The sequence below is a fragment of the Lycium barbarum genome, chromosome 12, assembly GCF_019175385.1.
Source record: "Lycium barbarum isolate Lr01 chromosome 12, ASM1917538v2, whole genome shotgun sequence".
In the NCBI taxonomy this organism is placed as follows: Eukaryota; Viridiplantae; Streptophyta; class Magnoliopsida; order Solanales; family Solanaceae; genus Lycium; species Lycium barbarum.
In genome coordinates this window covers 77,040,499-77,101,446 of record NC_083348.1, presented here as the reverse complement: position 1 = coordinate 77,101,446, position 60,948 = coordinate 77,040,499, and the positions used below count along the sequence as shown (strand labels likewise).

Sequence of the window (60,948 nt, the reverse complement as noted above, 5' to 3'; positions counted from 1 at the left end):
TCCCGAAGAGGTTCAAAATGCCGGATATCCAAAAATATGACGGCACAACGGACCCTCACGAACACGTGACCTCATACGCCTGTGCTATAAAAGGCGTGTTGCTGAAAAAGTTCGGGGAAACTCTGTCAAAAGGAGCATTGACTTGGTACGATCATCTGCCCGAGCATTCAATCACTTCTTTCGAAATGCTCGTCGATGCCTTCATAAAAGCACACGCCGGAGCCAAAAAGGTGCAAGCTCGAAAGGCGGATATTTTCCGTATAGCCCAAAGAGACGAGGAGTTATTGCGTGAATTTGTCAACCGGTTCCAAAGGGAGCGAATGGAGCTCCCCCCGGTTCCGGAGAAATGGGCCGCACAAGCTTTCACAAAGGGGCTCAATGTTCGGAGCTCGACGGCTTCGTTCAAATTAAAGGAAAGCTTGCTGGAATACGAGGTTGTGACCTGGGCGGATGTCCATAACCGATACGAGTCAAAAATTCGGATAGAGGATGACCAACTCGAGCTTCCCCCGGGGCCCGTAAAAATGAACAAAAGCTCGGAGAGATCACGAAAGAATTACGAACCGGAGGCCGGACCGTCGAGGGAAAGGTATCGGCCATACTCTCGAAAACCAAGCTTCAGGTCGGAAAAATCAAGATATGACCCGAGTCATTTCTCCGGGCGGGGGTGATAAACGGGTCGAGTCCCCGGTTCAGGTATACCACCGAGGAGTCAAACGAGGAGGCCACGGCTGTGAAACTCGATCTCACGGATGAACTTCGCGAAAACGCGTTGGTCCGTATTGCAGCCCAGAAGCAGAGAATGGAAAGGTACTACAATCGGAGAGCCAATTTTCGACATTTGTAATTTGGGGACTTGGTGCTTCGGAAAGTTACCTTGAGTACCAAGAATCCCAACGGAGGAAAACTGGGTCGGAACTGGGAAAGACCGTACAAGATAACCGAGGTAACGGGCAAAGGATCATATCAGCTGGAATCCGTGGACAGGCAGCGATTGTGCAACAAGTGGAATGTGGCTCATTTGAAGGGATGTTACTGCTAAGGTATGGACACCTCATGTTTAACCTTTTTCTTTTTGCAGGAAGTCAAGTACCGGATAAAGTTAGGATCTAGGTCTGAAAACGCGTGTTGCACTCTTTTCTTTAGTACGGTTTTGTCCCAAAATGGGTTTTTCGACAAGGTTTTTAATGAGGCAACAAGTACAACGTGTTACTTAACAAAGATAAGGACAAACGCCTGGGAACTCGGGGTCACGACCTACGAGTGGGGGCTTGATAGCGCTCGCATGATCTTGCAGCTCGGATAAGCACTAGGAGACTTATACCCACATCGAGGTTTACCCCGGTTAATGGAAAACGGAGGAGCTCAACAAATCAAGACTGGACTTTCTGCATTAGGTTTCGGTGTAAGGACCAAACGATCAAAATGAATTGTGTCCCCCCAATATTTGCTACGGCAAAATCAAGACCGGACCTTCTGCATTAGGTCTCGGTGTAAGGACCAAACGATCAAAATGAATCGTGTCCCCCCAATATTTGCTACGGCAAAACCAAAACCGGACCTTCTGCATTCGGTGTCGATGAAAGGACCAAACGATCAGAATGAATCGTGTCCAAACAGTATTAGCTACGGCAAAAGCAGAAGGAAACAAAATTCTCGTAAGGAAACAAAATTCTCGTATCTTGTACAAATACTTGCAATACAAAAATCATCGAAAGTTCGGATAACGATATCTCGGATGTCTTCTTGTTAAAATACTCTACCCCGATGATTGTCGCCGTATTTCGGCATTACTTCATTCGTATACCCTATTCCGGGCACTACGGTCGAAATTCGACAAAGGCAACAAGGTCATAGTGAACCGAGCCAAAATCGTTAACCCCTCAAACGGGGACTGTTACATCGAAATTTAGCTAAGGCTGAGATTCAGGTGTCCGAAAAATACCGGCCTTAAAAAAATATAGCCGAAAAATACCGGCCTTAAAAATGCCCATCGTGATTCGGAGACGTCTGAATTCACAAAGCATAAGATAAGTCCCACGGGCAAAAACTCCATCAAATTCCCGGGCAAAACATACCGGATGAAGAGAAAAGCCAGTATTCAGGCACAGCGCGGAATAATGACTCCGAGTCTGCTTGTCCTTAAATCGGACCGACAACTCGGGCGAAGGTCATAACAGATATTCAAGCAAAAGAATAAAGAAAATCAAGAAAAATGCGTGTTCCATTTATACGAAGGTCTTTACACCGGAAACCCCTACAAAAGCAAAAAACAAAAGGCTAAGTACAGCCCCTGGTCTATCCGGCATGGCTGGATCCGGAATGTTCGGACATCTTCCGCTCGGAGTTGTGGGAGTCAGTCTCGAGGGCTCTCTTAGCTTCTTCCTCGACCCTCTTAGCTTCAAGTATCAGGGCCGGAAGATCCGCAAAACCATGCCCGGCTTGCTCAAGGGTGATCCTCCGAGACTTCCACCGTTCATAATACAAGCGATGAACCAAAGGGGATAAACGGTTAAATCAGCAACAAACTTGAGATGGAAGATGATTAGAGGTGACGAAATGAAGAGAGAATAAAGTGAAGTGAAGAAAATAAAATGGAGGAAGAATGAAATGAAGGCGTGATTCATCCACTTCCCGTTACTCCGATAAAACTACGGTCCGGAAAGTGTGGGGGCTATCTGTATACGGTAAAAACCGGACATATGTTAGAACCGGTAAGACCAGAGATCGAAGGAAAAGAGGGAAGATCATCATCTGGTCCGATTTCTCCATAGCCGAATTGATCGTGGCCGTGGGTCCGTTTGACCAGGGCCGTTGGTCCGAATTGATCGTGGCCGCTGGTCCGTTTGATCGTAGCCGTTAGTCCGGGAAATCGTGGTCGTTAGTCCGGCAGATCCTGGCCGTTAGTCCGTTTTGGTCATGGCCGTTGATCCGGGAGATCCGTTACGCGGTTGCCACGCGTCGATAGCGTCCTGCCATGCTCAACTGCCAATCGTACGGGTGTCAGACCGTACGACCAACCTAATCCAACTCAGAGCTTTTTCATCATTATTTTATTGTTCATGTTGTATGAAGCCCATAGGGCACTACTATAAATAAGGGGCACTGTCCCCCTCTTAAGGGGTTGGCTTTATCATATCGAGAACACTTTGTAATAGAAAACTATATATAAGAATCTCTCTCATATCAGATTTCAGTTCATATTTGTTGTGCTTTATCTCTTATGTTTTCTAAATCAAATAACACTCATTTGCTAGTAGATACTCGAGTCTAGAGCAAACCACCGATTATCGTTGCTCTCTTCATATCATACCCACATATATATCTTTTTCTTATCAAGAAGATTGAGACTTAACCACATATCTTATACCCACTCACAAATTTAATTGATTATCCAAATTCGGGGTAAACAATTTTTCCCATCTTTCCATCTGATTTCCTCGGACTATCTGCAAGTGTCCGGTCCAATAAAGATAAGAAATTTTACTACCTTTCGATCTTTTGAAGGAGATATCATGTTGAGATATAGAGGTTCTTCAAACCTTTGAAGTACTGTATTTTTAGCATTTGAGGTATTGTAAGTCACTTTTAAGTCCTCAGTGAAATCATTCCAACTAAAAATCTCTAACATTTTGTCTAGATTTTCAGCTTGACTAAGCAATATTATCACCAGTTTATTCTGGAGGAGATTAAGTGCCTATGAATTAGTTTTAAAAATGTCTTTTAAAAAAATGTGGTATATATATATATATATATATATATATATATATATATATATATATATATATATATATATATATAAAAGTAGGAGTAGTTGTTATGTCCATTATTTAATTGGTTACAACTATTAACATTTGCAAATCGAGTGTCAAATGCAACTCGGGCCTTACTCTAGGCAGTCTAACCTAGTTGGACCCCAATCACATCTATTGTGGAAGATTTGACAATTTATTGATTGACATAATAATACCCCTCTGTCTTAAAATATTTATAATGATTGCTAAAAATAATTATCTCAAATTATTTATTATTTTTGAAGTTCAAGGCAAAATGAATCATCTTTTTTAAATTTCACCCGTGGTAGAATTTTTCTTCAAGACTACAAACTCCTTCATTAACATATAATTTGATTTGAACATTTAATGTGGAGAGATAATAGGTTAGATATAAATAAGATTAAAGTAGTAAAAAAATCTTTTTAATCATTATTTTTTAAGGAGCGTATAAAATAAAAAAGCGATAAATATTTTGAAACAGAAGGGAGTAGATGCTAGCTAGCTACTACTTTTTCAATGGATAATTATTTTCAATGGGAAGAGAAAGTGATAGAAATCCTCCCATCCACCTGTATGCTCATCACACACATACAAATTGTTCACATTTTGTTTGTCCTGATATGAATAAAATTGATGCACGATGATATGGGACTATTCCGAGTCCAATTTACATGTGTTTGAAGGTAGGAAAACGCTTAAATTTTCATGTGTTCTTCTTATATAGGTTGTCAAATAAGGTTTATAAATTCGTTCAATGAGGATTATGCTATTGGGGTGTCAATCATGATGCATCAATTTTTATTTTGGATCGTGACATAGGATTTGATGAGAAAGAGAACGTAAAAATTTAATAGAAATTGTTTCATACACTTGTAAGATAATAATAAGCGCAATCATAATCACACTTGACTAAAAAAGAGCAGCACAATTACTTTGAATCTTGAGTAAAAGAAACCTTTGAACCCCTTTTGCTACTATACAAGAAGCCTTCTTAGGTTAAAAGGATTAATTTTTTTTATGTATATACAATTTCATTTTTAATTTTCTTGACTCTACTTGTAAAGTATGATTTTTTGTGAAGAGGATCCGACTGAACCCTTTATTACAAATAGCCACACTCCTGCTGACATAGTACTTTCGATTTTAAACTGTTAGTACTACAAAATTTTATTATTATAAAAGGGAAATTGTTTTATAGTGTTTTAATTGCAATTTTGTACTATATCATATGATCCAAAAAATTTGTTTTTTCTTATATTATTTCAAGTGTGATATGTTACCATAATTGATGACAGCCCTTATGTAGAGTTTCAGATACCTATCCAAACAAATAGACAAGCTTCAGCGGCATTTTAGCATAGATAATTATTGTATATTAAAATAACTTCAAAATGACATGACATCTCATTTATGTATATGACCCAGGATTTTCCGACAACAATATAATCTTCTTCTTTGATAGTAGAAAATTTGGTTCCTGAATTCCTTGTCTCAACATAATCTTTTAGTTTTTTTTAATAAAAAGAATTTAAATTTGATGTAGTCACCGTCAAACCAAAATGAACGTCTCACAACTAGGATTAAAATTCACATGGATGGTGTCTGAATTATTAACAGTGACTCAAAAAATGTCTGTAATAACTGAAACATTTGAATAATTAAAAAACTTAATCACATTTTCCTGTATTATTTGTAACTTTATTAGCTGTAGTCAAATAACAGAAATTTCAAGAGTGCTTTATTAGATTGATAAAATTGAATATATATATATATATAGAAATGATGGGAGAAAGGTAATCTTATACTTCTAATCTTACCATATAAAATAAGGCAAATTTACTCAAATGACTACCTTATTGTAGCTTCCTACCATTTGTAGTCGCCCTTTTAAATATTACCATTTGTAGCTACATTTTAATAAAATAGTGTATGTTTTCGCGTGTATTTGTTGCCAACAAATACATGAGAACACGGTAAAAAAAAACAAGATCCTTGATTTTAGCCTTTAACCGTGGAGCTATTAAATTAGACATTAATATATTTTTTTTGATGTATTTTAGTGATTTTTTTTTGCTTTGATGTATTTCAGTGATTTTTTATTTTTTTTTGATGTATGTCAGTGATTTTTTTTTTATGTATTTTACTGATTTTTTTTTTGATGTATTTCAATGGCTTTTTTTGATGTATTTCTTTGATATATTTCAAATACATTGTGTACATTCCAACTACATATGAAGCCAAATATATTCAAATATTCGTGTATTTGAATGGATTTCAACAAATACATTCAGATACAAAGACAAAAATTAACAAAATACACTAAGAAATACACTCAAAAAATACAAAGACAAATACATTAAAAAACAGTGTATTTGTGAGATGTAGATTTTTGAATGTATTTGTATTTGGCTTTTAACAAATACACACGGCCAGATCTGAGACACTATCACCACCAAAAACCCTAATCTCTCTACCACCACCAAAATCCTAATCTGAGACACCACCTCCACCAAAAAACCCTAACCTTTCCATCACCAACAAAACCCTAATCTCTCCACCTCCACGTCATCTTCTCCGCCGCTATCTCAAAATCAGTGACATCGTTGCCACCACCAACAGCACACACGGCCAAATCTGTGCTATCGCCTCACCGGATAAAGTGAAAAGAGAGAGAGGGGCGGCGGTGAGAGAGAGAGGGGTGAGCACAGAGGGAGAAGGAGAAGAGAAGAGGGGCGGCGCGGCCATGGTGGTGGTGGTTGAGAGAAGGGGGGAGAGAGATTTTTTTAGGGTTTTGAGAAATGAAAAATCTGAAATGGGTAGTGATTGGGAAAAAAGAAAGATATATGTGTTTGGGTATGTATTTTGATATAACTACCATTTGTAATTTAGAAAAGTTAATTAGCTACAAAATATAATTAAATAAAAGAGTAGTTAATATTAATAATTAAGTCTTAAAAGAAGCTACAATGAGTAAAAATTCCATAAAATAAAGGTGAACATAATGCTCTGATTTATTGCCCAAAAAAAAATATGGTGCTCTGATTTGGGCCTTACTTAGGCAGAGTGGGTCACTTGCACGACTGGCCTTCAAAGGTTGGTCTTTAATTTTTGTCCCTCAAACTGTTGGTCTTTAATTTTTGTTATTCGCCTAATATCCCGAGATTCTAGATTTGAACTTTAGCTCAATAAAAAAAATAATCTCAAGGCAGAGGTTTGTAGCAAAATTAGGCCTATTCAACCAAATTAGCCTATTAAGGGAAACTTCTTCCTTAATGCTTAACTTTTCAAGCAAAGTTAAGCCTATTCATGCAGATGTTTGCAACTTTTGCCTTAAATAGACTTCTGCCTGAATAGGCCTAATTTTGTCCGAATAAGCCTAATTTTACTACAAACCTCTATCTTGCCAATTTTTTTTTAATATTTGACTGAGCAGGAGTTCGAATCCGGAACCTATGAGTTTTTAAGCGAACTACAAAAATAAAAGATTTCAAATTTTTGGGGCAAAAATTAAAGACTAGTGCCTTTGAAGGACATTCCACACAAAAAAAGTGTCATTTGCACGATAGTCCTTCAAAGGCAATAGTGTTTAATATTTGGCCTTCAAATTGGTGGTCTTTAATTTTTTTTCTTCGCTTAATACTCCGAATTCCTGGGTTCAAACCCCGGCTCAATTAAAAAAACAAAATAGAATTTCACAAGTCAAAGTTTCGTAGCAACATTAGGTTTATTCGGGCAAAAGTTATGTGCAAAAATTCAACTGAATAAAAAAAAATCGCCTTATTGCAAACCTCTACCTTAAGGAGGCAATATTCTACCTTAAGGCCAAATTTGCCCTCAAACTCTGCCTGATGAGGCAATGTTTCAAAACTCTATCTGATCAGGTAGAGTTTGAGGCAAAACTCTGCCTTGCGAATCCAAACTCTATTTTGCGAATTCTTTTTTAATTTTTGAATAAGCAGGAGTCGAACCCTGGTCCAAGGGATTTTTAGACAAAAATTAAAGACCACCAATTTGAGTGACAAAAATTAAAGAGCAATGGCTTTGATGGGATAAAAACTAGAAGAAAAGCACTAATGTAAGTTTGGGCTTCTATGCTTCAGCAAAATATGAGTTTGGGCTTAGCGTTATCTTGAACAAATTCTAGGATCTAATCAGTTGGATAGATTCTCATTTCATTTTTTTTTACCCCGAGTTGTCCTTCGAATGCGTTGGTCTTTAATTTTTGTCCTTCACATAAAAATGTGGTCGAAAATATCTCGAGATTCTGGGTTCGAACCCCCACTCAGTAAAAAAAAAAAAAAAAAAAATCGCAAGACAAAGTTTCGCGGAAGTTAGGCCTTATAAGGCATAATGCCTAAGGCAAAAGTTATGTCGGACAAATTCTATACAGAAACTATGTCTTAAGGTAAAACTTGTCTTATGACTTGTTTTTTTAACTCTTTTGGCATTCTATAGAAGTTAGGTCTTAAGGTCTAACTTTTGCCCAAATAAGCCTAATTTAATACGAAATTTTACCTTGCGATTTTTTATTTTTTTTATTTTTTTTATACTCTGCTGGGGTTTGAACCCAGAATCTCAAGGGTATTTTCGGCCACTTAAAGTGCCGATGGACAAAAATGAAAGACCAGCAATTTGAGGGGCAAAAATTAAAGACCACCCCCGAATAAGAGCATTTGTGCAAATGAGACTTGGTATTCGGTAATCGCTTAGGGTTTAACTAATTCGGATTAATACTGTCAAGTCCCACTTTGAAACGTAAAACGCTCCTTGCCAAAGATGATTTCATTGTCAGAGCTTAAGCTCGCTAATTAAGGATGAAAGATACGTTAGCGTCCATGATGATACTTTACCTGGTGTTAATATTAAATTGTAAGCAAAAGAAAGTCAATTATTTAAGAGAATATCAATAGTGCTGCTTGTGCTCATTTTCTTCCAAGTCTAGAAGCAATCATGATCTTATAAATTTCTTTATTACATAAGTGAAGATATTATGTTGGCAATGAAGTCAAAAAATTGATAAACAATAGAATGAAGATAATGTTACAGAAGAGTGACAGACCAAAATAGTTGACACTTGTGTGTCAATTAACCAGCCAAAGGGACAAAGGACCCAATCCTTGATGACCGAAAGCTTTTAAGTTGTACCTTGAATTGACAAACTCCTTCGTTTTGAGTTTTTCTTTCCAACTTTTGCCCCTATATTTTAGGCTTATAACTTTAATAATTCTACTTTGTATAAATGTTTCAACCACCCTACAAATTGTGACAAATGACAAGACAATTTAGTCTTTCTAGTCAGGGAATTCCCTTCCAGTGAAGACGTTAATGTCAACACATAATCTTTCTTTTTATATCATCGACTTCCACATGTCCTTCGGTAAGTAGTCAGAACCCGCGGTGGACCTTGTTTCAGGTATGTTTAATTATTTATTTTTTTATGAAAAAATTATACTGAATGAATAGAATAGAAGTGTTTTTTATTATATATAAATTGTTGAATCTTCAAAATAAAAGAAAATTCTAATACGATGGGGAATTCAATTAAATTCTACGTGAGATATTTTTAAACAAAATTAAAATAAATTCTTGATTCCGCCGTTAATGTCGTGGGCAGGTGGCCACCCTCTTGTAAGTTGTTCGGAAGTCAAGCCTCAAATGGAGTACTAGTGGGGTTTAAGTTTGACAAATGACAAGAATGAAGAAATGGATATCAAAATAGATAGGTTTGATTACGTTTGAACCAGTTAAAATGAAATGAATCAATAAATAAGTTGATTATGTATATTTCGATCAAGATGGTTGATCAATTTGGACTAAATAATGAATCATTATCTAATCAGTCCAATTCAAAAGCTTTTTTTTTTGTTCATTTTTTTATAATTTGTGTAACTGCCAGATCAAACTGAGTTTTTTTTCTTTATTTTTCATGACTACTTCAAACAAATCAAAATTAAAAGGAATCTATTTTCTATATTTTGATAAGCTTTCTTAAGTGTCGATTAGCCCAAACTTTTAGATAAGCTATCCAAGTAACCCTCCAATATACCTTTGCTAAATCCAAATTGTTTCCAAGTCTGGACGGGTAATTGAAGGGATCAATCTTTTATGGGTTTAATTTGACAACTCCTACTCAAAGTCTAGCTAGGTGCAGGATTAAAGTGCAATTTTATCAACTCTTCTATTTATTTTTAATTTCATCGAGCTTTTACTGCATCGTATTTTCAGGAAGTCAATTAACTTTCATATTCATTATTCTTTGTTAATAATATGCTTGTTTTTTTATTGATAAATGGTTTTGATTTTGTACTTTTATGTGGCAGTAACGTAAGAAAATGGAAGTATGTTTGCATGTACTCTAAAAGGGCGCAACACTGTAAACATTGTGTCGTCTGCTTATTCTGCTTATTCAACCAAATCGCATCAATCGATGTTGTAGTCCTATACAAAAAAATTATTTTTAGTTTTATGTTATTTTTATAAAGAGTTCTTGATTTAACGATGTCAAAATGTTATGACATTATTAATTTTCTGCCTTCTTATGCAAATATGCAATAGCTTGAATACCAAGTCAAACAAATAAATCTTTCCAAAGTCAGTACTTGTTTGACATTTTCCATATATAGTTCCCTTCCTATATTCGTGGATTGTCATCTTCTTCTACACCTAGGGAAATGCATGGCCAGAATGTCGCGAGTAGTTTTCAATCTGGTCAAAATATCATCCTCTTTTAATTTTGGAATCTATCCAAATAAAAGTCTTATATATGGATTGATTCACAATATTGAGATACTGTTATATTTGGTCATCAATCCAATATATATAGGATGCAGAACTAAATTAGAAATATTTGTATAATTAAATCTGTCGGGTGAAAGTTAAACGCAAAAATATTACAAATATATTAGAAATATTTGTATAATTAGTAACTAAGTTAATTAAAGTCACAAATAAAGAAACAACTAAGATATGATTTTTCTTTTTAGTTCATATTAATTAAATAGTAACCGGAAAGTAAATACGTACATGCATTTTCGTAATTTGATGTTTAAAAGCGCTATTTAGAAAAATCAAACATAAGTTGCTCTTCAATTCTAACAAAAGCGTTTTTCAAATGATATAGCCAAACATCAACTACTACAACTCCAAAGTATTTTTCCGGAAACACTTTTTAAAATAAATAGATTTTTAAAACTTGGTCAATCATGCTCTTAATCTCATTTTCTCTAAATGGTTACTCATTAAGTTTTTTTAAACGACCTGACGATATAGATTGTTTTTTTTTTTTGGGCAAAGGATCAAATTTACCCTCCAAGTATGGTTTATAGTTTAAATTTGCCCTCCGTCAAAGTTTGGGATCAAATTTACCCTCCCGTTAGGATACATGGTATATTTCTCCTTTTATGGATAGAAGTGTGACTTGGACTCCATAACACAAAAAAATTTGCCACGTAGACTCCCAAACCCAATTATTTTAACCCATGGCCCGTGACTCGTTTACACATCATATAAAATAATACAACCCTAGTCCCTTTTATTTTAGAAAAGAGAGGGAACGAACAAAGTTAAGACCGAAAGAGATAATTGAAGGAAGAAATAGTTGCGTTGAAGGGTATAAAATATAAATCAAGCTTGAATGAATAAAGTTTTGAAGATGCGAGTGGTTATGATGATTAATTCATGGCCGTTATTTGTTGGATTCGTTGCGGCGTCGATTATGAAGTGAATATGTATTTGTAACTTCAGACGAAGTTTGGTGTGTTGTTTATGATTAAAAACTAGTAGCTATGAACTAAGCTCATGTTTGTACCCTATTGTGCCATTAAATTTGATGGTTTAATGAGTTAGTGTAGCTTACCATTTGTGCCATTTTGTGCCCATTTGTGCCATTTCGTGGGAGATAACACACATGTATGATCATATTTCTGCTGATCAGCAAAAAGTCTTTACGCTCTTCAATAAGCTTTATAATAATACTACTTGTCCTTTCAATAATGTTGTTTGTTTGGGTTTTCCTGTATTTTAAGTCAAGGGGTAATCACTAATCAGACTGCGTCCATTCAAATATGTTTTGCCCGTGAAACAACAAAGTCAATCCTCATGACTTTGACCAAATTAAAGAACACATGTGTTGATATGTATAAGTATATATAGAACCCTACTCACCACTTTATATAATTATCTTTCAGAAAAAAGAAAAAAAAAATAGAAGAAGATAAATGATGGAAATGGAAAAAGTTAGCAGCACAGTTACAAATAATTGCAACAAATTAGAAGCAGAAGATCATGATGAAGATGAAGATGTTGCACTTCCAGGTTTTCGATTTCACCCGACGGATGAAGAACTTGTAGGGTTTTATCTTCGGAGGAAAGTTGAGAAAAGACCCATTGGCTTAGAACTTATCAAACAGATCGACATCTACAAATATGACCCTTGGGATCTTCCAAGTATGTGTCTACTTAATACTATTAGTACTTTTTTTTTTTTTTTGGTTAGAACTTATAGTTCCATTTTTAGTTTTCTCCAGTTCTCTCCCCTATTAAGTTTCCCTAATAAGGTTTTCAGGTTAATGAATGGAAAGCTAAACAAACATAGATGTTAAGGGTCTGATTGGCATGAAAATATGTCATTTTCTAGCGTTTGATCAACTGAATTATCATTGACAGTTCCAAGAAAATCCACACAGTGCTCCAGAAACGTTTTGTATCTATATACATATACATCTACGTTAAACCGAGTTCAAAATGTTTGTAGCAACACGTTAGATAGTATACACAAATTTAAAAAGATAAAGGGAGTGAATTATTACAACTTTTCAACAAAATACTCATAATTGTTAAATTTAAAACTAATACTTCTATATGATCACAACAGAAGAAGATTTGTTGAAAAATATACATTTGCATGTAAAGATCTTCATTCTTCGCTAAAGCTTGATATGACTATAAATTTGGATTCGTTAATTTGGTTGTCAAAGGCATATATAGGAGAGAGTTTCTATTTCGAGTGAATCCAAATTGTACTAGAGAAGTGCTAGTAGATATGCTCAATGAACGTAGCAATATGACAGAGATCGAGTATAAGTTCTGTGCACTAATAGCGGCAAATTTTCTTACACCATCAGGTTAAATTAATATACAATAATAACATGTCATCACTAGTTGCACTGATAGTGTAAAAAAGTTCATGACACTATCTGCGTATACAAAATAAATGCTTAGATAAAACTCTTCTGCGTCATAATTACTTGCAATTTTTTTTTTTTTGATTGATGTGCATCTTTGATTTCAGAAGCTAGTAACAACAATGGAGACAAGGAATGGTACTTCTATTGCAAAAGAGGAAGAAAATACAAAAACAGCGTAAGACCTAACAGAGTAACGGCAGGTTCTGGATTTTGGAAGGCTACTGGTATTGATAGACCTATTTACAGCTCTAATATTACGAACGGAGATCAAGTCCGCAAATGCATTGGCCTAAAGAAATCATTGGTGTACTACCGTGGCAGTGCTGGAAAAGGCACAAAAACTGACTGGCAGATGCACGAGTTTCGACTTCCTACAGAAAATGATAAATCAACCAAACACCTTGATGCTAACAGCATTGCTCAAGAAGCTGTAAGAAACATTTAATTCAGACTAGCTCCCTCTATGCTTTATTTTATGAGGCATGATTTTATTTGACATGGAATTTTAAGAAAGAAAGAAAGACCGATTTTTGAACTTGTGATGTTAAGCTTGTGGTTAAATTCCTATGGCTATAAAAGAATGTCATTGGATATAAGTTAAGAAAGTTTAAACTTTATTAATTATTATCAAACATAGAAAGATTTCATTTTCTTAAAATGAATTACTATTAAGGAAATAGTGTCATATAATTGAAGCATAAATGTTGTTGCACTAGTACTTTTTTGCATCGGAATTTTCCTCAATCACATGCAACAATTGTTTCTTGTTACCAAAAATATTTTTGACGATTACATCAAAAACAGTTATTGACAAATGCCTTCCTTCTTCTAGTACATATAAAATGGAATAGAGGAAATACTGTTCTACCTACCCCTTCACTGAGTTTAGGTCATCAATAAACAAGCGGACGGATTATTTTCAAGTGCAAGTTACAAAATTTTGTGATATTATGGGCGTAGCTTATAATTTAGCAAATAAAATTTTAAGCCAAAATAAGCATTTGAGGCATGTACTATTTGGCCTTGCTTATAAACGAAACCCAAATCTTCAAGTTTAAGTATGCCAACATGGGATTTTATAGATTTTATAAATCGATATACTCCGGACTGTCTTTGTTTGCTTTTCTTTGAGCCGAGGGTCTACCGGAAACAACCTCTATACCTTCCAAAGTAAGGTTAAGATATGCGTACGCTCTACCGTCCCCATACCCCAATTGTGAAATTACACTGGTATGTTGTTGTTGTTGTATTAATAGATGTACGTTTCTTTAGTCTAATAAATTTGCCATTATATCAGATGTTAAGAGCTGGCATATACATTTAACTTATAATAACTGGCATTTCTTTTACGTCATTTGCCCATGTTAATTCCAGTTAAATTGTATGACCATCTCAGATCGATAGTTTTTTTCCAAATTTTTTGATAATGAGCGGGTGAGACTTCAAATAGGACATCTCTCTGGTATCGTATTAAATTGTGTAAACATCTCATTTGAAAGTTTAAGCTATTAGAAATGACACAATTTATTTACTAATTATATATCTCCTATCGAACTCATGTTCTCTGTTCTGGTACTATGTCGAAATGTATGACCATTTCAGGTAATTAAAAGTTCAAACTATAAGAGAGAAAACAATTTTATTTACTTAATTATATCTTTAATAATTAATTCTCGTGGATTAAAGTGGAATCAGAGTTCTAACACAAATATTTTTCGTTTATTATAATACAGGAAACATGGACTCTTTGTCGAATCCTGAAACGAAATGCTTCATATAGGAAATCAATACCAGATTGGAAAGAAGTAGCAACAAAGCAGCGAAATGCAGTTGTTAATATGGATGCAGGCTCCAAAATACGCAATAATAATGTTGATTCTTCAAATAATTCCCAGATTTACATCAGTTTTAGCAGTACTCCAGTGATTAAGCAGAATACTTATAAAGACAAGACAGTACTGCCCTTGATTGATCATGCTGATATAAAAACAAACAACCAGCAGTTTGTAGGGCAACAAAGTGATGAAAATATTCAATCAACTGCTGATGCAGCATCCAATTCGAGCTTACTGAATAGTCCTCTGGAGTTTAACAACTGGTTAGAGCATGGGAACTGGGATGAACTTAAATCTATTATGGAGCTTTCTAATTTTGATCCTTAGTTTTAATTTTCTACTAGAAATTATGGATAAGTGAACAACTCACATTGTAATATACCGATCAGATACAATTGTTTTTTTTTTTTTTTGGATTTAACTCATATACACTAACGGTTGTGTATAGAATTTTTAAGCTATAAGTATACTTTGACATATTATAGCAAGTTATTTGCTTTTCAGGTTACCAGTCATACTTATTTATGAGCAGTTAATTATATACTTGTAAAATAAATTAAAAAGTAATAATATCACAGATGAAAGCAAGAATTAAAGAGAGATAAGAGAAGATTTTCCTATTGCTTCCTAGTTATCATTTTCTGTGCCTCTATTTATACTATTGCATAGATAGTTATAAAAAAGTTGTCTTGAACAATAACATTGATCATCGAGATCATAGAGGAGGTTATGGAGGTGCGGAACAAACACAATCGCGAGACAATACTGTAGTTTTTTTTTTCCAGGTGATCTGATAATAAAAGATTGTTTTAGTAAAGACTCTTTGGTGTTACATGGACTAGGCATACATGTTGGGGTTTTAGGCCATTAAATCGTGTTGAGACTTCAACTATGCTTCTATTTCTACGTTTTTTTATTCATAAACAACTAATCTATTTAAATTATCTATGCTTTACTAAGGCTAATTGACTGACTCGGGATGGAACACATGCGGATGCTGGCAGTTTTTCTAAGCCTCATTTGGCATTAAGCCTATGTTTTAGCAAAGATCAAATGCTATTTGAACGATTAGTGCCATAGGGATGATTCGAGTAAAACCAAAACTTGATAGGATTTTCCTTCTCCTCGAATAACCCAACAGCATATCTCTTGCAAAGAACAGAAATTCGTTTCATCTGTTGCAACTATAGAAGCTCTTACCTTTCCCTACCCATACACAAATGAGATGATGATGAATTACATGAAACAAAGATTAAACACATTATAAATACTCCAATTGATCAGTCTGTTCAAATTACTTGTGACACAAAGCAACACTATGGACCTCGCTATCATCGAAACTAAAAGGGGGGAAATTTCCAAAATCCCCAGATACTAGGACTAGCCAACCGCCGTGCCGATGACATGGAAGGGGAGGTCCTCCAGAATGTTAACGTAAATCTGGTAGATGAATGAAGAAACAAGACAGTGACAAGACAGGCATTTACACATCTGCAAGTTTTACAGAATTTCTCCATCAATCATAATCACCAACAGCCAATAACAATCTTTTCCTACGAGATGGCTTTTCTAGAGCTCTTCGATTTCTTTTTAGATGGCTTGCTGGAACCTGCAATAAATTCCTGAGCATCAATCTTGTCAATTGATTTTTGCTTCCTGAACTCCTTTGCCTTTTTCTGCAGCAAGACCAATACAAATGCATCATGTCATTAGCAGTCCAAGAATCAAAGTCCAGATACAGAAGGCTCTGCAGATTTTATGTATCTATGAAAAGCATCATGGGAATAATACCTTCAATGTCAATGCCATGGCAGTGACATCATCCTTATCCACGTTGGACACATCTTGGTTATGTGTTTTTGATTCCTGGAGAAGTGCGCACAAACAATGTTTAATAGAAAATGCATATATGCAGTGCAAAAACACTATGCCCTGATGAGATTATGTGAACACAAACCTCAGGTGGAACAAAAGCTGCTTCTCGTTTTTTCTTGTTTTCAGCAACCTTCTCAGCCTGTTTTACTTGCTTCTCTTCCCACTGCTTTGCAAACTTCTTCTTGTCGCTTAAGAAGTATTCACCACTTTCCAGTTGTTGATCAATCTACAATCAAAAAGATTATTTATGTTGAATTAAATTAAGAGAGGATATATCTTAATGGTTCCCTGTCACCATAAGAGAAGATGAGACAATTAAACATTTAAAAACAAAAATAAATAAACCACAAATCCAGTGACACCAGTGAGATAATAGCGAGCAAAGCAGTAGCAGGATACAACAGAATAACTATTTACAGCACCACGCCAGTAATTGCCTAATGACAATTACACGGTACTTGAATGTAGAGCAGAGGGTTTTGATGCTAAAACTCCACATGTCAAATAGAGATATTAGAAAAGAAAGAGAACAAAAAATATGGACAAAAATTGGGCTCCCTCTAGAACCAAAATGACAACTCACCTTACTAGGTGGCTGAGGAGGTGGGAAAGGCGTATATGGTTTCTTTTCTTTGGTCTTAACTTTCTTTTGTTTAACGTTCTTCCTGAATGGACAAAGACGAACAAAATAATATTCAAGCTCTCAATTGGTACTGCAGATTAAAAAAATAATCCGACACAACACCATATGAAAGGATGCCTTACTTCTTAAACTGTGGAAGAAATCTATCCCAGTTCTCACTAGCAAGAGCTGGATTTTTTGCAAGCTCTCTCTTCAGCATGAGGATCTATGGTCGAAGAGATACATCAGCAAAAGTAAACTATCAGAATTTTAGCCAGAACATAATAAATAGCCGAAGACCCCATGAAATTCATTTTAATTATCATGCACTTGCTCATTCACCTTGATATGATGTAATGGATGCATCTTGTTCTGTATGCAGTCCTCTACAGTCCTCCTTACTTGCTTTAGACCTTTAAAGGAACCCATAGCAGCAACTGTGTTTCCCTACTCAATTTTAGGCAAGATTCAGGTTTGTTATCAATTTTGGCAAGAATATTTTATATCATGTACTTTAAAGAGTCAATGGTAAGGCAAAAACTTTAACCTAAAAGAAGAAAGAAAAACGGCACTAAATATGCAGTTTACATGTAAAGCAACTTATAATACGAGTATACCTGGACAAGGATATAGCAGCCGGTCAAAATTTCCAGGGCCTACATCCAAAGTGAGATATATCAGGCTATGTGGCAGAAGGTAATAACTCAGCCTGATGTGTCAGACATTCACCAACATTCAAGCGATCTATATCTCTACATTCTATAGCTAATTTGGTCTGGATGAGTCGCTGACGCAGGTAGGAGGTAGAACTAAGCCTCATGTTGTTCTGGTCAAGGGTCATAAGTTTACCAGGCAATACCCATGATAAACAACTAATATAAAGGAGCAGTAAAATCATTGCTCACGATAAGATAAACTATGCACTCTCTAGAAGTTCAATTTAATTGTTTGGAAGTTCAAAATCACATATTCATTATTATTGATTCAAGGACGAATATTCTGGGAAAATCTTCCTGTTGGAAGTTGGGCCATCCACTATTGAATAAATAAGTTATCATGACAGGTAGCAAACACAGTACAAATGCTCCCCAGTTCATGCCTGGTCTAAGCAAAGAAATAAGAATACTCCTTGACGAAATGGTCTTGGTCAAGAGAATGATATTTCGACAAAAATGATTTTATCGCAGTCCTACATAACAACAACGCAATAGAATGCTCCACTAACCTTCAAAGTTGACGAATTGGGACCCACAAGATATTGTCTGCGTTTAACAAATCGGTCCTGCAAAAAACAAGCATTTTAATAACATGAATTTAGACAACGCCGACCAACCAAATGCACATGACCATGAATACCTACAAATCCATAATCTAACAACAAGTATCACATCCCGTTATTACCATTATTTGTTCTTAGCTTGATTCCAATTTATAAGATACTTTCCTTTTCTGGGACATTAATGTTTGACACTATTCAACTAACAATACTATTCTATATAACTCGTACAACGTTCAAGCATTTGAGCTTTGAACTTTTATGTGAGGTCTTTCCTATGAAACTTCCTTTGCAGACACTACTTGAATATTTTTTGCACTACCACTAATCTATTATACAAGTCAATTAGCATCTTAAACTCTATATCTAGTAAAACACTGTCATCTAAAATGGAATGGACGAAGTAGTATTCTACAAAAAGCACCATTTGGTTCACCCCAGGAGTTAGCCCAATCATGCACTGTACTTCTCTAAAGCTAAATATGTACCTTACCTTTACATCTTGCTAACAACTTATTTTCTATTTTGATAATAAATAACAAAAAGCTAAAAAGGGTGACTAACGACACCCACGTGTTCCAAGATTTATATGAAATAATCTAAAGTTTCAACTCTTAGATTAATATGGATGCCCAAGTCGAAATAAGAAACGTAATCTAGGGGAAGAAAACAGAATTTAATCAGAGGAAGCTAAACCTTCTTTCATATTTGAGTTACAAATCTCCCAAACACAATAGGCGTAAGAAATATAGTTAATAACTTAAATATATCTTATAAGTTAAGTCCATCTTCATCAGTACCTTTGATACGATAGTGATAATCCGCAAGGCAAAAGGAACATATCACACTCACTGTACATGGTGCAATTCAAGATGCCTTTGTGAAGAAATGGTACAGAGGCAAACCTTGAAACAAATCGCATGCTAAGGAGAATGGAAGTTGTCTCTTCAAGGCATACTTTTGGGAGTGCGGGCTGGGTGAACAAGTAGAAGTGTGGACGAGTGAGGGGGCCTACGAGCCCTCTCATACTTGTCAGAAAAATATGTAATATTGTGAATGAGCATACTTATCAAAAAGTGTGAATATATAGTGAAGGGGCATTTTAATTCAACGAGCATCCAACAAAGTGTTTGACAGCCACAGCAATGCATGTTCTCATCAAAATCATCCACCGGATAAAAGATAAAAAATGAAATGGATGTACTTAATTTGAGTAGGGATGATTAGATGAGCATCACACACCTTGTTGCGAACCATGCTACCGATCTTGATGATGTCACATTGCATCTCATCATTCAGGATTTTGACAGCCTGCAAAAGCAAATTTCGTTTGGAATTAAACAAAAGTTGAAGAGACTATTGAATGATTGAAAAACACACATAAATATAGCGAAGCAATCCTCCAACTTAACATTCAAATTCCAGAGGGGAAACGTTAAGGGATAAAAACAGCAAATTTGTCGATAAAATAACTGTATATCTTTTCTCTTCTGTTATACCACTGATGGTGGAAAGTGAAACAAAAATAAATACTCAAAGTAGGATCGAAGGACATTGAACAATATGCAATAGGTAGCTGAGTGCAGATCTGCTTTCTGCAAAACAAATCCAAGCAGAAAGAAGATGACTGATTCAGATGAGCAAATAAAGTGAAACCTAAATCTCAACTATTACACAACAGTGTCTCAAGAAATTCAAGTACCAAAGCCTCCCACTTTTTGTATAACCCTTACCATTTCACGACCATTCTGATTACGCATAAGACAGCTGCTGGTCAAAATCATACATCTAGCAAATAACGCTATAATTCAACAGATACATGACAAGTCAAACCTCTCCTGGATCACTGATAAACAAAAAATCAAGACTTTCCTGCTTTTGAAACAAAGTGAGTACTATTCCATAACTAGAAGCAGGGCTCAATCCTAAAACAAAGTTATATACTGATTACTACTAAAAATTTCTAACCAAGCATTTAGCATGCAAAATACAAAAATAAATCAACGATGATGAGAAACAACAGGGATGGGAAAAAATAAAAACCTGAGGAGCAGGGACACTTCTGGACAAAAGTTTTATCAAATCCCTAGCTTTTACAATAATATAGGGATCCCTTGTCTTCATAGTAGTAGAAACTGTCATGGATCCTTCAACCTGACCAGCAACAGAAGAAAAAACAAACAGATAATACTACTTGCAAAAGTGCAAACCTAAGTGCAAACCTAACATTAATGCTCATTAGAGAGAAAGTGGGAAAAACAAATTCTGGAAAAGCAATATTCTAATAACCAGTCAATGTAACAGTGTGTGATGCTTTTGAAGTTGCTGATGTATCACAAAAGACTTAGAATATTACCAACATACCCTGTTAATGAAATAAATTTCTTTTTTGTACATACTTTCTCTATATAGGAAACCTTTTTCTCCAAAGCCCCTAACATTGAAATAAATATCTCAGATATACATGCTTTCTCTATGTATGAAACGTTTTCTTCCAGAGCCCCACCTTAATATCAATTGACATAAGTAGATAACTAAACAGGATGTTGAAATATGACAAATAAGCAACCTTAATCCAGTAGCACTCAGGAATCTTTTTTTGGATAATGTGAAGTAGATATCATTAAAATAAGAACCAGGAAGGTACTGAGAAGAGTACAAGAAAAAGCAGGTTACAAATCTTAACTGTCCCAAATAAAAAATTGTGACACGCTATCTAACATATGACCCTTAGGTGACATTTGGTGTATCCGGGTATAAAGTTTGGGATTAAATCTACCTTGTGTTTGGTTGAGGGTATTAGCTAAAACTAGGATAAATTTTATACCGCAATCATGGTATTATTTATCCCATATAGAAGGTGGGATTATTAGCCTGGTTACACTCCCATTATAATCCTGGTCATAATCCCAGGATAACCTAGTTTCTGAACCAAAAGACCCCTACACCATAAGTATGGGTTTTGTGAACATCTATGCTAAACAAAAGAAATGTGAGCAACTCAAGAATCCTGTTAAAAACTTGAGGTTTATCCATAGCCACTTACAATGAGGAAATCCAAGAAGCTTCAACAATAACTTAGATTTCATCATTCTAACTCAGCACACTCATTATTGTATGAGCAGTTGTAATGCCCTAGGCAAGGGCCCCCCATATTAGTCACCGAGGGAGTTAAAAAAAGAATCAATGTTAAGCCTGAGTTTGGGTGCCCCCATCAATAAGGTTTAACTCCAGATTAATACTGTTTAATTCAGGATTATGACATTAAGCACTAGTTAATTCAGGAATGCATTATCCTACAGTTAGCACAGAACAATTTTAATTCTTGACAAAATACATGAGCCAGAGGTAAGCAACCTTGGTTCTCAAGTTCGCAGCTATGAGCTACCACCTCACAAACTAATAAATAATACATAGTTCAAGAAGTATGCTGATAGTTGTAGACAGCAACGAAATGCATGCGTGTGAGAAAGAGAGAGAGGGGTTACAATGACTTACCAAGTTAAGTTCACAGGCAATCGCATGCTCTTTCAAGGCACCTTTTACAATAGGCCAACACTCTTGCAAATATTTCTCTGATAAAAATGCTCAATTATTAACATACCGTACACTAATGTTCCAATATTTATAAAAACTCACAAGAAACATCAAAAGATTTTAACCAAAAACAAAATAAAAAAGGTAGAAAAGCATACTTATCATAAAAAAGTTAGAAATTCGAAAGAGAAAAGTATGTCATAAAACTATTGTCTCATATAAAGTGTACCAAAGCTTTCTATAAGTTAAGCATACATCATCTTCGGAAAAGCCTAGAATAACAGGTTATTTCTTTTGCACCCAAGGGCCAATAAAGTGGGTTGAGAAACATGAGGTGTTCAAATCCCAGCAGAGAAAAAAAAAAACACTAGGGTTTCTCCTCCCATCTGTCCTAGCCTTGGTGGACCTGCTGCCTGTTACTAGTGGGAGGTGGCACGTAACCCGTGGAATCAGTCGGCACACCACGGTTATCAAAAAAGAACATAAAAACAGGTTATTTGTTTTGTACAGATAATATTTAGGGAGCTAACCTCTGTACTGAGGGAAGAGAGTTGAAAAGGAACTGACTTCAAGCAACCCACTCTCATTCCAGGAAGGATCGAACTTGTCAATCTTCCAATGGTCAATGCTCGGATCATCCCATGGCTTTGGCTTGTCATGTTTTCCCTTGTGCCTCGGCTTGACATTCTGCTCTTCATTAACCTTTAAACTCTCCTCATCTGCCATTTTAGTTATTGAAACTGCCCCTCAATTCCACAAATTATAGTTCAAAATAACACTACAATCCAGACAGAGTATTCATAGGAGGCGGAAAGTGCAAAAAGCAAATAGGTTCCTGCACTTTTAACTGTCAAGGAAGCCCTTCAAAGATAATAAAATTACTACTATTTAAGAAGAGTGAGTTGTTGCTCTTCTTTCTCGTCGTCCGTCCGTCCCAATTTAATTAAAAAAAAAAATGGGCCCCATAATTCTAATATATATATATATATATATCCGTTCCAATTAAAAAAAAATTATGGGCCCCATATATATTAAACAACAACTAATATTAAAAAAATAGGCAAATTAATAATGTAAAAAAAAAAAAGTGCCCCCATATTAAAAAAATCAAACAATATTCATGTAATTTTCAAAGTATCTCATTAAGTCAATAATGATGGATTCATTGTCACGTGCGTATTCGTAGCAAACACTAATATAATAAAGTTTTAAATAAGGAGCTCAAACTACAATGTTATATTAATCGTGTTTTGATCATAATATATATATATAAAATCACTATTCAAAGATAACTACATACACATAGATGCACTATAATCTAAAGTGTTGGGCTCGTGCGCAGCACGGGCATAGGCCGTCTAGTATAGGTTTGAGAAAATGATGAAAATAGTCCTTAATGTATGGAATTAGGATTGCTTTGGTCCCTGATATACACAACTTATGAAAATGGTCCTTTAAGTATGTTAAAAGCTTATCACTTTAGTCTTGGGTCCTGCAAACCTAACGATCCCCAAAAATTCTGTCAAACCTAACGGAACCTTCCTCACATGCAACCCACGTGAGATATCAAAATTCTAAACAAAAGCCTTTTGCCTTCTTAATCAGTTCCAAAAGGTGAAAACTCCTGCCTTCCCAACCCTTCCCCATCTCTTTTGTGGTCTTGTAAAATCAGTAGACACAAGAAAAGTTTTTCCATTGTTGAACAATGTTAATCAAAAGAAACAACATAGGATCAAGCCCATATTACGATAAGAATTTATTTTTCTTTTAGTCGAGGCAATCCAAAGAACAACCTATTTGGTATTCAAAATCTGAGTTGTTACTACTGTTTTTTCCAATCCTTTTATCAAATTTGTTTTATCTTTTTGATAATATCAAATTATACCTTTTCGATTTTTTTTACTGTTGGTTTTATTTGGTTTGTGGATTCAAAAATATTTAGAAGTTGGTCTTGTTTAAAATATACATGTTTTGTAACATCTAGAATGTGGCTCTGACCTCTTAAAATATGGATTCTTTTATCTGCAGATCCTGTGTCTGAGGCTTCTTTTTTCAGTATCAAAATTTATCATAAAGGATTGATGAAACATCAGCCAACCAAATAGTATGTTGGTGGTAGTATTGATTACTTTGATTATGTTGAGGTGAAGAATCTCAATCTTACTGACTTAAAAAAGATGGTCGAATTACTTGGTCACCAGAATGACTCGATAACTTTTTGGCATAAATGCGGTAAGCTTGGTAACAAATGGAGATTAGTCTCCACGGAGGTTGAAGCTCATACCATAGAAAAATTCATCCCCAGAAACAGAGTAGTTGAGTTATATTTTGAACATTTGGACTTTTATATTGGAATAGACGATCCAGTTGAGCTTGGTTGCCGAACTAGTCGCATTCCAGAGAATGAAGATGTTGTTGGATATTGACAAAGAGCTCGAAAGGGAAAACGTATCTTCCAGTGATGATTTTGAGGATTCTGAAAATGAATTCCCCGATGATGACGTGATGGTTGATAAACAAGAATACTACAAACATAGCTTTGAGGATGGTAGAGAGCTTATTAATGCTGAAATTCAGAAGTAGATGTTACATAAAGATGGGGATCCTGATTGTGTGAACTCTGAAGACAACAAAAGTTTGGATAGTGATTCAGACAATGAAAGCTTTGATTTTCCAAAGCACAATGCAAAGACCGATGGAAAAAAATCCAGTTTTGACTTTGGAATATACCTTTGAAAGTAAGGAGGGGTTCAAAAATGTTGTAACAACTCATGAGGTAAAAGAGGGGAGGTATATTAAGTGGAAAAAGAATGATAAAGATAGGATGAAAGCGAAGTGCATACATGACGATTGCAACTGGGTAATAATGGCATCGAGAATGCACAGGGACAACACATTTCAGATAAAAACTTATAACCCCAAACAAAGTTGTCGAAATTGGCACCATCATAACAATACAATCACTTCTTCATTCATTGCCAGGACCTATCTTTTTGAAGGACAGAAGAACGGAAGCTAGTGTCGTAGAAGAGTAGTCTTAGTTAAATTTATTAAACCATGCGCAGTTACTTTTCTGGTGTTGTTTAAACCAGATAATCTTAGACGACTACTAAAAGTTATGTATATGCTGCCTTTTGGATTTAAATGGTGAAGTCATATGTTAAAAGTTATTTATGTCAATCACATTCTCTTCCTCTTTAAATGGTGAAGTCATATGTACCTTGCAATTCTGTTCTTGACTGAACAAATAAAATAGGTGTATTCGATCTTCTTTATCTTTAGTTCTGTTATAATCTTTCTGTCTAGTTTGTGTTTCATTTTAAAGCATCATTTTTTCTTCTGGCATTGTCATATTACTGATCAGCTATGGCAGCTATTTTAAACTTTGCTGGTATCATATGGTTTATGCAGTAGCATATTTCATCATAGAAAGCTACTTAGTAAACTTTAAAGAGTCAAATACAGTAGCATATTTCATCATAAAAAGTTCAACCAAACGAGATTTTGAATTGATACTATTAATACAATCCCAGAAAAGGTTTACATCACATGCCAAACCATTACAATCATACTACTAATTAAGACATCAAATGACTTGGCAGAAATTTTAATACATTGGCCTTCAAGTGATCACCTTGAATGTTATAGAATAATACTACAACAATGCAAGTACAAATAAGAGGAAACCATAGCATATTCTGCCTAGTCTTGAAGTTGTTCAACTTGTTCCTCATTTTCTCGTTTGACTTTTAGTTTCTCTAATTCGGCTTTCAATTTTGTAACTTAAGCCAGGTAGTATGTCGGTTCTTTCTCCTTGTCCATCATTCTTTGGCTTGCTTGATTCCCGGCAGCTTCATAGGCTTCCACCTTTTCTTTGCGGAGATTCTACTCAACAACTTTAGACAAATTTGGTTCTTACATCAACTCATCATCTTTCCGTTGAAATTTTTTACAAGATCTCACTTCCTACAATATAGAAAAAAATACACAGGAGTGAGCAATAAAGCCTCTAATTCTGCTGGAGGAACCTACAAAATTTTATGCCAAGTTGTTATGAGTGAATTATGCATACCATTTGGCCAGAGAACTCCATAGAAAAGCCAACTATATATTGGAAGATGAGAATTGTTTCCATTTACCTAATAACCTTTATATTTGATCAGCTCCTTTAATCTATCAGCCACAAAAATGAGCAACCTACTAATTCAGACACCAGATTCTGCTTTCCAGAGCAAAAGTAAATAGTTGACACAAACTTAAAATTGATGAAGCATGAAGGACATGACAGAAATATATAAGTTACTCTTTTGCTAATATATATTGTCCTAACAATTTTAAACTTAAGACTTTACAAGTTCCTTTGTCATCCTATATTAGCTAATATTGTTTATCTTATTACATGTTCACTAGTTCCTCATCAACATAAATATATCTAAGATACCTAAACATGCTTCCCTTAACATAAGGTTCATCTTAGTTGATAGGTGATGCATAGCGGAATGTGAATATTTCACACATAAATATGGATTATCCATTCCATCAGTATCACAGATAGAGTAATTACAATATAGCACATAAAATCTTACTTAAGGTAGTGATAAAGTAAAGGAAATTCCTTCTTACTTTTGAAAGTACACAGATAAGGGCAGCACACTATTTTATGCCCACATGCTAACTAATTAAAAAGTAATACAAAATCCACAATCTCAAAGAGAGAATCCAGAATATCACATACAAGAGAAATAGTTAATGACAATAATTGGTACAGATAATAATCCAACTTTCGTGAACCAGCATATCTCAAGAAAATAATAGAAGCAGCATCTCTACTAGGAATAGAAACATGTAGAATGAGAATGTAATTAAAGAACTTATATGGAGCTGTCAGTTTTATTATAATCAAACTGAAGTAGTGAAGTCAACATAACGAATTTGTCTATGTTATGATAAGATGCAAAACATGAAATGTGTATTTTCTTTTCAGTTGTGATCTCTAGAATCTCAAATAAATAGGCAAAATATCAAAATAAATCCAAACACTAAAAATGACAAACCATTAAAAAACATGTCAAAGTCTTACAGTGAATTATTTCAAGCAATCAGTAATCAGTAAGTGAATTTTTTTTCTCAACTTGTGCCCAAAATAATATTCTATTAGAACTCATGTCTAGTAGCAACTCACAAAAAGTCTAAGGAATTCTTATCATCTAAATATCGAGAATACTTCGTAGCCACTTTTATGAAGTAAAAAATCTCAATGGAGAGAAAAGCAATAACCTATTTTGATGCAAGAAAATAACAACTTATTTTGAAGCAAAAATCTATCGTCGACGCAAATATTACTAAAAAAGTTTATGTGAATTGCAAAAATACTCAACATAGTTCATGTGAATCGCAAAAGTAGTGACGAAACATCAAAACTTACTCATAACACAGGACTTACACACCCAATATATTCTCCCAGATTTCGAGTAGAACTTCATGGTTGCATCGAACTTATAAGTTCATCGCATCATCCTCTACACAATCTACTTAATCCAATCGAAAACATTTCACGCTTCCTTCCATACTCCATTGAAGGTATTGACATAAATATGTAGTTCTCTTCGAGTCTTAACCCTTAATTTGAACTTTCCCCACTGTTCTTTCAAGTTAGTTTTATGGGTTTTGGTTGGAAAGAGAACTTTTGACCATTGATTAATGGAAGAAGATGGAACGTGTGGAGGCTTCCGTTTAGTTTGACAGATTTTTTTTTGGGTGTCGTTAGGTTTGTGGGGCTCAAGAGTAAAGTGATAAGCTTTTAACATACTTAAAGATCATTTTCATAAGTTGTATATATGAGGGACCAAGACAATTCTAAGTCCATACATTAAGATTTTTTTTTTTTTTTTAAAAGGCAAATTTGCTACTTGGGCAGCTACAACAAAGTACAAACTCAGGGGAGAAATTAGATGGGGGTAATTTGAGCCCATATTTAGAAAATTAACTCATTTAATTTATATTTTAGTGAGTTGAGTTACTTATATTTTAGATAGATAAATATGGATTTCAAGTATCTTTTTAATCTATAAAAATATAAATAAATATGAGGAAAATTATGGATATTCATATAAGAGCACACCAGACCCAATAATAACTTATTTTAAAAATGAGAAATTTCTTTCTTACCTCCCACACTACCCAACCCTACCACTCTCACAATTTTTTTTTTATACCATATACTTTATTTTACTTTTATAAAAAAATTATAAAAAATGAGAAAAAAATTTCTTACCTCCCACTCCAACCCCTACTCCCACCCCACCCCTACACAACCCCCCACCCTTCCCCCTCAAATTTCAATTTCATATATTTTACTTTTATAAAAAATGAAAAAAACAAATCTTACCCACCACCTCACCCCACCCCCTCCATGCCTCCCCCCTTACAAATTTCAATTTCATAGTATATTTTAGTTTTATAAAAAAATTATAAAAAAATTTCTTACCCACCCCCACCCCCTCCACGACCCCCCCCCCCACACACACACAAAAATTTCAATTTCATATATTTTACTTTTATAAAAAAAATCATAAAAAATGAAAAAACAAATTCTTACCTTCCACCCCACCCCCTCCACGAACCCCCCCCCCCCCCCTCACACACACAAATTTCAATTTCATATATTTTACTTTTATAAAAAAAAATTATAAAAAATGAAAAAAAAAATCTTACCTCCACCCCACCCTTGAAATTTTCTATTTCATAATATCAATTATGAATATATGAAAAAAAATAATTCAACTTGACAAAAGTTTTTTTTTTTTTATAAACATTACAATTGAAATAATAATACACTTGAAAATATGGGCTAACTCATAACCAACCCACTCATATTTACCCATATGAAATATGAGCGGTTTGAAACCCAACCCGTTTTTGTTCAACCAAATCCACCCATTTGCCATTCCTAGGCGGAGCTACAGTGTTAAAGAGGGGTTCAGGCGAACCCAGTAGCTTTTGTGTAGATCCTATATTTTTACTATAGAAAAATAGTAAAGGTAGATATTATTTACTTGCGAACCCACATACAGAAGTAAGTGGACAGTTCAATGGTAATGCAGAGGCTAGATAAGCTCTCTCTTTCCAGAGATGTGGGTTCGAAACCCCACCAATGCCTATGTTTTTTCCCTTTTTTGCTATAATAAGCAAGATTATCTTTTAATTTACTTTTCCTTTGGGGGTAACTTTTTCCCCTTTTGCTACCATACAGAATATTATACAGAACTTCTTTTAACACTTTATATTTTAAAAACAAAATATAAGATTGACAAATCAATAAGCAAAAAGCAAACCAAATTCTCCTGATACTTGCTGCTACCATTCTTTTTCATCGTTTTGTTTCACAAAGCGAAACCCAAAATTAGATTTTCAAAATATATTAAATACTGATACTTGTCCGTTAGTTTGATGGTTATTATCAGGGGCGGCTTAAGGGTGAAGCTAGTAAAACCTTTACTTTAGCCCCCCAAACTTTTGAGGCCCCAAAATTGTTATAGATGAATTTTATGATTTTATTTTTTCTTAGACAATATTGAGGATTGTAAAAAGAAGTACAAAATTTTGTACAATAAAAGAAGAGAAAAACTATCTACTTTTTAAGAGCGATATTTAGAACTTTGAACTAAATTACTCAAAATCTTCATATTATTAAATAAAGTTTTTACAACAAAATCTAAGGTAACGTATTTAAAACACATAACTAACATCTTATTAACTTGAATTAATCTTCACTATTATAAATATTAATAATAATGTTACTATGTGAAGTAAATGCAACAATTATAAAAAAACAAAAAGGCAAGACTAGTTTTTTATTTTATTTTTATTTTTTTATGTATGTGTATATACTTAAGGTCTCGGATTTAAATTTAAATTTAGGCCATTAATTTTATTAGACGTCCTTGGTTGTTATACATTAGCTTGAGGTCGTTGTCCTGTCTTAAAATTTCGAACCCCCAGACCTCAAATCCTGGCTCCGCCTTAACAAATTATTTAAGAAAAATGCTGAGGAGAAATAAGTAGAAACGAAAGTAAGTTATTCCGTATAGATTGATATCTTTCTTTACCAGTAAATAGTGTGATTCACAACAATTAACAAGTTTCCCTCTTAAAAAGGTAAAAAGAAACACAGTTTGAGCAGATAAATTGGATTTCAATCAGCAAAATAAATTCAACTTTTAACAACTAGAAGCGAAGTATGAGTAGCAACACACTTGTGTTGGAGAGGGGCCTGCGTACCAAAAGAGAGGAAGTCGTTCTTAAACCCTTTGGGGGTATATAAATACCAAGGGGCGTTTCAATTAACTATTTAGTTTCCAAAACCATCTCTCAACTCTCTTTTGTATATAAAAAATTGTTTTTCTTTCAAAATTAACTCCTTTGAAGATTTTCAAGTTTAGAGTAATTTTTTTACTTTTTTAAGAGATCAAAATTTTTGAGTTTAAACTTTTCAGAAAATAGTTAAAAGCAAAATTTTTAACAAATACTCGAGGTCGTAAATTAGTGGTCAATTTAGTAGATTGAATTATTAGGGTTTTAAGTTTAAATTTCAGAAATAAAAAAAATACTATGTGATTACTTCTCATATGTTCAACACTCGATTAAACTCAACAAATGAGTTTGCAATATGTTTGCTTCGTAATTGAGAAAACTTCTTTTCATAAAAAATAGTATTGGATTATTTTCTTTTTCAAAATTTTTAAAAACTTTTCGTTAATGGTTTCATGAGCATGTCCAACTCAAATAATTTGCAGCAGGGTCATGCCAAATTCAACCTTTCAAGAATATAAAAGTTGAATTCAAAAGGATTAGAAAAATGAAGCTTCAATTAATGGTTTATACTATGTCAAGGCAATACTCCACCGTAAAATTATATTTCTTTCCTGCTCTATCAAGTTCCTTTCCAACTTATTTTATATATACATATATAATACACTTTAATTATGTAGAGGTCATATTAAAGTTGTTAGAAACATACCTATTATCAGACAAACCCATATTTAAGCAGGTAGTACAACCCACACACTACCTCATTTTTTCACATCATTGTTCTAATTCAAAACATAATTTTTACTTGTTTTCACCATTTTCTCCCCACTTCATAAGTAACTATCCAACAACTCCAAATTAGATCCACCACTAACCCCACTTATTCCGTCTTCCCATAACAATTTTGACGACAACCTTAAAAAATCACAACATGACTCTTATTTGGGTCGCATGAATTGTCAGTTGCCTCCTCTTGCTACACGCCCTTCATATTAGCCAAAAAAATCTTGATTTTGTTATACTCATTGCAAAAGATTATGTACGTGATTGATTATTGTTTATTAATTTAGAAAATTTACAGGCGTATGTGTAAAATTAACTTACATACAAAACCAAGTAATTTAAATATGTATATTAGTTTGAAAAAGTAAAAATGGGAAGAAAAATAAATAAACAGCAAACTAAAAGTCGTTACACATGGATGCACAAATTTGTTGAAGTTAAAGCGAGGGTGACTCGAGTAAGGATGGGTAGGGAAGAGGTTGGGTAAATGATCATTTCAACATAGTGGTGTAACGATAAATTTTGTGGCAATAGATAAATTTAGAAGTGTAGAGGATAATATTGTTATGCAGATAAAAACTTGTACTAATCAATCTGGTTATAAAAAATCATATGCACTTGAAATTGTATTCATTTTCCTTAGTCTTTTGGATTTTTTTTTTTTTTGCAGGTTAGATATATTTTAGGCAAAAAATAAGTAATGAGTAGAGAAGAAGAAAAAGATCCAATATGTACAAACAAAAAGAAAGAAAATGAAAGAATAAAATTAAGGCAAAAAATGTTTTTAAAAAAAAATGAAAAAAGTTATAAAAAATTAACTTACTTTTTCCTTTCATGCGCTTTCTAAACGTGTAAAACTACAAATATTGCTCACATGAGCGCAAAAAAAAAAGGTATTAAACCAGTAAACCACTTTAAATTAGTTTTAGAGTGCTAAAATTGCTTATGTAGTTTTTTTTTTTTTTTTTTTTAAAGCAGAGAGACGAATTTGGAGGGGTATTCATGTATTATCCCCATTTATTTCATTCAAAAAATACAAACAAATTATATATGCGGTCAACCACTTGATAGGACTTCTAGCCTTCGTATAACTTCAGCCACTTTTTTTTTTTTCCTCCAAATAAAATTATTATTATTACTATTACAATTATTACTAAATTGATCTTTTAGTCTTTATAAATTTATTTTAAAATTTATCTCTTTCTAAGAAATATTATTTTTACAATTTTTTCAAAATAGCACACAAATGATGTAAAATTTACAAAGATCATTTTCTTTTATTTCAAATTGTAAATAACAACGGGAGACCATTTTCTATATAAATATTAAATCAGTGCCACGTATTTTTCGGTAACTAATACTTAAATTAGTGAAAATATCCGCGCTCTGCGCGGTCATGAAAATTTTCATTGAATTTACAATCTAATACTATTAGTTTTCTAATGGTGAATATAAAATATAATTACTTCAAAAAAAAAAAAGGGAAAAAACTCCATCAAATCTTAAATGAAAGCAAATGTAGTAACTATCATGAGCATGAACATAAGATTTAAAAGAACATCCATCGGAACTAATTACAACAATTTATACATGAAGACCCTTAAGTTTTTTATTGCTCATGTGACAACTTTAGATATGACCAAATTGATGAGTAATTGTAATAACAGGTAACTAAGAAGAACGAACCGTCAAAGGATGTGGTGTAGCGGATGGGGCTACTCATCTTTTAACCAGAAGTCTCGGCTTCGAGCACTGGGTATGAACAAATTCTTGATAGGGAGCGCTTTCCCCCAAATGGGGCCCTACGCGGCGCGAATTCGAATATAGTCGAGCTCCAATACGGGTATCGGACACCTGTGAGAAACCAAAAATAAATAAATAAGAAGAATGAACTCATTGTGATGGGGTTATGTTGAAAATACTTCACATTTAATGAGCAATACTCGTATATAATACTTTTGGTGCCAATGTTTGGTAGTATACTTTCCTAGTGTAGCCATCGCTGCAAATGCCCATATTTTTCAATAATAAATGCATTTTATTATTAAAAAAAAAAAAGTAACACATACTCCATCAAAGTATAGTAATAACAAATTAAAGGTTTAAGTACCAAAAAAATTGCTTTCAGCACATACATATTAAAGTATTGTTACTTAACCGATTTGTAGAAGGCGAAAAGATATCACTTAGTGCGGGCAAACTTTGAGCTTTCTAATACAAGAAAATTGCAGTGTCCTAACAATGGATTATGAATTTGTTAATGCAAGTAAATAGAAAGAATGGGGAGAAATGAAAAAAAGAAACTACGAAAAAATTGTTCACGAAAAGAAAAAAAGTTAGTATCAAGGAGTAATCTTTATCACAAACAGATGTACTTTAATTAAGATTCAAATCTTGTCAAATAGTAATGATATAAAATTAAATAAAAATACTCCATCTCTCACTATCTAAAAATTCTACTTTTTTTTTCCGGATGCAAGACCTTGCAACAAAAACCACACATAATATTAAATGAAAGGAAAAAAAGGGTTAAAGTACCCAATTGTATGTTCAAATAGAATAATTAATTCATCCGGTGCAAACATGTGGTCTAATTCTCACTGCGTAAAGCCTTTTTTATTTTGTATCAACTTGAGAACCTTGTAACTTATAAAATAAAAGGAAAAAATCATAACTACAAAATATGAAAAGTGGGTGTCCAAAAAATGCTTAAATAACTATAAAGTACAAAGATCTTGATCATTACTACATAATAAAGAATGTGAGTATCCAAAAACATTTATAAAAAACACTAATTGAATGCAATGCATGAAAGGAGAAAAAAAGCAAGGAATAAATGAAAGTGTAAGAAAAAAAACCAAAAAAATGAGAAAAAAAGATAAATAAAATTCTTGATCATAAATAGATGTCACATATCTTATCTATCCTTAGTTTTATTATAGATACATATAGATTCTTTGATATATATAAACCCTTGTCAGTTCTTCGTATACTCTTCATATTCTTCATTATCCTACTTTATTATAACAATAAATAAAAATTTATAATTAGGAATTAGAAAAAGTAGACAATCAGACCTTGAGCGGAGAAAGCAAGTAGAAAGGTTGGATATTCATCTTTAACCGACAGAGTGTAGTGGGCTAATGTTATCAGTGAGACTTTAAGAGAAGAAAAAGTGGAGTATTTATTGTTCAGCTATTAAAAGTTGTTGCCCAGATACATAAAAGTAGTAGGAAAAAAAAAATGTGAATGATGGCCGTAGAAACATGTCATGTTACTTTATATTTGCCGACTTTATAATCCTGGATAAAAAAATACCCATTTAGTCCTTTTATTTTTAGTAAAAAAAAATGTTCAATTATGAAATCAAGAAAAAATAAATTTTACCATTTCAGATTTAACCCTATTAAGTAATTTGTGATAAAATCACTATACCTATTTAATTAGGAGTAATTTAATCAAATTATTTATTTTTATTTATGCATTAAAATATTTTCTTAAGGGTGTATAAATGGCTAATTGGGCATTTTTTTTATCTGGATGGAGTATTATATTATATATAGATATAGATATAGATATAAATATAGATATAAATATAGATAAATTGTTTTCATAATTGACGTACTTTTTTTTTTTTTTTTTTTTTTTTTTGATCATGTTCCTACGGAATCAACTTTTTTTGTTATTGGAATCAAATTCCATAATCAACGTTCCAATAACAATCAGCCAAAAAGCAAGAACTCCATAAATAACGTTCCAATAACATAAGCCTTCATTTCTTTATACTACTATGCAATCACTCCCGCTCATTCCCCCAGCCTTGTTTTGCTAGTTCTTCCTCTCTCTGAAAACCCTAAAACTAACACTAAATAACTTAGTTCCAATAGTAATCAGCCACTTAATCTGAGAAGCTGCTTTAGCTTAGCATTTAGCTGTGATCTTTACCAAATACCCATTTGAGCTATTATACGTTTTGGTGACTTAATTGCTTGAAGGGAAAAAACATTTCTTTCCTTGTAAGTTCACATATTTAAGCTTTTTTTTTTCTTTTTCTTATAGAAGTATTGCTTTAATTAATTGTTTGTTTAGTAGTTGTAATAATTGAACACCCTTTTCCTTATTATGCTTACTCTTTTTTTTCTTTTTATTTTTGGGGAATCTTTTTTGTTTACTTGGAAAGTTGTTTTCTTTGTGTTAATTTAGCTATGAGCGTATTCACTTGTTCCATCTTTATAGACTATAGTTTTCTGATTTTTGGGTTGAGAAATTTTAGGGATTTCTTTCAGCATATTTTGTTTGTTTAATTGGTGACTCTTGTGAAGTGGGTTTTTGCTTTGATTTTTCGTTTTCATTTTCTTTGTTTTAATCATTTTATTTCAGTGCATGTTTTATTAAGGGTATGTCTGTTTGATGGTTAATTTCGTGATGGGGGTCTTAGCAAAATTGAATCTTTTCGGTCAACCGTGTCGCAGGATGAGCTAGAAAGCATGAATTTTCGGAAACATATGACAGTGTCAGATGTTTTTATGGAGCATGGCAAGATGGGAGACTTTCTTGATCGGCTAAGAAGTTTGGCAAAAGATGAATTCAAGAAGCTGAAGAAGAGTATTGATGAGTTTAGAGGATCCAAGTCTATGAGGAACATGAGCTCTCGCTCTGAGATGGTGGGACTAGAAGGTATTCTACAGGAGAAAGAATCTGGAATTTGGGTTCAGTTGGACAAAACAGTAAATAACTTGAAAATGATGTTGGATACCGTCTTTAAACGAATGGATGATATGCTACAGTTGTCCAAGACATCACTTGGTCAGTGGCAGCAGGAGCATCTTACCCAAGTGGAGATTGAGGCCATGGTAATGCGTAGTGTAATTCGGACTGTGCAAGAAGACTTTGAGTACAAATTGTGGGACCAGTATGCTAAATTGTGTGGTGAACGAAATGAGAAGTTGAATGACATCTCTAATTTACGGACGGAGTTGGATGCTGTTTTGAAGTCATTGTCAAGTTCAGAAACAGGGTATATGACCTCCCATGGATCGCATGATGCAGATGTCTTTACACGGAAGACATCAAGTGAGCATGTGACTTCTTCAACTTGGGATGGAAATGAAAAGATGGAGGATTCTAAGACTGATATAACTGAGAACTTTGATGATGCCACGTTGAAGCACATGTCAAAAGAGGAAATGGTGACCTATTTTAATAATATAATGACAATGATGAAGAGACACCATGAGTCCATTTTGCAAAAGAGAACCAATGAATATTTTCATCTAAGAGCAGATTATCTAAAGCTTAGAGGAGGCTCTGCTGTGCCACATAAGAAGGATAAGGGTGATGAATCTGACATTCTAAGGAAGAAGATCCCAGAAATTATATTCAAATTGGATGATATCCTTGTAGAGAATGAAAAACATCCTGCATTTACCCAGGAGACTCTAAGTTTCGGTAACTTGAAGGATAGACTTGATAGCCTTCTTTCTGAAAATCACCAGCTTAGAAACTTGCTTAAACATAAGCAAGTTGAAGATAAGTCCCTTTTGTCCCAAGTTTCGGACGCCAATGAGAAGAGGCTTGATAGCCTTCTTTCTGAAAATCACCAGCTTAGAAACCTGCTTAAAGATGCACAAGTTGAAGTTAAGTCCCCTTTGTCCCAAGTTTCGGACACCAATGAGAAGAGGCTTGATAGCCTTCTTTCTGAAAATCACCAACTTATAGACCTGCTTGAAGATACACAAGTTGAAGTTAAGTCCCTTTTGTCCCAAGTTTCGGACGCCGATGAGAAGAGGCTTGATAGCTTTCTTTCTGAAAATCACCAGCTTAGAGACCTGCTTAAAGATACGCAAGTTGAAGTTAAGTCCCTTTTGTCCCAAGTTTCGGACGCCGATGAGAAGAGGCTTGATAGCCTTATTTCTGAAAATCGCCAGCTTAGAGACCTGCTTAAAGATACGCAAGTTGAAGTTAAGTCCCTTTTGTTCCAAGTTGATAGCCTTATTTCTGAAAATCGCCAGCTTAGAGACCTGCTTAAAGATACGCAAGTTGAAGTTAAGTCCCTTTTGTCCCAAGTTTCTTACGCCGATGAGAAGAGGCTTGATTGCCTTATTTCTGAAAATCGCCAGCTTAGAGACCTGCTTAAAGATACGCAAGTTGAAGTTAAGTCCCTTTTGTCCCAAGTTTCGGACGCCGATGAGAAGAGGCTTGATAGCCTTATTTCTGAAAATCACCAGCTTAGAGACCTGCTTAAAGATACGCAAGTTGAAGTTAAGTCCCTTTTGTCCCAAGTTTCGGACGCCGATGAGAAGAGGCTTGATAGCCTTCTTTCTGAAAATCACCAGCTTAGAGACTCGCTTAAAGATACGCAAGTTGAAGTTAAGTCCCTTTTGTCTCAAGTTTTGGACGCCGATGAGAAGAGGCTTGATAGCCTTATTTCTGAAAATCGCCAGCTTAGAGACTTGCTTAAAGATACGCAAGTTGAAGTTAAGTCCCTTTTGTCCCAAGTTTCGGACGCCGATGAGAAGAGGCTTGATAGCCTTATTTCTGAAAATCGCCAGCTTAGAGACCTGCTTAAAGATACGCAAGTTGAAGTTAAGTCCCTTTTGTCCCAAGTTTCGGACGCCGATGAGAAGAGGCTTGATAGCCTTCTTTCTGAAAATCACCAGCTTAGAGACTCGCTTAAAGATACGCAAGTTGAAGTTAAGTCCCTTTTGTTCCAAGTTTCGGACGCCAATGAGAAGAGGCTGCAATATTCTTTGGTGGAAGCAGACATGCTAAAACAGATAGGAGATCTCAATTTAGCCATGGAAGACTCACTGATAGAAGCTTCTGTAAGGGAAGAAGTGTATACCTGTTTTCTAAGGGATCTCAGTGGGGGGACAAGGAATGAAGCTGAGGAATTAAACTTGGGATTCGAGTTGCTTAATGATAGTAATGATACAGATGCTGAAAGTACAAAATTTGAAATTGAAGATTTAGAGATAGAGTGCCTCATTTTACAAGAAATTTGTGGAGTGATTTCCGGTGAAGGTATCAAGGAGGCTAAAGACATGCTTAAAGAACTGTATTCGGAATATTTGAATGAAAAAGACATTCGTATTTCTCTCGACACAAAAGTTATTGAGATGGAAAACAAATTAAAATTCGAGGTTGAAGAGAAGGACAGACTGAAGCAACTGGTTTCTGAGCTGGAAATATGTGTGACTGAAAAGGAGAATTTAGCAACAGAGGGATCAGCTGCTCTAGCAAAAAAGATGGGTCAATTTGAGCAGGTGCTTCAAGAGTTAAATGCTGTGAAAGAATTTGCAAGTCAACAACAAACATTAGCTTCTGGGTGCAACAAAGAAGTAAATGTAGTAAAGGGCCAGTTGGCAGAAGCATTGGCGCAAATTGAAGTATTGAAAGAGGAGGCAGCCCAACTAAATAAAAGTCTTGAGGAGAAGGAGGAGGAGTTAAAAGAAGCTAATGATTCTGAGGAGAAAAAGGGTTTCAGCCCAAAAAAGAAAAAAAAGCAAATTTGTAACTTGGGCAGCTGCAACAAACTATTTAAGAAAAATGCTGAGGGGAAATGAGTAGAAACGAAAGTAAGTTGTTCCATATAGATTGATATTTTTCTTTACCAGTAAAATAGAGTAATATTTAATTAGATCAAAGAATAAATAAGGTTAATTTAGTCAAATTATCCTTTTAATTAATATTTTCTTAAGGGCGTGCGAAAAAAAAAACATGACACGTAAAATGGATCGAAGAAAGTATATAACAGACATATACAAAATGTATTTTACGTATCATCACTTTAGTTATAATTAAAAAAATAGAGTTTAAAATTAAATATATCTTCTAACATTAACGTTAATGTAAGTAAATTTCATCCATTTTAAACTTCTTTTTTTTTTGAAATCTCAAGCACATGTGATGGAAGTCTTTGAGATGGAAAAAGTCGGACTTTTTCCTTATTGTCATATCAATATAAGTTGTTCGTCAATGGAAAAAAAAGAGAATTTGTAAGAGTAGTAGGGAAACTTCATATCCAACTTAATTCTCGTAATGTTTATATTTTAAGAAATAAATTTAGTTTGAGATTTAAATTACATTTAGGCTTCAAGATGTAACACTAAAAATTAGAGGGCTTCAAGATGTAACACTAAAAATTAGAGTTAGAGTTTGAAATTTGAAAATTAAGGTTTTAAGTCGTCCCACATCTACATGCTTGGTTTCATTTTACATTTATGGTTTGCGTCATACGGATTGAGGAACGATTCATAAATATTATTCACTTCGTTTTAATTTGTTTGTCTTAGTATTATTTGGACCGTCAAAAATATTTTCTTTAACCATAATTTTTTTTCCAAATATTTTAAAATATTTTGAATTGTTAAATATTGTGACTTATAGTACTTTTATATATTTTCTTAATATATAAAATTTGTTTAAAAAGATCCGGTCTATCCCTCTCCCCTTAATGAATGCTTCCCCGGACCTCCCATTATCGGCCCCTAGAAATAATATTGCCAAGTTCTCCACTGCTTCTTGCAATCCTAGTACAGCTTCTCCTATACCCCTCGATAAAGATTTCTCTTGGATATGGCAACTCATTTGCCCTAATAAAATCAAATTCTTCCTGTGGCAATATTATCATAATCGCATTCCTTGTAGACCATATTGGCATAAATATAGATGACCAATGCCCTGTCTGTCGAAAGGAATCTGAAACTATCAAGCATATTTTTACCCAATGCATAGGGATTCGAAACTTGTGGAGAGAACTCAACATCTCCTTTCATGATAATAGCTAACTCCACTGGTTAGATCACATTCGAAGGAGCAATCCCTCTATCCCATGTAAGTTAACCAAATGGGAGACTCTTTTTCCCTTTGTAATATGGTCTATTTGGATAACTTGTAATCACAATAACCACAACAATACTAATATTAAGATCACCTTAAACACTATTATACATCGTGCCACTGAATATTCCCTCCTCACTAAAAATGAACCTGTATACCAACCAAAAAAGGAAATTAAAATCAGATGGCATAAGCCTCCACTCAAATTAATGGTGCCTTTGATTGCAAAAGTAATATAGGAGGCATTGCAGGTCTCTTCAGGGATCATAATGGCGATTGGATCACTGGTTATCAATGCAAATGTTTTGCTAACTCTCCTATTCATGCAGAATTGTTAGCTCTGGATCATGGATTACAGGTTGCCATCAATAGAAACTTACAACCGCTGGAGATTGAAATTGACAGCACGGATGTCATTAAAGCTCTTTCTATAGGAAATGACACTTATTCTTCTCTTATCTCCTCTTGCAGATGGTTGCTGTCCCAGTTGCAGAACATACTGATCAGGCATAGCTTCAGGGAGGGAAATCATGCAGCACACCTTTTGGCAAAGGAAGCTTCCAAGATGTCCAATCTAAATGTTAGGAAAAACTATGCTATTTCACCTACTACTGTTGTTCACCAGCTAAGTTTGGATAAGTCTAGTACTATGTTTTAAGTATGTAAGTGAAGACAATGGTAACTATCTAGCTAGTTTGGGTAATGGAAGTGTCCTAAGAGACACTACTGGTACTTGTAATATGATTACCCCCCAGCTGGGGTCTTAGTATTAATATAATATCTATCCTTTCTGTTAAAAAAAAAAGTTGTTTAAAAAGAAATTGAAAATTCTATTTCCAAATTCAAATTGAATGTTAGTTAATTTGACCCTCGTACTTCAAATTATGCCAAACAAATTGAAACAAAGAGAATAATATAGGAGTTGGGGTTCTTTTTTTTTTTTTTTTTGCGCTGATTGCCCTTCATTTGGGGTGGTCTTTAATTTTTGCCCTTCAAATTGGTGATCTTTAAGTTTTACCTAGAGATTGTGGGTTCGAATCCCAACTCAATAATAAAAAAAAAATTTGCAAGAGAGAATTTTGCAAATCTGTCTAATGAATTTGCATGGACAGAAATTCTGCCTACCTGAAGAGCCAAATTTAAAGATCACCATTTTGAGGGGTAAAAATTAAAGACCACCCCCAGCAAAGGGCAATCCTGCAAATTGCCCGTTGGGGTTTAAGTATTTCCTTTTATTTATTGTAATAATTTTGAATTTTTTATCAAAAGAGGCCAATAATACTTTCTGAGAAGGCAATGGGCGAATGCGGATTGAAGAAAAAGAAGAGGAAGACGTAAGGGTGTAGACATGGCTGCATTAAGAGAGTAGAGAAAAAGCTGCCACGTACTATTAAATGACATCAACGAGTTGATTTTTTCAGATCATTTAAATGTTCCTCAAAGTTTACTAAATTTCAAGAATACCAAGGGTATCTATAGTAATAAAGTCACGATTAAACGTATAAATGTTGGGATATCTATATATATATATAATAAAGTTAGGAATAGACAAGATGATGTGACACCTTTTTTTGGCAAGGATTCATATTTATCTTTTTTTTTTCTTTTTTTTGGCATTTTTTCTCATTTTTCCTCATTTATAAATTTATAAAATAACAATCAATGGCCTTTTCCCCCTCATTTATGTACTCTATTAATCCTATTAATTATGCTTAGCTGCGTTAGAAAATTTGAAATCATTTGTTAAATGACCAATTACTCACAAGCCAATAACTATACAATTACACCCATTAAAATCCAATAAAGTCTACAAACCGTTTCTTGCTAATTTGCATCCTTTCTTGCACATATACACACCCCAAACATACAACAAGTATGATCAGAAATATAGAATTTTGTCTGTTCCTCATCTACTTCTAATTGTTTTTACTTTTTCTTTGAATTCTTAGATCCTAACTTGCTGCTGACTTTTGATATTGTTGATGCTCTTTCTCTTTAACGATAATCATGTTGATTGGTGTAATTAAGCCATGTATGGGACTTACATAATTGTCTTTTTCCACAGCTAAACTTTCATAAAATAATGATCAATTTCTTACATTGAAATGACATGCACATATCAGATTAGATGTTAACTACTTACGGCGATTATCAATGTATCATGCAGGAAGCAGGTTTTTGTTGAGGGAATAATATGATGGAGCCATGGAGGTAATGTTTGTTTGGTTTAATTTTTTTTTTTTTTTTGGATTGGAATGTACTTTTTTCAAGGAAAAGAATCACGCATGCCCAAATATAATTTTTTTTGTTAGATTAAATTCATAGAAGAGTGACCAGAGTATCAAAATGGTAGGACAAATTATCTGCAAAAAGAAACATATTTTTGACTTTCACGTCAAATTAGAAGGAAAAAAGAGGAAGAAGAGATTTGTTTTGTGGTTTAAGAGGAAAGTGCTTTGGAAAGAAAGTGATGGTGTTGAGCAAAAGATTTACCGATACGTGTAAAAAAATGGTGATATCATTTTTTCTTTCTACTTTTTTTCCTAATTATTTCTTCTTCTTATTAAAAAAATATGACAAAATTATGGGTAAAGAAAACATTAGCTAGCATTTTCTTATTTTTTTGGTTTTATCTCTCATTTTGTCCAAAGATCTAACAATTTCAAGTTCTTCCCCTTCTTTTATTTAAAGCATTTACATAGTAATGCCGAACTAAATTAAATTAAAAGAAGTTTAGCTAATAATTGACAAATTCAATTAATTAAAAGAAATATATTAATTGTTTCCTATTTCTAAGTCTCCAACTTGTAACATCTGACATTTTTCTTTTCTCACATTCTTAGCTCTTGATCTGTGTACATATATATTTATTGTAGTTAGTCACTATAGCTCTTGATCCGTGTACATAGATATTTAATTTGTTGTAGTTAGTCACAATTTTTTCCAAATGAACAATATTACGAGGTCAAAGTGAATCTCAAATAATGTTTATACTTTTGATTTAGTCAATGTATAACTAATTGTTGTATGCATATAGATGCACATTTTATTTCTAGATTGACAAAATTTGTAGTAGAACGACTAATTAAAAATTTCATTAAATTTTTCACTTATAATTTTTATCATAGACAAGGTGACTTGACACCTCTTTTAGGCCAGGATTTTTATGTATATTCTCTTAATTACACCTCCCCTTTTACTCTTCTCTCCCCCTCTCTTTTTCAATTTAGAAGGTCAAAAGTCTCTATCGCTAATTCTCTAAATAATCAACATCGAATGACTATTGAACAACTTTAACGTCATGGTCTTTAATACAGTCATATGCATCATGATGTGAGTAAGTAAATATTCATATTTAATCAGCTTATATGCGTTTGAAAAAAAAAAATTAAACGCATATGTGGGCGGAGTCACGCGGAGTAACATAATGAACTCAAAAAGAAAATTTGACTTTCGTTTAGCTAATGTTATCGTCTTATTGATATAGAATTTACACAAGGAAAAGGCTGAAAATAAGTTAACAACGTAATTTTTTTATTTTTTTTTTGGAAATCCCAGAGAAACCTGTAGTCGCTATCCTTCGGGTGCGCATTAGGTAAACTGCTCACTGTGTAATAGCTCGCAAATCACACGGGAGATGTAAATCGCACTAGGAAAGCCTGGTGCGACGAGTTTTGACTATAAAGGCTGCTGGTGAGGGAAATCGATCCCAGGTCTCCCATGTGGAAAATCACTCACCAACCAACTGAGTCAGTCCTTACAGTTTAATTTTTAATTTTTGTTGGAAGAAAATTTTAAGACAATTTGAGAAATTAAAAATAAAGAATGGAGGAATTAATGATTTGACCCCCTTTCCTCTTAAACCAATGATTAATTTGATCCGCTATTTCATTTACCTGAATATGAGACTATAGAGAAGCAAATAGATTTAGTTTAGACTCCGGCTTTTTCTCATAGTACTTTTATACGTCTATTTACAAAAAGGGAAAAACTCTCTTTATTTTGTATACACACCAATATTAAACTTATATTCTTTCCAAATCCACCTCTACATTACATTGTAAGTTTTAGAATTTTGTTATAAAAATATTATCAACCTTTTGTTGTTTATTTTTATATTTTGTTTTGTTTATTTCAAATACAAAATAAGTACCTTCATGAAAAAATCTTTTAGCACAATGCTTTGTAATTTGTGTTGCAAGGGCAAGAGGAGATTACAAAGTTTGTATTTCATTTGTAAAAATCTCATTTCCATCTTCTCAATATATAACTGATAAAATTTTGAATGCTTTTTTTGTGTAAGTTTTAATATGAAATTTATAATTTTAGTTTTAGCCTTTTATTTTCAAATTACTCCTTGAGTCTTTCAATTGCATAAAATTTACATAAGCTTCATTAATAACATATAATTAATCATAAAATTGCGATTAAATCAAATTATATAGAAGTATATTATTTTAAAGTTTTTATTCTTGCAAAAAAGACATAACATTTAAATTTGTTATAAGCCCAAAAATGTTTTATATATTTACTAATAGTTCTTACGACCGCGCGAAGCGCGGACAAATTTACTAGTATACTATAAACCATGTGTTTGGATATAGTATTTATTATAGAATAATTATTCATTCATTATTCAATAAAGAGTTAAATAGATCATGTACTAGTATGTCTGTCTTTTACTTATATAATAGATGATTTAGTGTATAGAGTTTAGCTTATATACGGAAGATCAAATCGCCGGTTCTTATAAGTGTAAAATTTTTGCTCACAATCTAAGATGGAAATTGGACAAAGCCATCGGTATGATTGTAGCACAAGATTAATATAATGTATCTTCATTATGGGAACGATATAGTTCCATCTTCTTGTGCTAATACATTTTGTATGTAGTGAACGGACCAAGTAGAGATAAGTGTTTTTGTACTGAATATATAAAACAAATTCTCTAGTTCATTAAATGTATTTATACTCTTAATGTTGATATAATTATTATGATCAATGTGATTTGTTCATTATTTTGATTTATTAAAAGGTACGACTCAATTGCGGGTCTATGTATTCCTGGTAAATTGGATAATGGCAAATTACATTTATGAAATAATAATTGGTTGATAGACTATATCTCGACTTTGAGATTGATGATACCCCTTTATGGATGCTTATAAGTCTCATCTGAAAACCCTGCAGGTAGATTTTGTATCTGTCACATGATGTAAGTTAAGCAGAAATATAAAGATTCAATTAGTCAATAAATTAAATTGTCAGTAATTTAATTTAATTGATTGGTATCTGCAATCTTAACATGGGGAGTTAAATAAGTTTTAGTGTATGATTTCGAAATTGAATTGAGGAGTGCAATTACGATTTTTTAGTGGAATAATTCGTAATTTATTATGGTAGGATTAATTCAGTTTTTTGAATTAACTCCATAATAGGAAGCCTCGTTAATTAAATTCTGTGGTCCCAGCTGTGCTCGAATAATAAAGAATTAAATGAAATATTATTTCTTGGTGGAAAATAAAGACCCAACAGGTTTTGGAAAAGGGTGAAAACCCTAAACCTGTAGTTATAAAATAGGGGTCTTATTCCATGAGGAAGCTAAGGGATTTACAAGTTTCTACACTTTTTTCATAGAAATTCGCCCACATGAATTTCATAAATTCTGGTACTATTCCAGTTACACAGCAGAAGACTGTGGAACTGAAGGATAACGATCTCGTGGATGGTGTGTGTTAGTGGTTGAAGATTCAATTCTTGGTCGTGGTCACGCTTCATGAGATAAGTATCAATTTTATGTTTGATTAATATATTGATTATGGGTTGTCTATATAACATGCAAGTTCGATCCTAACTATTTGCTTCCGCTGTGTATGTTTGATTTCCATCAATTAGCATCAAGAGCCCGTTTGCATCTAAATAGATAACCGAGATAAAATATTGTATATGAGCCCGTTTGGATTGGCTTATAAGTTGCTTATAAGCTGTTTTCAGCTTTTTTGAGTGTTTGGCTGGCCAGCTTAAAGTCATTTTGTGCTTAAAATAAGCTCAAAAAAATAATTGGGCCCATTTGACTTAGCTTATCTAACGCAGCTTATAAGCTGAAAACAACTTATAAGCCAAAAAAAATAAGTCAGACTACCCCAACTTATTTTTTTAGCTTATAAGCTGCAAACAGCTTATAGGCATAAGCCCATCCAAACAGGCTCTATGTGTGATTATATACATGAATATGGTAATTGTTTTTCAGTTTGCTTTAATGTTTGAAGCATGAAAAATTAATAGTGGTGAGATGAACTTGGTGTGACGGCAAAAGTAAGTTTAATCCTCGATTTAAAAAAAAAAAGATATTTCTTTTGCCGTGTTAGAGTTCGGATCAGACCTAATTGATAAACAACAAAATTGTTGGGAACGGTGACCTTTTTGTTTTTGGTAAGTAAGTTTTTTTTTATTTACCAAGTGATAGTTACAAGCTCAGAATTCTCAAAGCTGCAGGACTGGACAATTGCGTTGTTACACCCCAGAAAAATTTTGAGTTACCGAAAACTGTAGACGGCTTAGTATGGGCCAAAGGGCCATTACAGCGCGAACGCGCTGAACAAAATTCGATAATCAAGTATGGAATGAAGGTTGTGTTATAAGAAGTTAATAATAACATATATATGACATTGGGAGACCATATGGTGTAAATTAGTTTATATGTTATTTGACGAAAAGCCCTCGTTGCTGCAAGCTAAGTGGGGCCCACATGTCGGAGTTTTGTGAAAGACGTGAGAAGGGACACGTGAGTAGTATATGGAAAGTTGAGTAGGTCCTAAGAAGGACCCATAAGCTAAAAATGAGTGTAGACCCTCCAAAAGGACGATTTAAGAAAACATGTTTGGGTGATCCGACTTGGAGGGGCAAACACGGCATTATAAGTTTGGAATTTGGGAAAACCCCAGAAATAAAAGTTGTAGATAATTGAATTATCTTTCCAACCATAGGTCGTGGGCCCTCATACAATATCGGGATCAAACGTTATGACCGTTTTACTGAACGAACATCCAGTCAGAAAATTTAACCCTGCGCGACCGCGCCCAAAGGGACGCGAACGCGCAGAAGGAGTTTATATTACCCTCCGCGATCGCGCCAGAAGGCAGCGCGAACGCGATGAGCAATTTTCCAGTAGTTTCTGGCAGCTTCCAAACGTCATAAAAAGGGGGAAACCCCCCTCATTTTCAGATCAACACACGAAAAACACACCCCAAAACTCTCCAAAAATCTGGAGAGTTCTCCCAAACTCCCCAACCAAAATTTTGCCCAAAACCAGGTATAATTTCCCAATTCCAGTCCGGGTAGTGTATAATTATTGGTGCAGAATCATATAACAGTATATGGTGGCCTAAATTTAGCATGGAAAAGTGGAGATTAAGAAATATTAAAGGGAGAAAGGTATGAATCTCTTTCTATTTGTGCTAATACTAGTTTATTTACGAAGAATACGCGATTAAATAATTGTATACTGAGTTAATTAGTTATGAAAGTTGGAAAACAGCGTGTGGGCTGTCTTATGAGATATTTTTGAGTTGGAAACATTATATTTGATGTTGGTATTGTTGTTGTTGTTGTTGGCTGCTGAATTAAAAATTTGGGCTAGGCATATAAACAGGGGAGATGCTGTCCGATTTTCGGCAGAATATAAAATAATATAATTTGAATTATGGTACAAGTGTACGATGAAAAGGGTAACATTAGTGTGAATTATCTTAAATGTAGACTTACAAGCTCGGACACATAAGCGTAGCTAATAGGACGTGGAACAGGTATGTTAAGGCTCGACCTTTTCCTTCTATGGCATGATCTCTACGTCGCAAGTTTACGAATGTTTTCATAGTCCCCTTATTTTCAAAAGTTAGAAGCCCATGACACCAAGGTATAAGCCTCTCCTTAATAGTTTACAAACTATTTTCCAAAATGCCCATATTTTTCAAAAAACCAAGTTTTAAGAAGTTGAAAGCTTTTATTACTAAAACGATGAATATGATTCTTATAATGAAAATGATAATGCCAGACATGAGAAAATGTCTATGATGATGAGTATGTAATAACAGTTCCATGTTGGGAAATCCTAAGTTATGGGTTCGATACGAATATGAGAATATTGAGTTATTTCTTGATTCTCAATTTTACTCCTTGATAACGATTCTATTTTTTTTCAAAAACTTCAAAGCATATGATTCAACGTATTATGAAATTATGATCCTATCTTGTGTTATTTACTATTAGTCTCATCTTATATAATTGTTCCTTCAAGGTGAGACATGATGACCATGATGATTCCATAATACAATTGGAGGTTAACGACCTTACGTCACTCCGATATGAACATGATTTTCTTTGGGCTCTCATGGATGTTGTTTATATGTTATAAGTATAAGTATATGTATATGGGGAAGATTGAAAAAGGGAAGGTGCTATAGACGCACAACCACCTGATCAGTTGGAGTATGATACATGATATAGTCCCGGACGCGGGATGCCCGGACGCGGGATGCCCGGACGCGGGATATATGGTTAAATGGATCGGAGCCGACGCCTCAGCAATATGATGTATTTTATTTTCTATATACATGAAAAGAAAAGTTTTCCAAGAAAGTAGAGTAATATATGCACATATGGATCGGGCTGCACGTTCCGCAGCAATATGACATAGTATATGCACGTATAGATCGGGCTGCACGTTCCGCAGCGCTAAGTATGCATGGTATCCGCCAAAGGGCACTTACATGTACAGGTTATTTTTCTACCTCATGACATGCTCCACATTTCTCTTATGTCATTATCCCTGTTCTATATTTTCCGCATGTTATTATTCATGCCTTACATACTCAGTACATTGCTCGTACTGACCCCTCTTCTTCGGGGGCTGCGTTTCATGCCGCGCAGGTACACCCAGATGAGTTGAAGCTAGCATAGAAGATGTTCCAACGGAGTTGGTAGGCTCCACTTGTCCTGGAGTGCTACCGAGTCAGAGTACATGTGCTACGATGTCTGATAAATGTTAGAGACTTTGCAGACAGAGTCATGGGTATAAGATGTCGGTATTGTGAATGGCTCCACTAACCTATGTGTCATTTTATGTTATGTTATAAAGTCAATATGATCAAAGATTATATTGATTCGAGTACGATGAAAAAAATAATTGAAAGCTTTACTGTGTTTTCCACTCGTTATTAATGCAAGAGTCTAAGGAAATTAAGTACGTAATAAGAGTCAGCGGGTTCGCTCGGCTCCGAGTATGGGGTCGGGTGCCCATCACACCCTAGTACAGTCGGGGTGTGACATGCGTCCTACGCTTACAGAACAACTACTTTGCACAACCAAACATTCAAAGAAATCCTAATAACTTCATGTTACACAGTAGGACAATAATTAAGCTCCTGTAGTTTTCTACTCAACTTTGGCATTCTAGATCCTTGATAGTGCACTTCTTGGACAATTTGCTGCACCACAATTGCAGCTACTCGTCGTTTTCCTTGAAATACTCTGGTGTTCCTCTCTTGCCATATATGGTATATGCTCCCAGCTAGCGTCATCCGATAAATATCAGCACTTGTACTCCTTCCTCGAGCATGTGTAATGCCCACTGTATTTCCTGTTGCCAGTTCATGGCTTGCCTTGCAATCCCTTGCCATTTTAGTAAACTAGTCCAGATATGTTTTGAGAAATTACAAGTGAAGAACAAATGCTCACATCCCTCATCATGAGCTTCACACAGTGGACATTGAACATCATCTATACAACCCCATTTAGCAAGCCGATCTTTAGTAAACAATCTTCCACATATAGCCAAGCATAGTATGAATATCCATCGCGGAGCTCCACTATTATTACACGTTAGTCGCCGCCAGGATACTTTAGGAAAGTCCCCTCTGAGCTTCAAGTAGATTTGTTTAATAGAAAATTGCTCCCACTCTACCACTTCAGTTTCCAGAATCCCTGCTTGCTTAAAGTATTTGTGCGCCTTCAAGATTTTCCTGATTACCCAGGAACCTTGATCAGCTGTAATTCCCCATACAGGGCCATGTTTACCATAGTATATGTGGACCCATTGAACCCACAGTTTATCTTTCTTCTTGCAATGGTTCCACAGTAATTTGCAAATGGCTGCTTGGTTCCAGAGAGTGATATTAAGGATATTAAGTCCCCCAGCAGAACTAGGTGCACTCAACTGATCCCAGGCAATTAGTGCTTTCTTTGATATCGTTGCATCTCCCGTCCATAGAAAGCTTCTACAAGTAGCTTCAATTAACTTGGTCAGCTTTTTGGGCAGCACAAACACTTGTGACCAAAATATTTGCATAGAATACAATACTGACTTTATAAGGTGGACTCGACCAGCATAAGAAAGGAACTTGGTTGTCCATGATTTAATCCTTCCTAGTATCGTGTCTATCAGAGGTTTACATTGGACTAGCGATATCCTCTTTGTGCTCAAGGGAACGGTGACCTTATTCCGACGACAAATTTTAGATGCGGGGTTTTAACGAGGAAATATCTAAAAGGTCACTCAACTTTGAGAAATTATTTAGCAAAGTCATTGGACTTTGCTACATATCAATAAAATCATTCAACTTGGTCTTTACTCTCATAAAATCACTCAACTAAATATGTCATCAAAAAAATATGACATGACAATATTAATTAATTTTTTTATGTCATGTAGACATGGATCCCACAAATTAAAAAAAATCATATTTTAATACCTCAACATCCACCCACCAACCCTTCATTTAAAACTCATTTTCTTTGTTGTTTCTACCTTATTTTTATGTGTGCTCTTATTTTTTTTCTTGAAATTATTTTCTTATTTATTTATTGCACTGTCCTTCTTTTTAGTTTCTACAATCTTTCTTTTCGTCTCTATTTTCTTATCTTTTTACTTTGTTTACGATATCTATTTAATAGATAAGACTTACTCATACAAGATATTTACACCAAATCAATATGCATGAATTTTATTATAATTAAGAAATAAATAAAATAAAAATATATATTAATTAGTCATAATTAAAGAATATATAGAAACAACTGAATGTTATTATTGGTCTGACCGAAAGGAAGAGGCCACATAGTACCGGTTGGACCCTTTCCTTTTGTAAGCAACAACAATTTTTTTTTTTTTAAAAAAACAACAACAATTTTTTTTTTGGTTACTATACATTGGAACTAAGGTTAAAAATAAATCTGTTGGCATTAGTGTTTTCAATGAATCAATTGAAATTTAACAACTTAGCTCTCACGTAAAGTGTCTAAAGTAGTAGATTAATTTTTGTACATTAAATTTTAGAAAAAAATGAAATGTATATCCAAAATTAAAATAAGATTTTATTTTATTTGTTGGGTCCATGTCTACATAGCATAAAAAAATTGATTAATATTGCCATGTCAAAATTCTTTGATGACACATTTAGTTGATAAAGTTGAGTGATTTTATTGATATGTAGCAAAGTTTAGTAATTTTGCCACATAATTACTCAAAATTGAGTGACTTTTTGAGATATTTACTCGGATTTTAACCTGGTTCTTGTGAAAACCTACCATTATGTTTGCTTTTTCAAAATGGTTGCACATGGCAGATGGTGGTCTGAACAAGTGGGTTTAATCCACTATAAGGTGTAAGGTTGATTGCCATGTTTTGTTTAGCATTTTTAGTACTACTAGCAAACTATGCCCGTACGATGCACGGGGCCCAACATGATTAATTGGTTACTCAATTTAGTTAGTCTTTATAGTTTGTGGGACGGAGGGGGTACTTCATTTATTAATTCTTAAATAACGTGAAAAGCCAAAAGTGAACAAATAAAACTGTATGGAGGAAATAAATATGTGTCCGAGAATTAAAATTGAAGTGCATACACGTATACATGAGAAGAGAATAAATATTAAGCAAGAACGTGAAAAGTCAAAAGTGAACAAGTAAAAGTGCACAGAGGAAATAATTATGTGTCGGAGAATTAAAATTGAAGTGCATACGTGTACATATGAAAAGAGAATAAATATTCAGCACTATGACATATATCTACATGGGATTTATTAATTCTTAAAGAACGTGAAGTCAAAAGTGAACAAGTAAACATGCACGAAGGAAATAAATTTGTGTAGGAGAATTAAAATTGAACTGCATACGTCTATACATGAGAAGAGAATAAATATTCAGCAAGAACGTGAAAAGTCAAAAGTGAACAAGTAAAAGTGCACGGAGGAAATAAATGTGTCAGAGAATTAAAATTGAAGTGCATACGTCTATACATGAGAAGGAAATAAATATTAAGTACTATGACATATGTCCACGTGGGATAAAAAAATAGTTGGGTAAAGTGTACAAGTTATATAGCTTATGGTACAAGCATTCATTGCGTGTACAATTTGTAAAACTTTTGGTACAAGTTGGTGATGCTGTGTTAGTATATAACGTGAAAAGTCAAAAGTGAACAAGTAAAAGTGCATGGAGGAAATAAATATGTGTCGGAGAATTAAAATTAAATTGCATGCATGTATACATGAGAAGAGAATAAATATTCAGCAAGAACGTGAAAACTCAAAAGTGAACAAATAAAAGTGCACGGAGAAAATAAATATGTGTCACAGAATTAAAATTGAAGTGCATACGTGTGTACATGAGAAGAGAATAAATATTCAGTACTATGACATATATCCACGTGGAATTTAATAATTCTTAAAGAACGTGAAAAATCAAAAGTGAACAAGTAAAAGTGCATAGAGGAAATAAATTTGTGTAGGAGAATTAAAATTGAACTGCATACGTCTATACATGAGAAAAGAATAAATATTCAACAAGAACATGAAAAGTCAAAAGTGAACAAATAAAAGTGCACGAAAGAAATAAATGTGCCCGAGAATTAAAATTTAAGTGCACATGTTTATATTAAAATTAATATTTTGATTCTAAATTTTTTCTTTTAAATTCTTTAATATTTTATATGTATACCGACAGGTTGATATCCATTTCAATTAAGTAACTGTTCAGATCTAAACATAAGAACCGTTGTTGTATATATTGGATTTTTTTTAAAAGCAAAACTAATAAAATATTTTTATTAAATTAATTAAAAAATATATTATAATTTTTTATATTAACAATTATAGATAAAACAAATTGTTACAAAGAAATCAAAATTAGAAAGATATATGTTATATCATTAATCACCAAATTTTAATTCTGAAATGAAAATATAAAGTAATACATTTTATAAATGTAAAGAAATAATAATCAAAGAAGAGTAAATAAGTAAAGTATTGACAATGAAGGAAAACGGGGATAAAAGTTACTCCCTCCCTTCACTTTTACTTGTCGACATTAACATATCTTCTTCTTCTTCTTATTTTACCCTTCACATTAATTATTCATTTTCAAATTATTTTCTAAGGCTATTGAGACTATACACCAATAAATATGGATATTATGATAAAATATGTACTTTATTTATTAGTTCTCAAAGAACGTGAAAAGTCAAAAGTGAACAAGTTATGTGTAGGAGAATTAAAATAACTTTTGGTATAAATTTGCATTGCTATTGTTCATCCTCTCTTTACGTTTAAAGTATTGACAAAGAGGGAAAACGGGGATAAAAGTCACTCCCTCTGTTTACTTTTACTTGTCCACGTTAACATATCAAGAGAAAGAAACTAATATGGTAATTATTAATTAGTATGAAACTTCAATTATGTTGACTGTGAATAAAGATAACGGCTACGCATATATTATAGGCGTACATATTTGTATACATGTCATCCTTTTTCTTGTATTCCTTTATTTATCATGGGGACCATCAAGCTAGGCAACACAAGAAAAGTGGGGAGAATCATGCAGAAGGGGCTGGCCATTAATTTCCATGGAATAATGAGTGAATATTTGTGTGTTCTTATTATTAATTTTACCCTTTAATTATATTTGTGTGTTCCTATTATTAATTTTACCCTTTAATTACTCATTTCAAATTAGTTTCGAAGGCTATTGAGACTTGCACCAATAAATATGAATATTATGGTAAAATATATACTTTTTCTGTCTCATATTACTTGTCACTTTTTCTTTTGCACGCCTCTTAAGAAATCAGAAGTAAAAGATATATTTTACTATCTTACCCCTATCTCTCTCCAATAAATACATTCTAATCAAAATTAACTATTTTCAAGAACATTTATTACTAAGGGTAAGATGTGAAAGATTTAATTACTTTTATCTTGGTTCTGTAAATGAACAAGTAATTTGGACATATATTTTTAGTAATGTTGAGTACTTCATTTATTAACAAGTAAAAGTGCACGGACGAAATAAATATGTGTTACACAATTAAAATTGAAGTGCATACTTGTGTACATGAGCAGAGAATAAATATTCAGTAAAAAAGTAGTTTAGTAATGTGGCCAAGTAATATGGAATGAAAGGAGTACTTCATTTATTAATTCTTAAAGAAGTTGAAAAGTCAAAAGTCAACAAGTATAAGTGCACGGAGGAAATAAATGTGTCGGAGAATTAAATTTGAAGTGTGTACGTATATACATGAGAAGAGATAAATATTCAGTACTATAACATATGACCACGTGGGATAAAAAAATAGTTGGTATATAGCTTGTGGTACAAATTTCTATTGTTGTGTTAGTCCTCTCTTCACACTTAGATATATTAGAAATAAAAAAGAAGAAAAATAGAAAATAGAAAAATAGACATATATTTTTAGTAATGTGGCCAAGTAATATGGACGAAGGGAGTACTTCATTTTTATTAATTCTTAAAGAATGTGAAAAGTCAAGTATAGAAATGTGGCCAAGTAATATGGGACGAAGAGAGCACTTCATTTATTAATTCTTAAAGAACGTGAAAAGTCAATTAATGTGGCCAAGAAATATGGGACGGAAGGAGTACTTCATTTATTAATTCTTAAATAACGTGAAAAATCAAAAGTGAACAAGTAAAAGTGCACCGAGAAAATAAATACGTGTCGGATAATTAAAATTGAAGTGCATTCATATATACATGGGAAGAAAATAAATATTCAGCAAAAAAGTAAAAAGTCAAAAGTGAACAAGTAAAAGTGCACCGAGAAAATAAATACGTGTTGGATAATTAAAATTGAAGTGCATACATATATACATGGGAAGAAAATAAATATTCAGCAAAAACGTAAAAAGTCAAAAGTGAACAAGTAAAAGTGCACGGAGAAAATAAATATGTGTCGGAGAATTAAAATTGAAGTGCACACGTGTATACATGAGAATAGAATAAATATTAAGTACTATGACATATATCCACGTGGGATTTATTAATTCTTAAAGAATATGAAAAGTTAAAAGTGAACAAATTAAAGTGCACGGAGGAAATAAATTTGTGTAGGAGAATTAAAATTGAACTGCATATGTCTATACATGAGAAGAGAATAAATATTCAGTTAGAACACGAAAAGTCAAAAGTGAACAAGTAAAAGTGCACAGAGGAAATAAATGTGTCGAAGAATTAAATTTGAAGTGCATACATCTATACATGAGAAGGGAATAAATATTAAGTATTATGACATATGTCTACGTGGAATATAAAAATAGTTGGATAAAGTGTACAAGTTATATAGCTTATGGTATAAGCATTCATTGAGTGTACAATTTGTGAAGCTCATGATACAAGCTGGAGGAACTGTGTTCGTCCCTCCTCCACGCTTATATATAATAGTATATTTTATAGTTCTGATTGCAGTACATGACCTTATTCTCTTATCGCGTATGAATTTAGTAGTACTACTTAAGAGTTAAGACTAAGATTTTTGTGATTAATAAATAATTACAATTAATGTGGTTTATTTATTTGAAATCATTGATTTTTTTTTGATTTTATAGATGTGAATTATATTATTTCATGGATTGAGAATTATGATTAAATAAATAGGATATACCAATGTTGTTTATTTATTTGAGTCATTGGAATACTCTCAATGTATTATGAAACTTGTCTTTGAATAAGTGTATACTAGCTGTGGTGCTTTACTGATAGAAAATTTATCTTTAGTTACTAGTAACACTTAATTAATTCATGAGAAGAGATATCGAGGTTTTCATCCGAAAGGGAGAAATATAATATCTTGAATTTTTAGGTGTATTAATCGAGAGGACAATTTGTTGTAAGTAGGTTTTGTGTGCCTTACCCCGAAGAAGGGCATGACGTATGACTTGAACTCTTGGGATAATTATAAAAGGAGAATTAAAGTATCGATCCTATTTATTTAATTCTAAATATACCTAAAACGGCTATCTTCAGAATTTGGTTAGTTGTGGAGATTAAGAATTTCACGAACTCTAATTGACCTGAAATTTGGTGTGTTCATTGGAAACGCCCAGTAACAAATAATCTTTGAGATTGTTTAAATGGGTTTAGGTTATTCTTTCGAATTAAAACGTGTTTTAAGTATGTAAAACTACTATTTATGTCAGTTTTATTTATGTTAAATCTGGAACATGATTATACATGACGATTCAACATGAAATTGATATATGATAAGGATATAGATTAGATTATGTTTTACTTAAATCGCCTGAATCAGTTATTTTTCAGATTTGGTCATAGTTTTGGAGATCAAGAATTTTACGAACTCCTATTGACCTGAAATTCAGTAGGTTCATCGAAAATGACCCAGTAAGTAATACTCACTGTTTTGCAGTGAATCATGTTGTTTTGTGGTGATTCGGGGTTGTTTAGATGGTGTTTCGAGCAATTTTCGTTTTCTGAAAAATTAATTTTTTAGGAAAAATTACTTGGCTATGATCTAATGGTGATAGAGATTCTTCCTTATGGTTTTCATAACTAAATACTAGTGAAATAATAAATTTATGTGTTGACTTTAGGTCTTCCTCCCCATCGGATAGATTGATTATGGGTTGTCACTAGGTATAATCACTAGTTATTGATAACTTGTATTAACTCTCCATCTAAGTTACATGTTGGGTCAATGGAACTAGAAATAATGATAATGATATTCACTTGGCTTAAATTAGCAGCACACTCTTCGTCTGAGTTAGCTCTGGTTTTAAATTTATAGAGTGAATATTTGGCATCACATATATATGTTGCATGAATTGTTCTTTTATATCGAAATATGTTGTTCAAGATGCATGGATATCCATGTGGTGTGTTTTGAATTTTATATTCAACGATTACATAAACATACTAATTTCCAGAAAGCAACACTGAGATTATGCCAACATATTTTAAAATTTTATTCGTTATTCTTGATCCATGTATATTAGTACGCTAATGATGATATGTGATAAGAACTACTGAACAAATGTGTATGTTTTTTAAATTCTATCTAGGCTAAAATTGTATTCGAATTGGTCATGGTTTCAAAATTCTGATTTTTGACGAACTCCGATTGACTCGCAATTTGGTATGTTCGAAATGACCCACTGAGCAATACTCACGAGCGTTGCTCGTGAATTGGGCCCTTTTTGTCCATCCGAGGTCGTTTAAATGGGTTTTTTGTTTTCTGAATTTTTTTTTGTTAAATAAAAAATTTATTTCTTCAGCAGTGTGGTAGGGTTCATTCTCTATGGTCTCCATTGTATATAACAATGATATAATGAATTTATATGTTGACGTAGGTCTTCTTCCCGATCGGATAGATTCATTATGGTAAATTAATGTGCTTCAGTCCTTAGTTAATTGATAGATTGTCTTGACTCTCCAACTGAGTTACACGTTGGTTCAATGGAACTAGGGTTTATTAAAAGTGATATTAACCTAACTTAAATTAGCAGTTTACTCTCCATCTGAGTTGGTCCTATTTTAATTTATTGGGTGAATTATCTGGCATGACTCATATAGTTTGCATGAATAGTAAGTTTCCCTACCGAATCTAGCTAGTCAGTATGCATGGTGTATGTGTGATGTGTGTTTTGAAGTTTATTATTCTTACTACATAACTAATGATTTATTTAATGATTATATCTCAAATTCTCAATAGATTTTATCCACTTACTACTAGTCAGGAATTTCTTCTGATAGAGATAAGACATTAATTAAAAATGCATTATATGTAACTTTTGTTAGAAAAATTTATTTTCAGTTTCTAACCAAACAAGAGATGGATAGTTAGTTTATTTTTCTTGTAACTCTTGTGTTATTGAGTTTGATAAACATTTTATCTCTTGTGGTGCATTGATGCGTGGACACTTTAAATTAATAACTCTTCCGAACTGAATAATGTTAATCTATCCCATAAGAGAATTTATTTTTCTTTCGTGAATTGAATGAGCTTATCCGTTGGCACTTGTGTCTAGGTCATTTTAATCTGGATAGGATTTCGAAGCTGGTCAAAGGATGAACTTTTAATGTTCATTGAAAGTGAAGGCACTACCAACTTGTGAGTCCAATTTAGAAGGAAAAATGACTAAGAGACCTTTTCTCTTAAAAGGAAATAAAGTTAATGATAAGTTAAGTCAATCCATTCTGATTTGTGTGGTATAATGAACTTCAAGGCAAGGGGTGATTTTGAGTATTCTGTGATATTCATAGAAGATTACTCATGATATGAATATATTTATTTGATGCTTTGTAGGTTCGAATGCTTTGAAAATTTCAAGGTTTTTAAGACGAAAATGAAAAGCGTCACGGAAAATATATTAAGTCATAGCGATTTGATCGTAGTGGCGAGTACCTCCTTGTAGAGTTCATTAGTTACTCATTAGATAGAGGGATTGCATTTTCAATTGTCTACACCAAGTATTCTACAATATATTGGTGTGGAAGAGAAAATAAATATGACTCTTTTAAAGGTGGTAATATTAATGATTGACTTATTTATATTTGCTTTTTCGTTTTGGGATATGTCTTAGAAACTGCGAGTTACATTCTTAATTTAATTCCCTCTAAGTTAGTACCTTTGACACCCATAGAATAGCGGGTTGGACGTAACCCAAATCTGCAATATGTTCGGATATGAGGTTGTCTAGCACATGTGTTCAAAGGGAAAAAAGATAAGTGGGAATCAAGAACGAATGTACGCATGTTTATTAGATATCCAAAGGGAACGAAAGGAGGTTTATTTACTGTCCTAAAAGAAAATATGTTAATACAATTGCTAGATTTTTAGAAAAGGGATATTTAATAAACCAAGTTCCTAGAAGTAAACTAGTTTTATAGGAACTGAGCAAAGAAATAGCAAATGAGTCATCCAAAATTCAGAAGCTCAAGAACATCTAACCGACAAGCCAGGGTTGACGTTCCATTGCATTTAAGTAGTGGGAGAAACGTTAATAGGTGTAAGGAAATTCACTACTTTTAAGTACTAGGAGTGATGTTGAGCAAATAAGACTATATGAAGGCGTTAATATTTCAATATTGAAAGAAACATGCTTGATAGTGTGACTATAATAGTAGTAGTACTTAGTCATAGTGGGAGAATAATAACCAAGATCGGTTCGGTGTATACTCTTGGGAGAATTTCATGATATGATTCCTGAAAAGAAATACATTTTTTTGAGAGTTTCATGATAGGATCCCTGAAGATCTTAGTACAGAACCGATCAGTTATGACGAAGCACTACTAGACAAAGTTGCATCAGAAAACAACTTGGTAAGTTATTTTTTGCAAAGAGCTTATTGGCTAAGACTTTTGGTAGTCGTGCAAAAGGAATACATGTTAAAGTTGTAAATGCATGGTTGAAAGTCTAAGTGGGAGATTGTTGGGGTATATACCATTAACCATGCGTTTAAACATGGTATATTCTAACAATTATCAGGGTTAAAGGTCTAAGTGGGAGATTGTTGGGATATATACTATTAGCCATGTATTTGGATATAGTATTTATTATAGAATAATTATTTATTCATTATTCAATAAAGAGTTAAATAGATCATGTACTAGTATGTGTGTCCTTTACTTATATAATAGATGATTTAGTGTATAGAGTTTAGCTTATACACGGAAGATTAAATCGTCGGTTCTTATAAGTATAAAATTTCTGCTCACAATCTAAGATGAAAATTGGACAAAGCCATCAGTATGATTGTAGCACAAGATTAAAATAATGTATCTTCATTATGGGAACAATATAGTTCCATCTTCTTGTGCTAATACATTTTGTATGTATTGAACGGACCAAGTAGAGATAAGTGTTTTTGTACTGAATATATAAAATAAATTCTCAAGTTCATTAAATGTACTTATACTCTTAATCTTGATATAATTATTATGATCAATGTGATTTGTTCATTATTTTGATTTATTAAAAGGTACGACTCAATGGCAGGTCTATCTATTCCTGGTAAATTGGATAATGGCAAATTACATTTGTGAAATAATAATTAGTTGATAGAATCTATATCTCGACTTTGAGATTGATGATACCCCTTTATGGATGCTTATAAGTTTCATGTGAAAACCATGCAGGTAGATTTTGTATCCGTCACAAGATGTAAGTTAAGCAGAAATATAAAGATTCAATTAGTCAATGAATTAAATTGTCAGTAGTTTAATTTAATTGATTGGTATCTGCAATCTTAACATGGGGAGTTAAATAAGTTTTAATGTATGATTTCAAAATTGAACTGACGAGTGCAGTTACGATTTTTTAGTGGAACAATTCGTAATTTATTATGGTAGGATTAATTAATTTTTTGAATTAACTCCATAATAGGAAGCCTCGTTAATTAAAATTTGTGGTCCCTGTTGTGCCCAAAAAATAAAGAATTAAATGGAGTATTATTTCTTGGTGAAAAATAAAGACCCAATAGGTTTTGAAAAAGGGTGAAAACCCTAAACTTGTAGTTATAAAATAGGGGTCTTATTCCATGGAGAAGCTAAGGGTTTTACAAGTTTCTCCACTTTTTCCATAGAAATTCGCCCACACGAATTTC

The 60,948-nt window shown here is 33.5% G+C and overlaps 3 protein-coding genes and 1 long non-coding RNA gene across 4 annotated transcripts; 2 read left to right on the top strand and 2 right to left on the bottom strand.

Annotated features, from left to right (window-relative positions):
* The first annotated feature begins 11,816 nt into the window (after positions 1–11,816).
* Positions 11,817–15,377, top strand: LOC132623161 (transcription factor JUNGBRUNNEN 1-like). The gene is made up of 3 exons (XM_060337876.1): positions 11,817–12,221; positions 13,066–13,391; positions 14,695–15,377. The coding sequence occupies exons 1-3, from the start codon at positions 11,993–11,995 to the stop codon at positions 15,121–15,123; spliced, it is 984 nt and encodes a 327-aa protein (XP_060193859.1). The 5' UTR covers positions 11,817–11,992; the 3' UTR covers positions 15,124–15,377.
* A 655-nt stretch (positions 15,378–16,032) lies between these two features.
* LOC132622490 (KRR1 small subunit processome component-like) lies at positions 16,033–23,021 on the bottom strand. Its single transcript, XM_060337105.1, has 12 exons — positions 22,637–23,021; positions 22,068–22,144; positions 20,613–20,723; positions 19,812–19,880; positions 18,519–18,575; positions 17,911–17,949; positions 17,636–17,740; positions 17,437–17,519; positions 17,255–17,336; positions 16,754–16,897; positions 16,588–16,662; positions 16,033–16,472 (listed from the first exon to the last, which is right to left on the bottom strand). The coding sequence occupies exons 1-12, from the start codon at positions 22,830–22,832 to the stop codon at positions 16,350–16,352; spliced, it is 1,161 nt and encodes a 386-aa protein (XP_060193088.1). The 5' UTR covers positions 22,833–23,021; the 3' UTR covers positions 16,033–16,349.
* A 2,557-nt stretch (positions 23,022–25,578) lies between these two features.
* Positions 25,579–28,269, bottom strand: LOC132623789 (uncharacterized). The gene is made up of 2 exons (XR_009576426.1): positions 27,532–28,269; positions 25,579–26,072 (listed from the first exon to the last, which is right to left on the bottom strand). It is a non-coding gene; the product is annotated as an uncharacterized LOC132623789 (long non-coding RNA).
* A 7,355-nt stretch (positions 28,270–35,624) lies between these two features.
* On the top strand, positions 35,625–38,765 carry LOC132624473 (WPP domain-associated protein-like). Its single transcript, XM_060339249.1, has 2 exons — positions 35,625–35,630; positions 35,672–38,765. Exons 1-2 carry the CDS (start codon positions 35,625–35,627, stop codon positions 38,762–38,764), a joined length of 3,099 nt encoding a protein of 1,032 aa, XP_060195232.1. The 3' UTR covers position 38,765.
* Positions 38,766–60,948: the final 22,183 nt, after the last annotated feature.

Coding starts and splice junctions, on each gene's coding strand:
- LOC132623161 (XM_060337876.1), top strand. CDS start 11,993: ATGATGGAAATGGAAAAAGTTAGCAGCACAGTTACAAATAATTGCAAC. Junction 12,222..13,065: donor TGACCCTTGGGATCTTCCAA/GTATGTGTCTAC, acceptor CTTTGATTTCAG/AAGCTAGTAACAACAATGGA. Junction 13,392..14,694: donor ACAGCATTGCTCAAGAAGCT/GTAAGAAACATT, acceptor ATTATAATACAG/GAAACATGGACTCTTTGTCG.
- LOC132622490 (XM_060337105.1), bottom strand. CDS start 22,832: ATGGCAGATGAGGAGAGTTTAAAGGTTAATGAAGAGCAGAATGTCAAG. Junction 20,724..22,067: donor TTGCCTGTGAACTTAACTTG/GTAAGTCATTGT, acceptor GTTGCTGGTCAG/GTTGAAGGATCCATGACAGT. Junction 18,576..19,811: donor GTAGCATGGTTCGCAACAAG/GTGTGTGATGCT, acceptor TGTTTTTTGCAG/GACCGATTTGTTAAACGCAG.